Source organism: Ornithorhynchus anatinus, chromosome 7 (assembly GCF_004115215.2).
Source record: "Ornithorhynchus anatinus isolate Pmale09 chromosome 7, mOrnAna1.pri.v4, whole genome shotgun sequence".
NCBI lineage: Eukaryota > Metazoa > Chordata > Mammalia > Monotremata > Ornithorhynchidae > Ornithorhynchus > Ornithorhynchus anatinus.
The window spans coordinates 73,488,513-73,558,694 of record NC_041734.1 but is presented as its reverse complement, the minus strand read 5'-3'; the positions used below and the strand labels follow the sequence as shown (position 1 = coordinate 73,558,694).

General features: G+C 45.7%; 1 protein-coding gene across 1 annotated transcript; it reads right to left on the bottom strand.

Moving 5' to 3' along the window:
* Positions 1-38,124: 38,124 nt before the first annotated feature.
* Positions 38,125-68,886, bottom strand: NDUFS1 (NADH:ubiquinone oxidoreductase core subunit S1). The gene is made up of 19 exons (XM_029069023.1): positions 68,847-68,886; positions 63,806-63,870; positions 62,098-62,189; positions 60,989-61,096; positions 60,353-60,429; positions 59,206-59,287; positions 58,983-59,113; positions 55,377-55,562; positions 54,103-54,237; positions 53,393-53,507; positions 52,983-53,128; positions 52,604-52,732; positions 47,380-47,509; positions 45,304-45,464; positions 44,503-44,657; positions 42,888-43,063; positions 41,473-41,607; positions 41,300-41,372; positions 38,125-38,540 (listed from the first exon to the last, which is right to left on the bottom strand). The coding sequence occupies exons 2-19, from the start codon at positions 63,864-63,866 to the stop codon at positions 38,449-38,451; spliced, it is 2,184 nt and encodes a 727-aa protein (XP_028924856.1). The 5' UTR covers positions 63,867-63,870; positions 68,847-68,886; the 3' UTR covers positions 38,125-38,448.
* Between the last annotated feature and the right edge of the window lie 1,296 nt (positions 68,887-70,182).

The following is a 70,182-nucleotide window of genomic DNA, read 5'->3' as shown; positions in this document are numbered from 1 at the left end:
TGAAGAACAGTCTGGAGCGGGGAGAGACAGGAGGAAGGGACATCAGGAGAAGGTTGACACAATAATCCAGCCGGGATATTATGAGAGCTACTACCCTAACTGTCACAACCACTGCAGCTTGGAGCTGGAAGCAGTGGTCAGAGTAGGGATGGCGGCAACAGGCGAGTTGGGAGAATGTATGATAGAGAAGCAGCCTGGTGTAGTGGATAGAGCATGGGCCTGGCAGTCAGAGGGCCTGGGTTCTAAACCTGCTTCCGCCACATCTCTGCCATGTGACCTTGGACAAGTCACTCCATTTTCCTGGGCCTCAGTTACCTCATCTGTAAAATGGGGATTAAAACTGTGAGCCCCTTGTGGTACGGGGACCGTGTCCAACCCAATTGGTTTATATCTACCCCAGCGCTTAGAACAGTGCTTGGTGTATAATAAGCGCTTAATGAGGTACCATAATCATTATTATCATTATTATTTCTAGGAACTCCCAGCTCCAACACTTGTCTTTTGTTTGACCTTGGGCAAATCACTTCTCTGTGCCTCAGTTACCTTTCATTCATTCATTCATTCATTCGATCCTATTTACTGAGCGCTACTGTGTGCAGACCACTGTACTAAGTGCTTGGAAAGTACAATACAGCAATAAAGAGAGACAATTCCAGCCCACAGCGGGGTAGGAGAAAGCAGCGTGGCTTAGTGGAAAGAGCACGGGCTTGGGAGTCAGAAGTTGTGGGTTCTAATTCCGACTCTGCCACTTGTCTGTTTTGTGACCTTGAGTGAGTCACTTAACTTCTCTGGGCCGCAGTTACCTCATCTGTAAAATGGGGATTAAGACTGTGAGCCCCATTTGGGACAACCTGCTTACCTTGTATCTACCCTAGCACTCAGAACAGTGCCTGGCACTTAGTAAGCACTTAACAAATACCAACATTTTTTTCTAATAGGCATCAATATAAATAGAATTATAGATACATATATATATATATATATATATATACATAAGTGCTGTGGGGTTGGGGGAAGAGCAAAGGGAGCAAGTCATGGTGACACGGAAGGGAGGGGGAGCTGAGGAAAAGCAGGGTTTAATCTGGGAAGGCCTCTTGGAGGAGATACACCTTCAGTAGGGCTTTGAAGGGGGAAAGATTGATTGGCGGATTTGAGGAGGGAAGGCGTTCCAGGGCAGAGGTAGGATGTGGACCGGGGTCGGCAGGGGGACAGGCAAGATGGAGGCCCAGTGAGAAGGTTAGCACCAGAGGCGTGGAGTGTGTGGGCTGGAATGTAGGAGACAATGGAGGTGAAGTAGGAGGGGGCAAGGTGATGGAGAGCCAATAGCGAGGAGTGTTTGATATGGAGGTGGATAGGCAACCACTGGAGATTTTTGAGGAGGAGGGTGACATGCCTAGAGCGTTTCTGTAGAAAGATAATCCAGGCATCAGAGTGAAGGATGGACTGAAGTGGCAGGAGGTTGGGAGGTCACAAAGGAGGCTAATGCAGTAATCCAGTCAGGCTAGCATGAGTGACTGTACTAACAAGGTAGCGGTTTTTATAGAGAGGAAAGGGTGGATCTTGGCTATGTTGTGAAGATGAGACGGACAGGATTTGGTGACGGGCTGGATATGTGGATTGGTCTAGAAATCAATCAATCATATTTATTAAGTGCTTCCTGTGTGCTGACCGCTGTACTAAGCATTTGGGAGAGTACAGTGTAACAATATAACAGACACACCCCCTGTCCACAATGAACTTACAGTCTAGAGGGGGAGATGACATTAATATAAATAAATTATGGCTAGGTACATAAGTGCTGAAGGGCTGAATTGGGGGGGGGGAGGTGAATAAAGGGAGCAAATCAGGGCAATGCAGAAGGAAGTGGGAGTAAAGGCAATGAGGGCTTAGTGAGGGAAGGCCTTTTGGAGGAGATGTGTCTTCAATAAGGCTTTGAAGGTGGGGAGAGTAATTGTCTGTCAGATGTGAAGAGTGAGGGCATTCTAGGACAGAGGCAAGATATAAGCAAGAGGTCAGCGGCGAGATAGATGAGGTCGAGGGACAGTGAGTAGAAGTTGGCATTAGAGGAGCAAAGTGTGTGGACTAGGATGTAGTAGGAGAGCAGTGAAGTGAGGTAGGAAGGGGCAAGGTGATTGTGTGCTTTAAAGCTAATTGTAAGGAGTTTCTGTTTGATTCAGTAGTGGATAGGCAAACACTGGAGGTTCTTGAGGAGTGGGGAGACGGACAATGTTTTTGTAGAAAAATGATCCAGGCAGGAGAGTGAAATATGGACTGGAGTGGAGAGACACAGGAGGCAGGGAGATTGTCTTGTCATGCTATCGAGTAAGCAGCATGGCTCAGTGGAAAGAGCACGGGCTTTGGAGTCAGGGCTCATGAGTTCGAATCCCAGCTCTGCCACTTGTCGGCTGTGTGACTGTGGGCAAGTCACTTAACTTCTCTGGGCCTCAGTTCCCTCATCTGTAAAATGGGGATTAAGACTGTGAGCCCCACGTGGGACAACCTGATTCCCCTATGTCTACGCCAGCGCTTAGAACAGTGCTCGGCACATAGTAAGCGCTTAACAAATACCAACATTATTACCTATAGTGACTCCAAGGACACATCTCTCCCAGAACACCCCACCTCCATCTGCAATCGTTCCAGTAGTGTATCCATAGAGTTTTCTTGGTAAAAATACAGAAGTGATTTACCATTGCCTCCGGTCCTTGACTCTCTCCCATGCTGCTGCTGCCCAGCACCAGTGAGTTTTGACTTATAGCAGGTTCCCTTCCACTCGCTAGCCACTGCCCAAGCTAGAAGCAGAAAGGTAGGCCTCTGCTTGACTCTCCCTCCCATTGCCAAGACTGGTAGAGTACTGGAAAGTCTCCAGATAATAATAATAATAATAATGGTATTTGTTAGGCTCTTACTATGTGCCAGGCACTGTTCTAAGCGCTGCGGTGGATACCAGCAAATCAGATTGGATACAGTCCCTATACCACATGGAGCTCACAGTCTCAATCCCCATTTTACAGATGAGGTAACTGAGGCCCAGAGAAGTGAAGTGATTTGCCCAAGGTCACAAGGCAGACAAGTGGCAGGGCCGGGATTAGAACCCATGACCTGTGCAATTCTGAGAGGGGAAATAGGGAGATAATATCTGTAAAATGGGGATTAAGACTGTGAGTCCTATGTGGGTCAGGGATTGTGTCCAATACAATTCTCTTGTATCTATCCCACTGCTTAGCACAGTGACCGGCACATAGTAAGTCCTTAACAAATACTATTATAAAAAACTCCCTCCTAGAATCTTACTGGCTGCTTCTTGTGATCCTGCCTGAGGTGAGTATTCCAGGGAAGCACATGGAGAAGCAAATCAAATCTGGCAGGTAAGAAGAGACATTCCAGCACTACTTAAGAAGCAACATGGAGAGGAGGCTGTTGCAGTAATAATAATATTAATTAGGGTATTTGTTTAAGCGCTTACTATGTGCAAGGTATAGTACTAAGTGCTGCGGTGGATACCAGCAAATTGGGATAGACACAGTCCCTGTCCCACGAGGGGCTCACAGCCTCAATCCCCATTTTACAGATGAGGTAACTGAGGTCAAGTGACTTGGCCAAGGTCACAAAGCAGACAAGTGGCAGAGCCAGGATTAGAACCCCTGACCTTCTGACTCCCAGGCCTAAGCTCTATCCACTATGCCATGCTGCTTCAAGTGCCTGGATCAGCATGGTAGCAGTTGAATTGGAGGATCCTTAGATGTCGTGAAGACAGAGCTGACAGGATTTTCTGGCAGATTGAATGTGAGGGATGGGTGAGGGAAATGAGTCGAGGATAACGCCAAGTTTCCAGGCTTGTGAGGCAGGGAGAATGATGGTGCTGACTATGGCGATAGGAAAGTCAGGAAGAGAATGGACTTTGGGCAGAAGATGAGGAGTTCTCTTTGGTAAGTTTGAGATGTTGGCAGGACATCCAAGTAGAGATGTCCTGGATGCAGGAGGAAATGTGAGACTCCAGAGAAGGAGAGAGGTCAGGGCCGATAAGGTAGATTTGGGAATTATCCACAAATAGATGGCAGTTGAAGCCAGGGAAGTGAATGAGTTTAGTTCCCCAAGAGAGTAGGTGTAGATGGAGACATGTCCAAAACTGAGCTCCTTATCTTCCCTCCCAAACCCTGTCCCCTTCCTGACTTCCCTGTCACTGTGGACGGTACAACCATCCTTCCCGTCTCTCAAGCCCACATCCTTTGTGTCATCCTTGACTCAGCTCTCTCATTCACCCCACACATCCAATCCGTCACCAATGCCTGCCGGTCTCACCTTTACAATATCACCAAGATCTCCCCTTTCCTCTCCATCCAAATGGCTATCGTGCTGGTACAAGCTCCCATAATATCCCGGCTGGATTATTGTGTCAGCCTCCTCTCGGATCTCCCTTCCTCCTGTCTCTCCCCACTCCAGTCTATTCTTCATTCCGCTGCCCGGCTCATCTTCCTACAGAAACGTTCTGGGCATGTCACTCCCCTCCTTAAAAACCTCCAGTGGTTGCCTATCAAACTCCACATGAAACAAAAACTCCTCACTCTTGGCTTCAAGGCTCTCCATCCCCTTGCCCCCTCCTACCTCACCTCCCTTCTCTCTTTCTACTGCCCACCCCGCACGCTCCGCTCCTCTGCCGCTCACCTCCTCAGCGTCCCCCGTTCACGCCTATCCCACCGCCGACCTCTGGCCCACGTCCTACCGCTGTCCTGGAATGCCCTCCCTCCTCACCTCCACCAAACTACCTCTCTTCCCCTCTTCAAAGCCCTACTGAGAGGTGACCTCCTCCAAGAGGCCTTCCTAGACTTCCTTTTTCCTCTACTCCCTCTCTGCTCCCCCTCCACCCTCTGCTCCTCCCCCTTCTCCCCTTCACCTCCTCTCAGCTAAGCCCCCTTTCCCTCTGCTTCTCCCCCTTCCTCTTCCCCTCCCCTCAGCACTGTGCTCATTTGTATATATTTTTAATTACCCTATTTATTTTGTTAATGAGGTGTACATCCCCTTGATTCTATTTATCATGATTATGTTGTCTTGTTTTTGTTTCGTTCTGTTTTGCTCTGCCATCTGTTTCCCCCGATTAAACTGTGAGCCCGTCATTGAGCAGGGATTGTCTCTGTTGCCGAATTGTCCATTCCAAGTGCTTAGTACAGTGCTCTGCACATAGTAAGTGCTCAATAAATACTATTGAATGAATGAATGGAGGGGGAGACCCTGAACTGAGCCTTGAAGCACCCCCACAGTTAGTGGGGTGAGAGGTAGAGGAGGAGCCTACGAAAGAGACTGAGGACTGTGTCCAACCCGATTTGCTTGTCTCCACCCCAGTGCTTAGTACAGTGTGTGGCTTACTACGTATGGCTTAACAAATACCACAATTATTAGAAGTAGAGTATTAGTATTATTATCTTCTACCCTGGTTCTCCCACCCAGTCATTCCCTGGAAACTTTCTTCGGGCCAATCAGAACACGTGGTAGTACCTGGAGACAATTTCTACGATACAAGATTATGTGCGTGTATCCATGACTCTGTATTCATGCATGTTTGCAAAGATCAGTAAACCCAAGGTTAATTTTTCAGCAACTGAAAATAGATTATAATGGAAACTCTTTAACAATCAGGAGCCAGTGTTTAAGAAAAGTTTATGCAAATCCTTTTATCTCACTGACTTTTTTTCCAAAGGTCCCAATTTTCTAAATGTTAGGTTAAGTTTGAGGTTATGCTGCTCCCTTTTGAATTCTTTTTTAAAAGGCCAATCCCTTCGTGATTATTGCAGTTTAATTAAGAGGTGACTTTTAATTAGATTTAGGTGAGAGGAGCTCTGAGAAAATGAGCACAGACATTCTGATGAAGATTCTCCCTAAAGCAATTCAAGATGATTTGCAATAGATCTGTGAAAATGTGATTATTTTTGCGGCCAGTAAGCGTAATTCTCCCAATTAGGAGATCTGGGCACTGTGTTTAAATGTGATATGCCACACTTTTTTTCTGTACTTCTGCTGAAATTATTAAAATAAGTACATAAAAGGAAGCATTTTCATTTTTCTAACGGCAATAATGATGTTATTTTTTTAGCACCTACTATATGCCAAGCACCATACCAAGTGCTGGGGTAGATCCAAGATATTCCAGTCAGACACAGTCCCTATTCCCTCAAGGGGCTCATACTCTATGTGAGAGGGAGAACAAGGTATTTAACTCCATTTTACAGATGAGGTAATTGAGGAGCAGAGGAGCGAAGTGACTTGCCCAAGGTCATGCAGCAGACAAAGGGAGGATCCGGGAGTAGAACCCAGGGACTTGTGACCTACTGGATAGAGTGCGGACCTGGGAGTCAGAAGGACCTGGGTCCTTCTGACTCCCAGGTCCGCACTCTATCCAGTAGGTCACAAGTCCCCATCCCTCATGGGGCTCACAGTTTAAGTATTTAACCCCATTTTAGGGATGAGGAAATTGAGACTAGCCCGAGTCAAGAGACCCTGGTTCTGCCCCTCGCCTGCTGGCTCGCCTTGACTCAGCCCTCGTTGGTGGGAGGGGAAAGGGTCTATTTATTATTACATTGTCCTCACCCAAGCACTTAGTACAGTGTTCTGCACACCTTAAGCACTCAATAAATACAATTAAATGGATGGATGGATGACTGAAGTAATTTAACCTCTCTGTACCTCAGTTTCCTCAACTGTAAAATGAAAGTAAATACCACTCTTCCTCTCTTGAGCCCCTGGAGAAAAACAGCCAAGAGTGCCGGCCAGCCAGTCGGTCAGTTGTATTTACTGAGCGCTTACTGTGTGTGGAGCACTGTACTAAGCGCTTGGGAGAGTGTGATATAACAAAGCCAAGGTTCAATTAATTTCTTTATGCCTCAGATTCCTTATAATAATAGTTGTGGTATTGGTTCATTCATTCAATCATTCAATAGTATTTATTGAGCGCTTACTATGTGCAGAGCACTGTACTGAGCACTTGGAATGTACAATTCGGCAACAGATAGAGACAATCCCTGCCTGATAACGGGCTCACAGTCTGTGTCAAGCACTTGGGTACGTTCAAAGCAATCAGATCAGACACAGGCCAGGTCCCACATGAGGTTCACAGTCTAAGGGAGATGGAGGGGCATCACTATAACGATAGAGAAAAATGGTTGGGATTCTTCAAGCTGGAAAGCCCAAGTCCAAGAAGGTGCACGATTCAAGTCTATAGAAGGGTGAGGACTAAGCAGACAGCATCTACTATCTCCCAAGTCCAGCCCAGTGCAATCAATTCCAGTCGAACCAAAGAAAAGACTCTCTCGGCAGCAAGTAGTAAGCACATTAAAGTAGTGAGGCCTAGTGGAAAGATCAGAGATCCTGGGTTCTAGAGAAGCAGCATGGCTTAGTGGAAAGAGCACGGGCTTAGGAGTCAGAGGACCTGGGTTCTAATCCCGGATCTGCCACTCATCTGCTGTGTGACCTTGGGGAAGCCACCTCACTTCTACAGTTTCCTCATCTGTCAAAATGGGGGTTAAGACTGTGAGCCCCAGGTGGGACAACCTATTACCTTGTATCTATCCCAGTGCTTAGAACAGTGTTTGGCACATAGTACACATTTACCAAATACCATTATCATTATTATTATTATTCAGAACATTAGAAATCCTGGTTCTGCTGCTTTCCTGCTGTGTGGCCTTGGGCAAGTTACTTAACTTCTCTGTGCCTCAGTTCCCTCATCTGCAAAAATGGGGATTCAATACCCGTTCTTCCTCCTACTTTTTTTTTCTTTTGATTCCATCTGTTAAGCACTTATGTACTGGGCAATATTCTAAGGGTAAATACATGCTACACAGGTTGGATGCAGTCCGTGTCCCACATGGGGCTCCCAGTCTTAATCCCCATTTTACAGATGAGATCACTGAGGTACAGAGAAGTGAAGTGACTTGCCCAAGGTCACACAGCAGACAAGTGACAGAACCCAGGTCCTGCTGACTCCCAGGCCCGGGCTCTATCCATTAGGCCATGTTGCTTCTCAGACTATGAGGCCCACATGGAACTTGATTATGTTGTATCTATCCTAATGTTTAAAACAGTGCTTGGCCCACAGTAAGCACTGGACAAATACCACAATCGTAATTAAGATTCTTACTGAAATTGAGCTGAATGAAAATATCAACAGGACGAAGATAGGTGAGGACTAAGTCGTGGATGAGTAGCCCCAAGGGAGTCATTAGAGGGAAGTGTGGGCACATCTAGGGAAAAGTTAATGATTCCACATGGAGTGAAGGATGCCAAGGAGGCAAGAGAAGCAACGTGGCCTTGTGGATAAAGCACAGGCCTGGGAACAAGAGGACCTGAGTTCTAATTCTGGCCCCAACTTTTGTCCACTGTGTGTCCTTGGACAAGTCACTTCATTTCTCTGTGCCTCAGTTACCTCATCTGTAGAATGGGGAGTGAGACTGTGAGCCCCACGTGGGACAGGGACTGTGTCCAATCTGATTTGCTTGTATCCACCCCTGCTATTAGTACAGTGCCTGGCACACAGTAAGCGCCTCACAAATACCACAATAATAATAATGCACATTTATCCTTATCTTCACTAGCGGCTCCGTAGTTTATTCCTGGCAGCTGTTAATCGACAAACGCTGTTCCCAGAGCTTTGCTTACATGTTATGGAGAATAGTGGAAAACAAGAACGAAAGTACACACAACAAGCAGCTGTGATCATATTCACTCCATTCAAACCCCAGGGGGAAAGAAATCTGCCTGCCAAAAGGAAAAGGAACCAATATATATGTGGGTGGAAACACAGTTTTAATCTCTGCAGAGGATATTGCTAATCGTTGTAAAATATATAATTTATTCAAATGTTGAAAATACGTGTCTGCCTCGACCAGTTTTATAACCTCACAGAGTACTTACCTTTGAATGAAGCTCCTCTAGACTATAAGCTTGTTGTGGACAGGGAATGTGTCTGCTAACTCTGTTCATTCAGTCAGTCATATTTATTAAGCACTTACGGTGTGCAGAACACTGTACTGAGCGGTTGGGAAAGATCAATACAACAATAAGCAGTAACAATCCCTGCCCCCAGTGAGCTCACAGTCTGGGGGAGCTAAGGGGGGTTGCATTGTACTCTCCCAAGCGCTTAGTATAGTGCTCTGCACATAGTAAGCACTTAATAAATACCATTGATCGAAGGTGGACGGGCTTTTGGAATGGTGTGTTGCTTCACAACACCTAGTCAGAGGGATGGCAACTCTAACTGCAGAAGAGGTTGTTAAAATCCCACTGTTAGTCACGGAGCATCACATCAGAAGTCACCTTCTCCCTCCATGGAAAGGATGGGGACGGAAGAACCTAACGGCACCCAAAATACCATGCTGGGGAAGGAGCATGGCCTAGAGGAAGAGCCCAGGCCTAGGAGTCAGAGGACCTGGGTTCTACTCCCGGCTCCAACACTTCTCTGCTGTGTGACCTTGGCAAGTCACTTCACTTCTCCTCTGAGCCTACAGTTTCCATAACTGTAAAATGGGGATTCAGTACCTGTTCTCACTCTTATTTAGACTGTGAACCTCATGTGGGACAGGGATTGGGTCAGAACAGAGTTTTGCTTTTGTTTTTGTTTTTAAAGGGTATATAAATGGTATGGCATATTACTATATGCCAGGGACTCTACTAAGTGCTGGGATAGATTTAAGATAATCAGGGTGGTCAGAGACCCTTTCCCACATAGGCCTCACAGCCAGAATCCCCATTTCACAGGTGAGGTAACAGACACAGAGAAGCAAAGTGACTTTCCCAAGGACACAAAATTGACAAATGGCCAGAGCTGAGATTGGATCCCAGGCCCTCTGACCCCCAGCCCATATTCTTTCCAGTGGGCCACGCTGCTTCTCATCTGATAGATTATCTACCCCAGCGCCTAGAACGATGCTTGACACACATTAAGCACTTATCAAATACCATTAAAAAAGTCCTCATCCCAAATCCTTAAGTCTGATACAGCCTGGGCTTTTGTATTGGTGAGCCCAGATCAAAACAAGCTATAATTCAATACCCAGAACATGTTCTTATCCTTTCCAAAGGGTATACGAAATGTGTACCCATCTATTTTGGATTTCTCATGTAAATCCATCAAGCAATGGAATTTATTCAGCACTTGCTGTGAGTAGAGCACTGTACTAAGCGCTTGATAACATACAGTGTAACAGAGTTGGTAAATAGTTGTTTCTCATCAGCTAGGAAGATCCGGGGAACTTTCTGTTTACTTTCTGCATTTAACACAGGCGGAATGGAAACAGTTTTGAGTTTACTGTTTTTGCTGGAGGACAGGGAAATTTGAAAAAAAAAAAGTCAGTTCATTCTCCAGAGCTACAAAAAATGATTCAATGAATTTTTATTTTATTTCAAAATAAAACTGGAGTAAAAATCAAGAAATCTACTATTATATAGTTAAAAGTAAATATCGAGATATCCAAAAAATCCAAAAAAATGCAACTACTCTTACAAAACTTGGGTATTCATTCATATCACTTTTGCTTTCACCTGGCAGTCAAAATCAAGCCATATCACATTATGTTGTTATGTTATATGTCACCCAAGATTCATTCATTCATTTAATCATATTTACTGAGCACTTACCTTGTGCAGCGCACTATACTAAGTGCTTGGGAAAGTACAAAACAACAATAAAGAGTGGCATTCCCTGATCACAACGAGCTTACAGCCTAGAGGATCCTGTCCATTGAAGCCCCTGGGATCACTACACCTTCATGGAGACTTTTGGGGAAGCATTTTGAAATATTTTTAGGACTATTATCATTATTTTATTGATTTAATGCTCCCAAGAGAAAATCTCCTGGACTGAGATTACTGTCAACAGTATTCATTTTTTAAAAAAAATAGTATTTGTTAAGCGCTTACTATGTGCCAGACACTATACCAAGGAGTAGGTGAAAACTAATCAAATTATACACAGTCTATGTCCCATAGAGGGCTCAAAGTCTTAATCCCCATTTTACGATTAAGTAATTGAGGCACAAAGAAGTTCAGTGACTTGACCAAGGTGACACAGAGACAAGTGGAGGAGTCAGGATTAGAACTCAGGTCCTCTGAATCCTAGGCCCATGCTCTATCCACTAGGCCATGCTGGTGCTTATTGTGTGTAGACAACTCTACTAGGCACTTGAGGAACAAACCAATGCAAATACTACTACTAATAATAATAATAATTATTACCATGTGTCAAGCACTGTTCTAAGCACTGAGGTAGATACAATTTAATCTAGTTGGACAGAGTCTGTCCCACATGGGACTAATAGTCTAGGTAGAAGGGTGAATAGTGATTGAACTCCCATTTTTACAGCTGAGGGAATTGGGGTACAGAGAAGTTAAGTGACTTACCCAAGGTTGCACAACAAGCAAGTGGCAGAGCTGGAATTAGAACTCAGGTCCTCTGACTTGCAGGCCCATGCCCTTTCCACTGGGCCACATTGACACAGTTCTTACTTGTGAGGTGTCTACAACCTAATAGAGATATTAGTAATAATATTATTTGATAATAATGGCATTTATTAGATACTATTTGTGCTAAACACTGCAGGTAGATACAAAATAATCAAATTGGACCCAGACCCTATTCCACCTAAAGCTTAATAATAATAATAATAACAATAGTAACTGTGGGATTTACTAAGTGCTAGGGCAGAGACAAGTTAATCAGTTCAGAAGCAGTTCCCATCCCATATGGAGCTCACAGTCTAAAGGAGAGGGAAGACAGGTATTGAATCCCTGTTTTAGAAATGAGGAAATTGAGGCATGGAGAAGTTAGTGACTAGCCCGAGGTCACACAGCAAGCATGTGGCATAGCCAGGATTAGAACCCATGTCCTCTGACTCCCAGGCCTGCGTTCTTACCACTAGCCCCACAGTACTTACGTACATATCCGTGATTTATTCATTTAGTTATATTAATGTCTGTCTCCCCCTCTAGACTGTAAGCTTGTTGTGGACTGAGAATGTGTTTGCTCATTGTTATATTGTAATAATGTTGGTATTTGTTAAGCGCTTACTATGTGCCGAGCAATGTTCTAAGCGCTGGGGTACACATAGGGGAATCAGGTTGTCCCACATGGGGCTTACAGTCTTAATCCCCATTTTACAGATGAGGGAACTGAGGCACAGAGAAGTTAAGTGACTTGCCCACAGTCACACAGCCGAAAAGTGGCAGAGCTGGGATATTCTTCCAGGCGCTTAGTAGAGTGCTTTGCCCACAGTAAGCGCTCAATAAATACAATTGAATGAATGAGTGAATGAATTAGGCCAACTGTTTATAGAGTGGGAAAAAATATACCAAAAAGAATGGCGACGTCGGTGAAACTGGAAAAACCCCAGTGACCATTGCAAATCAGAAATGGTCTGATTGCATCCCAGTAGGACATAGAAAGAATTGATTGATTGATTAATCAGTATTTGTTAGTTGTTTACTATGTGCCAAGCACTGTACGAAGTGCTGGAGTAGATACAAGATAATCAGTGAAACTGGGAAAAACCCCAGTGATCATTTAAAACCAGATTGATTGCATCCCAGTAGAACACAGAATCTTCTCTGGTGTCTTGAAAATAAGCAACCTGGATCACTGGATGCTGTTGCTAAAGAATGGTCACAGCCTAGGAGGAGCCAATTGAAAAAAGTCAGGGGTCAATGCAAAAGTGCTAGTGTTTGCAGAAGAATCATGTACAGTGAGCCTTAAATTGAACTCCGTCAAGGGGAATAGGCAATGATGCTGTATTTTGAACATAAATGATCTTGTCAGTAAATAAGGTCACAGTGAAAATAATACAAGAATGAATCTAAACGATAAGGAGATGTTGAAAACGAGAGCAAGAAAGATATGCATGAAAGGCAAAAGAAAAAAATATGATAAATGTGGGATGCTTCGCAAGGGTATTTGAAAAATGATTTTGAAAGCTATAAAGAGCTCCTAAAGACGCTGAGCTCATGAAGGACAACTTGAAAAGAGTTGGGAAGGGAACGAGGCTGAAACAGAAAATCTCAATGGCTGTGAAAATCAAAAATGGAAGGAAGAACGATACACCGAATCAAGAGGGATAAATTCCTTATAAAATCTTACAATAACTTCTACTCTGTCATCATCACTTGTATTAATCAATTGATCAATCATATTTATCAGAGAAGAGATAACAGAGAAGCAGCGTGGCTCATTGGCAAGAGCCCGGGCTTGGGAATCAGAGGTCATGGGTTTGAATCTCCACTCTGCCGCTTGCCAGCTCTGTGACTTTGGGCCAGTCACTTCACTTCTCTGTGCCTCAGTTACCTCATCTGTAAAATGGGGATTAAAACTATGAGCCCCACGTGGGACAACCTGATCACCTTGTAATCAGGTTCTGTAATTTGTAATTTGTAAGCACTTAACAAATACCATCACTATTATTATTATTTATTGAGCCCTTTCTGTGTGCAGAGCAGTGTACTAAGCGCTTGGGAGTACGGTGTAATAATTCATTCAATAGTATTTATTGAGCGCATACTAGGTGCAGAGCACTGTACTAAAGCACTTGGAACGTATAATTCGGCAACAGATAGAGACAATCCCTGCCCACTAATGGGCTCACAGTCTATACGGGGGAGACAGACAGCAGAGCAAAACAGAACAAAACAAAGCAAAACAACATCATCAAGATAAATAGAATCATGAAGATATACAGCTCATTAACAAAATAAATAGGGTAATAAATAATATATACAAATATGCACAGTGCTGAGGGGAGAGGAAGGGGGAAGAGCAGAGGGCAGGGGGATGGGGAATGGGGAGGGGAGGAGGAGCAGAGGGAAGGGGGGGGCTAATAATATAACAGACACATTCCCTGCCCACAATGAGCTTTATGCTACCAAGAGTGAATTCTAATTTACACTCCCAAAGTAATTTTGGAGGAAGTTTTTTTGTTTAATGGTATTTGCTAAGTGCTTACTATGTGCCAGGCACTGTACTAAGTGCTGGGGTAGATACAAGCTAATCAGATTGGACATAGTCCATGTCCCACATGGGGCTCCCAGTCTCAATCCCCATTTTACAGAAGAGGTAACTGAGCCACTGAGAAGTGACTTGCCACTGGTCACCCAGCAGATGGGCCTGGGAGTCAGACGGTCATGGGTTCTAGTCCCAGCTCTGCCACCTGTCTGCTGTGTGACCCTGGGCAAGTCACTTCACTTCTCTGTACCTCAGTTACCTCATCTGTAAAATGGGGAGTGAGACTGTGAGCCCCACGTGGGGCAGGGACTGTGTCCAACCCGATTTGCTTGTATCCACCCAAGCGCTTAGTACAGTGCCTGGTACATAGTAAGTGGTCTACAAATAACATAATAATAAGAAAAATAATTATTATTTTTAAGAAGTTTAATAAGCAATTCAATTTGAACTGTGAAGTTCTAGATTATATAATAATGTTGGTATTTGTGAAGCGCTTACTATGTGCAGAGCACTGTTCTAAGCACTGGGGTAGACACAGGGGAATCAGGTTGTCCCACGTGGGGCTCACAGTCTTAATCCCCATTTTACAGATGAGATAACTGAGGCGCCGAGAAGTGAAGTGACTTGCCCACAGTCACACAGCTGACGAGTGGCAGAGCTGGGATTCGAACCCATGACCTCTGACTCCAAAGCCCGTGCTCTTTCCACTGAGCCACGCTGCTTCTCAGAGTTAAGCGCTTACTATGTGCAGAGCACTGTTCTAAGCGCTGGGGTAGACACAAGGGAATCAGGTTGTCCCACTTGGGGCTCACAGTCTTAATCCTCATTTTACAGATGAGGTAACTGAGGCACAGAGAAGTTAAGTGACTTGCCCAAAGTCACACAGCTGACAAATGGCAGAGCCGGGATTTGAACCCATGATCTCTGACTCCAAAGCCCGTGCTCTTTCCACTGAGCCACGCTGCTATAATAATAATAATTGTTATTATATAATAATAATGTTATATATTATAATTATTATAATATAATAATAATAATAATGTTGGTATTTGTTAAGCGCTTACTATGTGCAGAGCACTGTTCTAAGTACTGGGGTAGATACAGGGTGATCAGATTGTCCCACGTGGGACTCACAGTTTTAATCCCCATTTTACAGATGAGGGACCTGAGGCTCAGAGAAGTTAAGTGACTTGCCCACAGTCACACAGCTGACAAGTGGCGGAGTGGGATTCGAACCCCTGACCTCTGACTTCCAAGCCCGGGCTCTTTCCACTGAGCCACACTGCTATATGCTCCTTGAGGGCTGGGATCATGTCTTCTACCTTCATTGAATTCTCCCAAATGTTTTGTACGTCCTCACCTTCACTGGAAACTGGCCTTAAGGGAAGAACAAAATGCAGAGGTGAAAATTAGAAATGGCCCCTGGCCCCAAGCGGCTCACTATATAAGAATTAAGTAGAGGGCAGGAAGTGATGATTGACCCCTAAGGAAAATTGAAACAATAATATGAATAATTACAGCATTTATGAAGTACTTTCATGGAGTAAGTGCAGGTGTAAATATAAGGCTATGAGATCAGACACAGACCCTAGTTATCATGGGGCTCATGAGCTGTCATACCCATTTTACAGATGAGAAAACTACAATGACAAGGTCACAAAGTAGGCAAGTGGCAGGACTGACACCCCAACACAGTCTCCTAACTCCCTGCCCTCTGCTCTTTCCACCAGGCCATGCTAAAACACAAACGTGAAAGCCAAAGAAAATGATGAATTATAAGAGGACTAGGGCACTGTTGTTGGAACAGTGGAATTTGAGGCTCCAGGTGATTCAGAGTCTGACAGTCGCAACAGCAGCCGTGGGAACGACAGCTGACTGAAAATGCAGAAAAAGCCCAGGCCCAGAGAAGTCTGAGGCTGGAACGTAGAGCAAGAGACAGTGTTGCCCAATGGTTCGTCTTTTACACGGTAAACATACTCGGTCCAACTGAGTAGAAAAGAGTACAGACAATATTGTTATTGAAAACGGAAGACTGAGATCTTCAAAACTCTTCTCGCCATTACAGTCTTCTCCTATTCAGCCTCATGAAGAATGACTTGAAACTGCAAAGCGGCAGAGAGCGGTCTGGACTCCGCTCAAAGTTCTCAATGATTACTCACTTCCACATGGGTGGCTAGATAATAGAAAATGTCTAAGAAACAAATCCCAGCTCGCTTTGCATCCGTCAACTACTAGTAACCTTTCAACCCAGCAGACGTCAGCGTCTTCCTGAGAAATGAGAATCGGATTGACTTATCTAGAATTCCTGCAGGTGAAGGGGTGTAGTTGTACTGGAAATCAGGCTGTTCAACAGCTTATTCAGAATGAATTTCTCAAAGATCAAATGAGGAAGCAGCGTGGCCTAATGGATAGGGCACAGGCCTAGGAGTCAGTAGGACCTGGGTTCATTCAATCATCCATTCACTCAACCATATTTATTGAGCGCTTATTGTGTGCCGAGCACTGTACTAGCGCTTGGAAAGTACAATACAGAAATAGGCACAATCCCTGCCCACAGCGGGCTTACAGTCTTGGGTGGGGGGGAGGGGGGAGAGGTGACAGACATCAAAACGAGCAAACAGGCATCAGTACAAATAAGTCCCTCTGGCTTTCTCTACCTCCACCCCTTGAAAATTTGGATTAAAAAACTGGTCAAGGCTGTTTCCATTCCTCCTTGTAGAATTTGAGTTTTAAGCCAAAATCTTCTCCTGTTCTGACTGTTTGGAGTCAAGCAGACCACTGGGAAATTCCCCATCCTGTGACAGCTAGATGAGGTCAAAGTTTCTTTCACTAGTGACCTATGGAGCTCTCAATGGCTAGGACCTACTGCCCCGCTCCTCTCAGACCCTGCTCTTGCCCTTTTCCCGCTTCTGGGGTTGTCACCTGTTCCCTTCAAATTTTCTTGTCTCCAATCGGTCCATCTGTGGCATTCGTTGAACACCTGAGGACGGGGCACTGTACTCCCCACTGGGAAGACCGCATTAGGGATTAGTAGACATGATCCCCACCCTCCAGGAGCTTCCAGGCTAGCCATCCTCTTGCCCCACATCTTTTCATCCCCAAGGGTGAAGCTCCCCTCCCTCTGCCTTCACCCCACTCCACTTTGAACAAACTTATTTAGCCTGCCAAGTCCAGAGGAGAAAAGAGGAACAAAGGGCTTTGGATGCTAGTTTGGGTGTGGGAGGAGTGCACGGAGGGTCAGGGGAAAGGGAAAGGGCCGGGGAGCGGGGGACACCAGCCCAAAGGAAAAAGAAAAGTCCGCCTTCCGCCCGGCTCAGTGTCCGCCGCCACATGCCCCAGGAGCGCGTCTGGATCCTCCAGGGACTCCCCCTCACTTACGCTACACTGCAAGAGAGCCAGAAAAGCGCTCATGAGAACCAGAAAGGAAAGGTCCCGGTTGGCTCCAGGCAGCCAAGCTGGGAACATCAAAGCTCAGAGGTCTGTAATCCCGACTCCGCCTCTTGTCTGCTCTGTGATTTTGGGTAAGTCACTTCACTTCCCTGGGCCTCAGTTTCCTCATCTGTAAAATGGGGATTAAGACTGTGAACTCCATGTGGGACAGGGACTGTGCCCAACCTGATTACCTTGTATCTACCCCACTGCTTAGGACAGTGCCTGGCACGTAGTAAATTCTTAACAATTACAATAAAAAAGATTCATTCAGTAGTATTTATTGAGCGCTTACTATGTGCAGAACACTGTACTAAGCGCTTGGGATGAACAAGTCGGCAACAGATAGAGACAGTCCCTGCCGTTTGACGGGCTTACGGTCTAATCGGGGGAGATGGACAGACAAGAAGAGTGTGTAATGCAAAGTTCCTATGGATTTATTTGTGTTTATATTAATTGTGCCATTTATTAAGTGCTTATGAGGAGCCAAACACTAGGTTGGATACAAGATCAGATCAAAGTCCTTTTCTCATGTGGACTTACAACCTAAAAGTGCAATACTACCTATTGTATTGTACTTTACCAAGTGCTTACTTAGTACAGTATTTGGCTCATAGTAAGTGCTTCATAAATACCACCCATCTCTTGATTGATTGAAGAACCGGTTACTTGTCCCCCTTTTACGGAAAAGAATTAGAAATGAAAAGCGATATTGATGATGTCTTGAAAATAAACCAACCAACAGCAAGAGAAAAAACAGTGTAGATCAGTGTTGGTTAAAAAAATTACTTTACTCTTGAGCTCTGAACTGTCCATGGAATAATAATAATTACTGTGGCATTTATAAAGTCCTTAAAATGAGCCAAGCATTTAGGTGCAAGATAACTGGATTTTCTGTCACACATGGCCCTTCCGGTTTATGAGGGAGGTCGAGCAAATACCTTATCCCCATTTTACAGATGAGAAGCTGAGGCACACAGTATGCCAGAGGCGAAGGTGAGGTTAGGACTCAGATCTTGTGACTCCTAATCCCCCGCTCCTTCCACTAGCTATGCTGCCTCACAGCCTCCATTGCCTTTTCGATTCTGTGTTTGGCACATAGCTCTGGGCCAATCTATGGGGAGAGCAGTCTGAAGCCAGGCCAGATCAGCGCTATGTCATTTGCCATCCCTTCCTGAGAGGAAGGAAGAAGAGCAATAAATACAACAGACTGATTGATTGATCTATCGTACCACTCTTGAAAAAGCTTTGACAGAACTCATTTGACTATATAATGGGCCATTACTTCAAGCATTAGAGAGTATTTAAGTGGGTCACATGGCAGTTGAAGTAAATGGTTTAATAAAGTAATTGATTTATTACAACACCCCGTCCCAGAGAGAATGCAGGTCCCAGCCGGCTTCCAAAACAGATCATTGCTCTCCCCCACTTACTGAAGGCACATTTCCTCCAAGAAGCCTTCCTTGACTAAGCCCTCCTCTCCTCCTCTCCCCCTCCCTTCTGTGCCACTCATATTTGTTCCTTCATTCATCCTCCCTCCCATCCCCACAGCACATATGAATATATCTGTATATATCTGTTATTTATTTACTTATCTATTTATTAACTTACATTAATGTCTGTCTCCCCCTCTGGACTGTGAGCTCGTTGTGGGCAGGGAATGTGTCTGTTTGTTGTTTGTATTGTACTCTCCCAAGTGCCTAGTACAGTGCTTTGCACATAGTAAGCACTCAATAAACAGGACTGAATGAATGAATTATAAACAAGATGGAATGAGGCCCTGGGGGCCTTTTGGGGTCTAGTCAATGGCTTTTCCAAAATTATGGAAAAGTTCTACTCTCACTCAGAACAAGCACTTAGTACAGTGCTTGGCACATAGTAAACGCTTAACAAATGCCATAATTATTAAAACTAGCCCTCCAGCTAGGAGGCAGGTGGTGTTACTCACAACTGAACTCAATCTGGATGTCCCTGGAACATCAGCACATTCCACGCTCATCCAAAAAAAAAAACAGGCTCCACTCTCATTTCATCTGCAGAATTGGGCTATCTAGAACCATCTGCCTCAGCAGCACAAAGAAATGTGCATTCTTATTTCAGGACATAATTCAGAATATGCTCATTTCCAAGTTGGAAAATGCTCTTTCACACTGGTGAAAATTTCCTAAATCCATGCCAACTACGAGAAAAAAAAAACAAACTCAGCTGGACTTCTGCCCAAACTTGATTGACGATCTGAGATGTCGCAGGAAGGAAAATCATTCAGGGTAGTGGAATAATAGAACAACATTAATCAAAGGAAAATCTAGGTCGATTATCAGAAAAATAAGAATAGAGGCAATGCTATTACTAGGTCTATCCGGCCTTGCTTTCTGTCTATGACAGTGGCAAGATGATGCATGGAGAAATTGGGTGATGGTGGATCCGCTGTATTAAGCACTTAATACAGTGCTCTGCACACAGTCAGCGCTCAATAAATCGATTGAATGAATGATCGGGTGTGTGGCTGCACAAACTACTTAAGGCAGGTGTTAGGAGAAAGAGGGGAGGAGGAGAGGAGCCAGAAATCTCTCCTTTCTTTCCTCCCAGTCCCCACTCTTTCTGGTTCATCCTTGGGCACATAACTGTGAACTCTAGACTGTAAGCTCACTGAGGGCAGGGAATGTTTCTGTTACATTGGTACTTTGTAATAATGATGGCATTTGTTAAGCGCTATGTGCAAAGCACTGTTCTAAGCGCTGGGGAGGATACAAGGTAATCAGGTTGTCCCACGTGGGGCTCACAGTCTTTATCCCCATTTTACAGATGGGGTAACTGAGGCACAGAGAAGTTAAGTGACTTGCCCAAAGTCACACAGCTGACAAGCAGCGGAGCCGGCATTTGAACCCGTGACCTCTGACTCCTAAGTCCGGGCTCTTTCCACTGAGCCACGCTGCTCTTTCTGCTACATTTGGAATTGGGCTATATTCCTTTTGGAGGACTGGAAAGAGTCAGTGTATGCTTGTATTCTCCCAAGCGCTTAGTACAGTGCTCTGCATACAGTAAGAGCTCAATAAACGTTCATTCATTCATTCAATAGTATTTATTGAGCGCTTACTATGTGTAGAGCACTGTACTAAGCGCTTGGGATGTGCAAATCGGTAACAGATAGAGACAGTCCCTGCCCACTGACGGGCTTACAGTCTAATCGGGGAGACGGACAGACAAGAACAATGGCAATAAATAGAATCGAGGGGATGAACATCTCATTAAAACAATAGCAAATAAATAAAATCAAGGTGATGTACATCTCATTAACAAAATAAATAGGGTGATGAAGATATATGCCGTTGAGTGGATGAGTACGGTGCTGAGGGGAGGGGAAGGGAGAGGGGGAGGAGCAGAGGGAAAGGGGGGAAAAGAGGGCTTAGCTGCGGAGAGGTGAAGGGGGGTAGAGGGAGCAGAGGGAAAAGGGGAGCTCAGTGACTGAATGAACATGCTGCTATCACATGGTTTAGTTCTGCAGATTCCAGAGGTGGCATGGCCGCATTAGAAGATATGCTGTAGGCTGAGGTAGGAGGAGGAGGAGCAGCAGCAACAGGAAGAGTGGCAGACTCCCGCTGGCTCAGCACCTTTAGCACGGCCTGACAACCAGAAGGTCATGGGTTCTTATTCCGACTCTGCCCCTTATACCCGCTTTATGACCTAGAGCAAATCACCCCACTTCTCTATGCCTCAGGTTCCTCATCTGGAAAATGGGGATCCAATACCGTTCTCTCACTTAGACTGCGAGCCCCATGTGGGAAAGGGACCATGTCCTTCCTAATGATCTTCATTCATTCATTCAATGGTATTTATTGAGCGCTTACTATGTGCAGAGCACTGTACTAAGCGCTTGGAATGTACGGTTCGGCAACAGATAGAGACCATCCCTGCCCAATAACGGGATATCTAAGCCCAGCACTTAGTACAGTGCCAGGCACAGAGGAAGCACTGGACGAGTCCCATGAAAAAACGACAAAAGAAGCTGGTTTCTGGGGCCAAGGCGGAACCAAGCCCGGTTAAGGGTCGGCCCGGGACCCATTCGCCAGCACGGACCCTGACTGGCAGAGCGGATCGAGCTCAAACCCTCACTGAGCCCGGGCCGTCAGACGCCTGTCGACTGGTGGCGGGTGGCAGTCGTGCGTGACCGCGGCCCACAGAGGAGCCAGGCGGGAGGCTACACTCTCCCAGTGAACAAAACTGCCAGGAAGCCCTCAACCAGCCGCTTTGAAGCCAAATCTTCAAAACCAGATCGTGGACTGCCAGCACACATCTCCAGCTAGTTGCTCTGAAAAATAGGCTGCAAACTCTCGGAGGCGCAAGTACCCATGGGGCTTGGGGAAGTTTTTCTCCCAAGCGGAATATTTGTTTAGGCTCATGAACCCACGGTCTCGGGCCCCTCTAAATTGGGGCTGCCGTATCTGAGCTTTGAGAACACAGGGGATCACGGAGTTTGGCTTCTCATTCATTCAGTAGTATTTATTGAGCGTTTACTATTTGCAGAGCACTGTACTAAGCGCTTGGAATGTACAATTCGGCAATTCTCCCACCTTCCCCTCCAGCAACGAGGCACATCTAAGTCCCTCGGAGGTGCCTGGCTCAAGGTGTCATGCAAGAAGTGCCGGGGGTCAATAGATGATGAGATCTTACATTTCTGCTTTGTAGGGACTGAAACACAGCCCGATCAGTCCTGGAAGTTTATTAGACAGAGCGGAGTATTAGCATTGTCGCAGTAATAATAATAATATTGGTAGAAGTGGTAGTAACATCAGGGAATGTGTCTGTTGTTATATTGTACTCTCCTAAGCTCTTATTACAGTGCTGTGCACACAGTAAGAGTTCAATAAATAATAATAATCATGGTATTTGTTAAGCGCTATGTGCCAGGCACTGTTCTAAGTGCAGGGGTAGACGCAAGATAATTGGGTTGGACACGGCCTCTGTCCCATGAGGTGCTCACAGGCTTAACCTCCATTTTACAGATGAGGGAACTGAGGCATAGAGAAGTGAAGTGACTTGCCCAAGGTCAAACAGCAGACAAGCAGCGGAGCCGGGATTAGAACCCATGACCTTCTGACCCAGGCCCATGCTCTTCCCACTAGGCCATGCAGAAATGCTCTGGACATGTCACTCCCCTTCTTAAAAGCCTCCAGTGGTTGCCCATCAACCTCCGCACGAAACAAAAACTTCTCACTCTAGGCTTCGAGGCTCTCCATCCCCTTGCCCCCTCCTACGTCTCCTCTCTTCTCTCTTTCTACTGCCCACCCCGCAGGCTCCGCTCCTCTGCTGCCCACCTCCTCACCGTTCCCCATTCTTACCTATTCCGCCGTCGACCCTTGGCCCACGGCCTCCCGCGGTCCGGGAATGCCCTCCCTCCTCACCTCCCCCAAACTAATTCTCTTCCCCTCTTCAAACCCTACTGAGAGCTCACCTCCTCCAAGAGGCCTTCCCAGTCTGAGCTTCCCCTTTTCCCTCTGCTCCCTCTGCTGCCCCTCTGCCCCACCCTTCACCTCCCCTCAGCTAAGCCCCCTTTTCCCCCCCTTTCCCTCTGCTCCTCCCCCTCTCCCTTCCCCTCCCCTCATCACTGTGCTCATCTGCACATTTGTATATATTTTTATTACCCTATTCATTTTGTTAATGAGATGTACATCCCCTTGATTCTGTTTACTGCTACTGTTTTTGTCTCTGTCACCCCCGATCAGACTGTAAGCCCGTCAATGGGCAGGGATTGTCTCTATCTGTTGCCGAACTGTACATTCCAAGCACTTAGTACAGTGCTCTGCACATAGTAAGCGCTCAATAAATACTATTGCATGAATGAATGCTGCATGAAAATAATAAATCAGTAATACCATTGAATGAATGAATAGCAGTAATAATGATAGGAGACTAGACTGTAAACTCATTGTGGCCAGGGAATGTATCTGTTATAATCTCCCAAGTGCTGAGTATAGTGCTCTGCTCACAGTAAGCGCTCAATAAATATGATAGACTGACTAGTAGTGGTAATAGTATTAACAGTAATAATCGCTGTAATGTACTCTCCCAAGCACGTAGTACAGGGCTTTATACATAGTATCATAGAGCACGGGCCTGGGAGTCGGAAGGCCTTGGGTCCTAAACCCGGCTCCGCCACTTGCCTACTGTGTGACCTAGGGGCAGCCCCTTCACTTCTCTATGCCTCAGTTACCTCATCTGTAAAATGGGGATTGAGACTGCAAGCCCCACGTGGGTCAGGGACTGTGTACAACCCAATTTGCTTGTATCTATCCCAGGGCTTCATACAGTGCCTGGCACATAGTAAGTGCTTAGCAAATACAATAATAATAGAAACAAGCTCTCAGTAAATATGACTGATTAATATTAATAACAGCAGTAATAGCAGTAGTGATGGTGTGGTAGAAAAAAATTGCCATTATTGAATGTCCAGTGAGTGCAATGTACTGTACTAAATGCTTGGGAAATAGAAAACAAAGTGACAGATTCCCTCCCCACAAGGGGTTAAACTCTAAAAGCAGAAACCGACATAAAAGTGTTTACAAATAGAGTACTACAAATAAATAATGCTATGTACAACTGGATAAACATATACACAGAAAGCCCTAAGTGTACCTAAGGGGAAGAGAAAGATATCTTGATGGGTTTACAGGATTTGGGAAGCTGGGAATTCAGCAGGGAAGACTTGTTGGAAGCGGTAAAGGTTTGTGACATTTTAAGTCATTGACAGTCAAAAATGCAGATTTGATTTTACTTCTGTAACTGGAATGACAAACCAGAGTGGCCAGGACTTTGAAGAGCCAAGTCGAAGCACGCCAGGGTTATGAGCTGCCAATTTCAGAAGTGCTAATTAAACTCTGTAAACGTAGGACAATTAGGGTGTCCTTTCTGTTTGGAACTATTTGGGAAAAGGGGGAAGAGCAGTGAAATAAAAGAGAATTCCGCATCTATGGAATTTCACATTTTCTTCGTCCTACTTATACCAGGATCCCCACATGGGGCAGAGACTGTGTCTGCTCTGATTATTATCTACCCCGGTACTTAGCACATAGTACATAATCAGCACTTAAATATCATTATTATCATTATTATTATGATGATGATGATTTTTGGACTCTTGGAAATCCTGCTCAACATTACCCAGTAATTCTCTGGGAGGGAGTTAAGTGGTAGCTACTTGGAAATAAATGAAGTCATAAAGTATTCTTGAGTGACCAAAAACTATCCACAGATTAGGGACAATGAGAGAAATGTGGTCATGCCCTTATTCTGTCTTCACTTGCTAGTTGGAGTTATTGGGTGTTTATTCAGATAAGCTCAGGTCTAAGTGCCAATAACCTGTAAGACTAGAAAACAGGTCTTCAACCCTTTAGGCTATAAGCAAGTGAAAAAATGTTAATGAAAATTAAAAATCCGGGCCTAGCATGTGTCCACTTGTCTCCTTCTTTACCCTAAAGGTCCTCCAGTGCAAGGATCATGTCTTTGATTCCTATTATATGTTCTCTAGGAGCCCAGTACAGTGCTCTTCACTCTCAGTAGCTGCTCATTAAATGCTGTTGGTGAGGATACTTATGATGGTGTTATAATGCCATTCAAATGTAAGACCCTTAAGGGCAGGGTTTGTGTCTCCTAATTCTATTGTCCTCTCCCAAGGGATTAGGACACTGCTCGGCACCCATTCGGCACTCAATAAATATGAATGATTGATTTATGATGATGCTACTGCTTCAGACCACTGATGAAAGGGGCTATGAAGTGCATCTCTCTAGCCTATAAGCTCCATGTGAGCCGGGAATATAATAATAATAATAATAATGATGGTAATTTGTTAAGTGCTTACTATGTGCCAAACACTGTTCTAAGCACTGGGGTGGATACAAGGTAATTAGGTTGTCCCACATAGGGCATACAGTCTTAATCCCCATTTTACAGATGAGGGAGCTGAGGCACAGAGAAGTTAAGTGACTTGCCCAAAGTCACACAGCTGTCAAGTGGCAGAGCTGGGATTAGAACCCATGACCTCCGACTCCTAAACTCATGCTTTTTCCACTAAGCCACGCTGTCTACCATCTCTATCGTCCTGAACTCTGCCAAGCGCTCTGCAAGCGGTAACTGCTCAGTAAATACCACTGATCGATGAATTGATGGGCATCATAATTTGGAAGGTCTCTTATTGGTGGAGAAGATCTCTACGTAGATGATTCCCAAATCTACACCTCCGGCCCTGACCTCTCTCCTTCCCTGCAGTCTCGCATTTCCTCCTGCCTTCAGGACATCTCTACCTGGATGTTCTGCCGACACCTCAAGGTGAACGTGTCCCAAACCGAACTCCTTATCTTCCCACTCAAACTGTCCTCCCTCTGTCTTTCCCATCACTGTAGACAGTACCACTATCCTCCCTGTCTCATGAGCCCATAACCTCGGCGGGATCCTCAACTCATCTCTCTCATTCCACCCACATATTCAGTCCGTCACCAGATCCTGTCAGTTCTACCTTCACATTTCTAAAATCCACCCTTTATTCTCCATCCAAACTGCTACCACGCTGATCCAACCACTTCTGTTCTGCCTTGACTACTACATCTGCCTTCTTGTTGACCTCTCTGATTTTTCTCTCTCCCCACTTCCGTTCATACTCCATTCTGTCGCATGGATCCTTTTTCTACAAAAATATTCAGTCCATGTCTCTCCACTCCTCAAGAACCTCCAAATGGCTGTCCATCCACATCCACCTCAAACAAATGCCTTACGATCAACTCTTCCCCTCCTACCTCACCTCACTGATCTCCTTCTACAGACCGGCCCACACACTCCACTCATCTAAGCCCTAGCTTACTCACTGTGCCCCCATCTCATCTATCAATAATAATAATGATAATGATGGTATTTGTTAAGCTTTCAGGGCTTAGAACAGTGCTTAGCACATTGTAAGCACTTAAATACCATCGCTATTATTATTCCTTCTGCTCCTCCCCCTCTCCCGTCCCATCCCCTCAGCACTGTACTCGTCTACTCAACTGTATATATCTTCATTACCCTATTTATTTTGTTAATGAGATGTACATCACCCTGATTCTATTTATTTGTTATTGTTTTAATAAGATGTTCTTCCCCTTGATTTTATTTATTGCCACTGTTCTTGTCTGTCTGTCTCCCCCGACTAGACTGTAAGCCCGTCAAAGGGCAGGGACTGTCTCTGTTACCCATTTGTACATTCCAAGCGCTTAGTACAGTGCTCTGCACATAGTAAGCGATCAATAAATACTATTGAATGAATGAATGAATTATTATTATTACTATGTGCCAGGCACTGTTTTAAGCACTGGGGTAGATACAGACAAATCACATTGGACACAGTCCCTGCCCCACGTGGAGCTCACAGTCTCAATCCCCATTTTACAGTTGAGCCAACTGAGGCCCACAGAAAGAAAGTGGCTTGCCCCAAGTCACACAGATGGGATTAGAACCCCCTGTCCTTCTGACTCCCTGGCCCACATTCTATCCATTAGACCATGCTGCTTCTCCCCCAAGTGCTTAGTACAGTGGTCTGCACACAAGTAAGCACTCAGTAAATACTACTGAGTGACTGATTTCTGCCCTCAAGGAGTTTACAATCTATGGGAGAGTTGGAGAGTTACTGGTATGACTGATCCAAATTGGAGGGATGTTCTCCATATTGTCAGACCACATGAGCCAGGAGTTACTGGTATGACTGATCCAAATTGAAGGGATGTTCTCCATATTGTCAGACCACATGAGCCAGGTTGAGCAAAGTCCTCCCGTGAAAGGCTCTAAACTCCCCAGAGCCCTGGGCCCCCATCCCATTTAGTAAATGGATTGATTGATCAATTGATTAAATTCCTCCCCCAGGCTCCTCTTTGAGTGTGTTGGAAGAGTTCATTCCTCTCCCAGGGTGAGAAGTTCAGTCCCAACCTAATTCCGCTCGCCCCTGCTCATCATTGGCTCCTTGGCAGTAATTGGGCTCACATCAGGATATTACCATCGGAGGGCCTGTACAGTCCTGCAACAATGGTCTGGCACAATCTCAGCTCGGGTAGGAGTAGATTGTAAAGCAATTATCAGTAACAACCCAACCCACGCCTCGGTGATCTCAGCCACAACTTATCTGGTGTAAAGGTTTCTGCTCCCTTTGTAAGAGGATTTCATTTTTCTGTGCCCTGTATTCTTCTGCAGATATTCAGTTCCACCACAAGGCAAGAGGGGAGGAAGCGGCTTTAATGGAAAACTTTCTATTCCAATATCCTTATGGACCTCGAAAGACTGAAATCTGCTATCGAAGGAACCGGATGCCTGTCTCCTAGCAATTTATGTAAATGGTTTGAACAAATGAGATCAACTTTCCTTAAACCTCACTTTCCAGGAGATATTAACGCTCTCATCCAAATATGAGATTGAGAATCGCAGGTTCATGAAATTGCAATATTCTAGTAAAGTAGGAGCCCCACTACACAGTCTGCGGCTTGGTATCTCTGCTCTAGCCCCTGCCCCTTCCTCTGTCATTGTTCCTAACTATGCTCCGCCTCCAGCAGCAATCCCTACTATTTACTGACTGCTTAATGTGTACGGTGCATTCATTCATTCATTCAGTCGTATTCATTATAGCGCTTACTGTGTGCAGAGCACTGCACCAACTGCTTGGGAAAGTACAATACAATGATAAACAGTGATATTCCCTGCCCACAGTGAGCTCCCAGTCAAGAGGTGGGGAAACAGACATCAATACAGATAAATAAAATTACAAGTATATAAATAAGTGCTGTGGGGCTGGTGGGGGGCGGGGGAGAGAGCCAAAGGAGCAAGCCAGGGTGATGCAAAAGGGAGTGGGAGATGAGGAAAAGTAGGGCTTAGTCTGGGAAGGACTCTTGGAGAAGATGTGTCTTCAATAAGGCTTTGACGGGGAGGGGAGACTAATTGTCAGATTTGAGCAGGGAGAGCGTTCCAGGCCAGAGGCTGGACATGGGCCAGGGCCAGCGGCGAGACAGGGGCTCAGTGAGGTTAGTGGCACTGGAGGAGCAAAGCGTGGGGGCTGGGTTGTAGAAGGAGAGTAGCGAGGGGAGGTGGGAGGGGGCAAGGTGATGGACTGCTTTAAAGCCAATAGTGAGGAGTTTTTGTTTGATATGGAGGTGGATGGGCAACCACTGGAGATGCACACAGTAAGCGTTCAATAAGAACGATTGATTGATTGATTTCTGAGGAGTGGGGTGACAGGTTCTGAACGCTTTTGTGGAAAGATGATCCAAAAGCACTTGGGAAGTACGATACCAAAGATTTGGTAGACATGATCCCTGCCCACAAGGAGCTTAGGAACCACTGGGAAGACAGATGTTGAAATAGCAATTACTCCCTCTACAGTTGGATTTTTGTCAAGAGGAATCTCTATGGCATCAAAGGGAGGGGGAGCAGGGCTACCCCCCAGCTGTCCTTTTCTCTGTTCCTATTCCTGCTTAGACTCTTGTCTTTTCTATGGTCTATCTTTTCAAGCTAATCACCACCCTGAAGCCAGTTCTGAGTCAATCAAATGATCAGAGACAGTGGCCCAAGCAACGTTTACTTTAGGAAACAGAGAGGGAAGGGGGAAGGGAGAAGGAAAGGGGGAGAGAGCAGAGAGAGAGAGAGAAGGGGGAGAAAGGGAGAAGGAAGGAAAGAGGGAGAGAGAGGCAATGAGAATGAATATATTTGTGGGGGGAAAAGAGGGAGGGAGACCGGGACAGTGGGGTAGAGAAAAGAGAGGAAAAGAGAGAGAGGAAGAGATGCATCTCTAGCTTTAATGGGGCCATCATTCTGATTAGGAGCCCTACTACAGGCCAGAAAGACAGGGCCCTCCTATCCCTTCCAGGGGCTTCCCGATAAATAAGTCCGGGGATCCCCAGATCCAGATCCAGTCACCACCACCCTGTCTCATAAACCCAGAACCTTGGCATTATCTTCAACTGCTCAACTCTCTCATTCAACCCACATATTCAATCTGTCACTAAGTCCCTGGGATTCTACCGTCTCTACAACTGTAGGATCTGCCCTTTCCTCTCCATCCGAACGGCTACCACCCCGATCCAACCTGTAAGCTCCTCTTCTAGGCTCTGAGCTCCTTGAGGGCAGATGTCGTGTCTACCAACTCTGATGTACTGTACTCTCCCAAGCGCTTAGGACAGCTCTCTGTGCAGGGGGTAAGCACTCAACAAATACCATGAAATGATTATCCTAGGCCGCCTTGACTACTGCATCAGCTTCCTTGCTGAGCTCCCTGCCTCCTATCTCTTCCCACTGTACTTCTTACTTCAACCTGCTGCCCAGGCCATTCCCCTAAAAGAAAAGAAAAAACTAAACAACCGGCCATTCAGAATCCTCCAGTGATTGTCCATCCACCCCCACATCAAACAGAAACTCCTTTAAGGCACCCAACTCTCTCTTGGCTATTTATCCTCACTCCTCTCCCCCTCACTCTTGGCCTGTCTAATTCCAACTTACTGCCTCGACCTCATCTATCTGCCACCTATTTGCCCACATCCTCCCTCTAATGGAAAGAGCCCGGGCCTGGGAGTCAGAGGCCCCGGGTTGTCATCCTGGCTCTGCCACTTGCCTGCTGTGACCGTGGGCAAGTCACTTAACGTCTCTGCGCCTCAATTGCCTCATCTGTAAAATGGGGATTCTATACCTGTTCTCTCTCCTACTTACTCTGTGAGCCCCATGTGGGACCTGATTCTCCTATATCTATCCCAGCACTCAGTACAGTGCTTGGCATATAATAAGCATTTAACAAATACCACGATGATTATTACCTTCACTCTCCCCCTCTTCAAAGCCATCCTAAAATCACATTTCCTCCAAGAGGCCTTTCCTAATGAAGCCCTAATTTCCCCTACTCCCTCTCCCTTCTACGTCCCCTATGCACTTGGAAATTTCCCCTTTTACCACCTGATATTCGCCCCACAGAACAGAACCTTAAACCCTGACATTTCCCCTGCGTGTATTTATTTCAATGTCTGGCTCCCTGTCCAGACTGTAAGCTCCTTGTGGGCAAGGATCATGTCTACCAATTCTATTGCATTGTACTCTTCCAAGTGCTCAGCACGGTGCTCTGCACTCAGTAAGCGCTCAGTAAATACCACTGATAGATTGGTTAAATGGGGCAATCTTTACCATCATTCTTGTTGCCGTGTTGAATTTTTTCTTGGTAGAATCACCCACCTGGACAAAATGGATCTTCCACAGTCCTTCAGTTCTTCAGTCACCTCCCAGGCTCCTCGACCATTCTGCCATCCTCATCTTCCTCTGCAGAGAGAGCTTTAGCCATTATAATATCTTTTAAATATCTGAGCATGCTTTCACAACAAAGAAATTAATGTTCATAGTGTGTACTTGTTTGCTCAGTTCTTAACTGCCTATAATGATATGTTTACAGCTCGATGTCACCATCTCTAATTTTTACATAGGCGTTAATAAATGCCTCATGGTTTCTGACAAAGTGTTCACAGAAGTCAACAATGGTTAGCTTCTCTGTGCCTCAGTTACCTCCTCTGTTAAATGGGGATTAAGGCTGTGAGTCCCATGTGGGACATGGACTGTGTCCAACCTGATTATCTTCTATCTACCCTAGTACTTAGTATAGTGCCTAGCACATGAATTAATTAATGATGGTATTTGTTGAGCACTTACTCTGTGCCAGGCACTGTCTAGCTCTGGGGTAGATACAAGCTAATAGGGTTGGACACAGTCTCTGTCCCACTTAGGGCTCACAGTCTCAATCCCCATTTTACAGGTGAGGGAACTGAGGCACCGAGAATTTAAGTGACTTGCCCAAGATCACAGAGCAGACAAGTGGTGGAACCAGGATCAGAACCCATGACCTTCCGACTCCCAGGCCCGGGCTCTCTCCAATACACCATGCTGCTCCTCATCGTAAGCACTTAAATGCCGTTCAAGAAATGTTCAAGCAATCTGTCATATTTTCTAATTATTTTTACTGACCTTTCAGGGAACTCTGGATAGGCTCCCTCCTGCCTCCCTCCCACCCTCCTTCAGTCCCCCTGGAATTGGAACCGATGCATCACTCAGTGCTAATAACTTCATTATTAGATAACCTGGCTGGCTTCCTGTAGGATAATGGGGGTGAAGCTGACAGCTCAGGAGAGAGATTAATAGACAGGACAGATAGCGTCTGGCTGATAGTGCTGAATAATATTACAACAATTATTATCTTGGTATTAACCAGCTACTAGGTACTAAGGGTTGGGGCAAGTGAAAGAGAATCAACATATTATTTGGTTATAGTGAGGTGGAAAAGAGTGGAAAGAGCACAGGCCTGGGAGTCAGAGGAGCTGGGTTCTAATCCTGGCTCCGCCACACGTCTGCTGTGGGAACTTGGGTGAGTCACTTCACTTATCTTAGCATCAGTTACCTCATCTACAAAATGGGGATTCAATACCTGTACTCTCGCCTGCTTAGAGTGGGAACCTTACCTTGGACCTAATTATCTTGTATCTACCCCAGTGCCTAGTACAGTGCATGGTACATTAGTAAGCACTTAAATACAACTATCATCATTATTCATCTTCGGGTACAAATATGTATCTGTAGCACTGTCCTATGCATTTGAAGAGGACACCATTGTTGCTGAAATATCCCTAAGAGGATGAGAGTGACTGAGATGTAGACTGTAAGCTCCTTGTGGAGAGGGATCATGTCTATCGATCTATTGTACTTTCTGAAGTGTTTAGTACAGTGTCTCACACAAAGTAAAACTCACTAAATACTATTAATTGATGGCTGAGGGGGGCTGACACTCCTGAACAGATTATCCACACACAAAGACTGTCCACTGATGTGTTACCATGTTTGAAGCAGCGTCGCATAGTGGATAGAACCCGGGCCTGGGCGTCAGAAGATCATGGGTTCTAATTCCAACTCCACCACTTGTCTGCTGTGGGACTTTGGGCAAGTCACTTCACTTCTCTGGGCCTCAGTTACCTCACCTGTAAAATGGGGATTGAGACTGTGAGTCCCAGTGGGACAGGGACTGTGTCCAACTCGATTTGCTTGTATCCACCCCAGTGGTTAGTACAGTGCCTGGTACATAATAAGCCCTTAACAAATACCATCATTAATAATAACATATTAATAATAATAATAACAATGATGGTATTTGTTAAGCACTTACTATGTGCCAGGCATTGTTCTAAGCACTGGGGGAGATACAAGGTTATCAGGTTGTCTCACAGTCTTAATCCCGATTTTTACAGATGAGGTAACTGAGGCATAGAGAAATTAGGTGAGTTGCCCAAAGTCACTCAGCTGACACGTGGTGGAGCCTGGATTAGAACCCACGATCTCTGTCTCCCAAGCCCATGGTCTTTCCACTATGTCACACTGCTTCTCTATTTTTTCAAGACTTGTTTCACTCTGCAAATAAACTGGTTCCAAAGTAACCCTAATTCACAGAAAACGCTAACTTCCCTTGACTATGCCAGTTCACATAATAATGATGGTATTTGTTAAGCGCTTACTATGTGCCAAGCACTGTTCTAACCGCTGCGGGGGGATACAAGGTAATCAGGTTGTCACATGTGGGCCTCATAGTCTTCATCTCCATTTTACAGATGAGGTAGCTGAGACACAGAGAAGTTAAGCGACTTGCCCAAAGTCACAGAGCTCACAAGTGGCGGGGCCGGGATTAGATTAGAACCCATGACCTCTGACTCCCAAGGCCGTGCTCTTTCCATTAAGCCACGCTACTTCTCTATGTCAATCAACCAATTGATTTTACAAATGAGTTAAAAGTCTCAGGCAGTATGTTGGAAAAGGAGAAATCCTGTAATTTGAGGTTTTCATTGCTTGCTTAGGCATTACACATTTGTAATGGCTGTCACAAGTGAGTCCAGTCACGAGAAGCAAGTACCACTGTGAGCAGGGAACGTGTCTAACAACTCATGTTGTACTCTCCCATGGGTTTAGTATGGTGCTCTGCACACGGTAAGCGCTCAGTAAGTGCCACTCATCGACTGAAGGCACTAGGACTTGAACTGAAGATAGGAATCCAAGAGCGCTGAGGATAATCTTGGCATTAGTACACACTCACTTGTATCCACAGAGAGATCATTCTTCCATTGGTAAGGAGAGTTCTTAGGAGTCTTAAAAATTGATGTTAGAAAATGATCTCAAGGAGAATATTAATTACAAAGTTGTTTGTGTGTGAATTCAAGTATTTCCTTCTTTTCCCAAAGACCTTTACCTTACCCAAAGCATTCCACAAGATCACATTCCAACAGAATATTTCAATCACATTCATTCATTCAGTGGTATTTGTTAAACGCTTACTGTGTGCAGAGCACTGTACTAAGCGCTTGGGAAAGTACAATTCAATAGCACCTAGCATAAACATGAAACTTACAAAAAGATAGTGGGGGCAGGAGTAGCCTTTAAGATGACCCAACTGAAAATTGGACTTTATCACCTCGGAAGTGGAACGACTGACTTTGGCTACAGCCTCCTCGAAATTATTATAGCCTCATTGTTGACACTGCCAATGCCCATGACATCTCAACAAAAGGCATCAATGACAATGTTAACTTACCAAGGTACACTCATTCCTACCGCTTTGGTTGCTAAGCATTTTTTGTTTTCCTTCTCCCTGGCAGCTAGAATTGTGGGGCAGCAATTTGTTTGAATGATAATAAGGTTGACAATTTACACTAGCCCAGAATGTATGCAGGAAATCAAATGCAGCTGCCTCTATTTACACACAACAGTAGCTTCAATAATTTCATCTCCTTTAGAACCTATTTGGCAGCAACAGAGAATTAGCTTTCTCTCTCCTGACATTTCCTTCGAACTTATACTGTACTGTCAGAAGACTCCTCTTCCAGGAATACAGCAGTTCTCAGTAAAATATATTGGTCAATACCGAAGATCAGTCTATAAAAGTGAGAGTCCAAAGAGGTTGCCAACCCGGTCTTCTCAGCCAATCCACCAATTGTACTTCCCAAGCGCTTAGTGCAGTGCTCTGCACACAGTAAGCGCTCGATAAATACAATTGAATGACTTTAACATTTACCATGCAGTGAGTTGTACTAAGCGCTTGGGAGAATACGCTATAACAGAGTTGGTAGACACGTTCCCTGCCCACAACGAGCTCACAGTCTAGAGGGGGAGAAGCCGTGCTACCAAAACTGGTTTCCTCTTTGACTGGTCTTCATTTCATGGCATAGCGGATACAGTCCGGGCCCGGGAGTCAGAAAGTCATGGGTTCTAATCCCAGCTCGGACACTTGTCTGCTTTGTGACCTTGGGCAGGTCACTTCACTTCTCTGGGCCTCAGTTACTTTATCTGTAAAATGGGGATTGAGACTTTAAGCCCCACATGGGACAGGGACTGTGTGCAACATGATTTGCTTATATCCACCTCAGCGCTTAGTACAGTGCCTGACACATAATGTGTCTAACACCACAATTACTATTATTATTATTGACCTACCCTATCCGTTACAGCACGAAAGACCTTCCTTTTTCTCCGTTCTCTAATTCACATCCGTCATCGTATTCATTCTTTTAAAAGCCAACCCAGGACTTCGTCCTCCCTCTGGAGTAAAGTCATAAAGATGACTTTGAATTTCTCCATCCATTGAAAATATACCATATCGGCTCACATAACTAGCCCATTTTTTTTGCAACTCCCAACAGGGACTATTAAGGGGAATTAAGATCAGCAATAAGGGGGTCTATGAGAAAAAAAAATTGAGAGGATGAGGAAGGCAAGAGGGCACTGTCTCTATCTGTTGCCGAATTGTACATTCCAAGTGCTTAGTACAGTGCTCTGCACATAGTGTGCTCAGTAAATACTATTGAATGAATTTACTACTATTTTCTCTCTCTAGTGATGCATATATTAGACACTCAATGAGTCAGGGTAATATGTCCATCCCCACCACCCCCCGACCCCCAAAATCGCTACCACCCTCTCCCTCCCCTTCTGCCCTGCATGTTTCCAAGGGGAAACTACCACAGTGCTATTCCTCTTCCTACCCCAGAATCCACCCGCCTCCTAGTAGGATCTACAGTGTTAGCATGTCTCAATCCTCGTTGGGGACAGGGAATGTACCTGTTTACTGTTATATTGTACTCTATCAAGAGCTTATTATGGTGGTCTGCGCACAATAAGCGCTCAATAAATACCACTGACTGCCTCTTCCTCCCCCGGCATATATCACCATCACCGCTTACAAAATTAATCCTTTTATTTCCCCCTCAAAAAATGTCAGGGGAGATAGTATGGGGTGAAGGCAATTACTTGAGTAAATCCAGTAGTCTCCTTAGTGCTTTGGTAAAGCCCAAGCTACGGCTTATTGCCACCTGTAGAAGTAGTAATAATAATAATGGTGGTATTTAAGTGCTTACTATGTGCAAAGCACTGTTCTAAGCACTGAGGGGGATACAAGGTGATCAGGTTGTCCCACGTGGGGCTCAGTTTTAATCCCCATTTTACAGATGAGGTAACTGAGGCACAGAGAAGTTAAGTGACTTGCCCAAAGTCACACACCTGGCAAGCCGTGGAGCCGGGATTAGAACCCATGACCTCTGACTCCCAAGCCTGGGCTCTTTCCACTGAGCCACGCTGCTTCTCGTAGTACTCTAGCATATAGCCATGTAAGCACTTACCTGTTCATTTTTCTATTTTTTCCCCTCCCATCTGTTAATAACCTTATAGCTGCCTCTAGACCGTGAGCTCATTGTAGACAGGGATGTGCCCGTTTGTTATACTGTCCTCTCCCAAGTGCTCAGTGCAGTGCTTCGCACACAGTAGGGGCTCAATAAATACGATTGAATGAATCAATGCCTCGTCGGTTAAATGGTGTGCTCTTTGAGGGCAGAGATTATTTCACTATGCAAGGATTTAGGATAGTGATCTGCACAGTAAACACAATAAATATTCGTGATTGATTCATGAGGGCAGGAATCCCAGCATTTCTATATTCTTCCCCACTAAGTCATTACCAGAAGCCTAGCAGCATGCTGGACACTTTGGGGGCGGGGGGCAGATGGGGGAGTCCCTTAATTGTGAGCTCTTAAGTCAAAGCCCTAAGCAGTTCAGATGCTGTTCCAACTCTATTGTGCAAGATGATCACTATTACCAGAGAAAAAGAAAGGCCCAATGTACATGGGAAAGACACCTTCTACTTCTTCATTGAATCGTATTTATTGAGCGCTTCCTGTGTGCAGAGCACTGTACTAAGCACTTGGGAGAGTACACTCAACAGACACATTCCCGACCCACACGAACTTATAGTCCATTTACCTAAGAGACTATCCTAACGCTATCTGTGGATTGGGAGGGAATGCCATAGTAAGGCTTAAGGCTAAACTTGAGGTTAAGAGAATTCCCACTCCTTTTCCCAATCCATGTTCCACTCAGTAGAAAAACAAAGGTTACGTACCAGGAATTACATATGCTGCTGGCAGAATGAGTTGGATGAAGCATTTCCACACCTAGAAGTGTGTGCATTGGTGTGCGCACAGACACCACACACACACACACTCCCCCCACCGTCCCCCTGCATCATGGATCTTTCTCCGATCCATGATTCCCCTAAATTTGTGGCGGGAGGGCTGTTCTTTTTAAAATCTATAAGCAGCTTCTTCCTGGGTACCTCCTCCGGGGATTCAAGCCAGTAGAACCCCCTCTTTCTTCCACAACACAGGTCGTTAGGACATGGGAGAATCTGCAGATTTACGTTGGGCAAAATTAGGAGACAGGACAAAGAAGATATCATTTAGGAAGCCACACGGTGTACTGAAGGGGTTAAGTGATCTTCCTAAACAACTTCATATTATAACTCTGGGAAAGAAAAATCTGTGGATTCAGGTGTTGGAGAGGATTGGTTCTGCATAATGAATTTTTGCAGAAATGCCGTTGATACATTACAGGACTTAAGAGTCTAGTCTATCACATTAGGAAAAGTAACGATGTCTTCTATCACTACACGCAGGGGGAAAAAAACTGTAAACCAGCAGTCAATTTTGTGGCCAAGCACAAGGAACAAGGGGTCGGGAACTGCATTTTTTTTTCATCTGAGACAAAGATTACTCTGTAGTCCGTGTGGTCGATACACTATTTTGGTTATTTCTCCTACCAATTGAAGGCTCCGAAAATTAGTGTATTTGTCTTTCAATTCTGAAATTGTTGACTTCACACCAGAGATTTTGTGATAAAATATAATGGAGGTAGGATTGCAATTTGAATTTAAATTGTAGCTCCTTCAACCATGGAGCTCTCTTTTATGACAGGATTGTTATGACCTAAATTATCAGGGTGGTTTTCTTTTTTGGTTCAGGGGGACGGGAGGGAGAGGGGAAAGAAATCACTGGCATCAAAAAAAAATTTTCCATTATAAAGGAAGGTTTTAACTTTAAATAAATAAATGCTCTAAGTAGGTCCGGGAGGAAATTGCAGATAGCAGCAAAGCTCATTGAATACCAATTCTCAGGAGCAATGAGTTGAAGAAACTGAATAAAAATTACAATTATCCATTCAGATAGGTTATAGTTCCAATATAGTTATGAAATTGGCCATTAATTGTAACTTTATGTGAGACTTTTTGTAGCTTTAGGAGACTTGGCAGCAGGAAGAAGTAATTTCGGATCCCACCTTTTTACAAACGAAGCATGAAGATGAATCAAAATTAACACCTAACATTTCAGATTTCCTTTGTATTGGCTTTTACGAGATCATGGCTACCAAACTGTTGCTCTCCCGAAAGAAGGTCCCCATGCATCCGTAACAAGCTATTTAATTTAACGTCGTTTGTACACAACCAAACACTCCCGATGCCCATAGTTCCCATCTCTTTGAGCGCGGCGGGTAATTTCCGAACAAGCACGGCACCCAGCCTTAAATAAAAGAGCGCATCATTCAGAAGCATGGTGACCCTCTGCAGGGTCAATCACAACAGCATTTTGTCTTTGTGAGTGATCTGGAACAACGAACTGCTCCCCGGGATCAGGTCCGCTCGGGACACCTCAGCAGATGGACGGCTCTTCCACCGCCTGAGCCCCCTCCGTCACGGCTTTCACGCACTTGGCCATCGTCTGGGAGGCTCTGCTGATGGAATCTGCAAAGAGATCACGAAGAGAATTGAGTACGAGGTGAGGGTGGGCTCAAAGAGGCCAGTCCCACAGCACTTATGTGCATATCTTTAATTTATTTGTATTGCTACCTGTCTCCCACCCTCTAATAATAATAATTATGGTATTTGTTAAGTGCTTATTATGTGCCAAGCACTGTTCTAAGCACTGAGGTAGACACAAGGTATTCAGGTTGTCCCACGGGGGGCTCACAGTCTTAATCCCCATTTTACAGATGAGGTAACTGAGGAACAGAGAAGTGAACTGACTTGCCCCAAGTCACACTGTTGACAAGTGGCAGAGCCGGGATTAGAACCCACAACCTTTGACTCCCAAGCCCGGGCTCTTTCCACTAAGCCATCTCTTCTCTAGACTATAAGCTCATTGTGGGCAGGGAATGTGTCTGATTACTGCTGTATTGCATTCTCCCAAGTGCTTAGTACAGTGCTCTGCACACAGTAAGCGCTCAATAAATACTACCGACTGATTGATATTCCATCCACATCAAGATTTTTGGAATGTCAAACGATAAAAACTAGAGGGGCACTGTGCCTTGTGGAAAGAGCACGGCACTAGGAGTTAGGAGATCTGGGATCGAATCTCAGTCCTGCCCGGACTGCTGTGTGATCTCGGTTAAGGTAACTTTTCTAGATCTCGGTTTCCTCATTTGTACAACGGAGTATGCCCTAGGTAGAAGAGGGAGCTTGTCTAATCTAATTATCTTGCCCCTACCCCGGGGCATAGATAAAGTGCTTAATATACTGGAATAATTTAAAAAATAAACTGGTAGCCGGCAAAATGCAATGTCAACAGTCACCTGGACTAGTCAACTTGCGCTGAAAGGAAATGATTATTAGGGTGTCGATTAAGCGAATACTTTGTCAAGCAGGGTTCTAAGCAGTGAGGTATTTACAAGATAATCCAGTCAGTTGCTGTCCCACTTGAGGCTCCCAGTCTGCGGAGGAGGGAGACCAGGCACTGAGCCCCCAAATTATAGATGAGGAAACTGAGGCAGAGAAAAGTTAAGGGACTTGCCCAAGGTCACCCAGCAGGCAAATAGCAGAGCCAGGATTAAAACCTAGGTCCCCTGCCTCCTACGTCCTTTCTGTGAAACAGGCCACCCTGTTCTTCTACCAACTAAATCTACCTAAAATTTGCGAGCAACTTGGCCATCTTTTGTGGGCTACGGAGTAGAGAAAAGAGGGGAATATGGTATCTGCCCAAAGAGATGGCAGTTTTTGACCCGTGTGCCGCAGGACAGGAGGTGGGGCTGGGCCAAGGGATCTGACACGACCGACTCTTACGTCCAGAGCCTACGGCCTGAGATTCGGCCCGATTAATCCTGCGGACCCGGACACGCCCTGGGGGCAGGACTTGGCTCAGAACAGTTGCGTCGTGGAGGCGCAAACGGATCTGGACTTGCCCCCGGGGCCCCTGACTCTAGGTCCGAGGCCGTCCCGCCAGGCTTCCACGCTCAGGGTGTGTGGGGACACCCCCACCAGCCCCCCGGCCCCCTGCTTAAGCTGAATCTCCACCGGCACACGAAGAGGAGGCATCGCTTCTGGTTTCGGGGCAGACGGTCGCCAGTGCGTCCTGCCGAAAATGCTACGTCTGGAGCCTTCTTTACGGTACCTGTTCAGCGCTTACCAGGTGCCAGGCACTGTTCTGAGCGCTGGGAGATACAAGGAAATCAGTCTGGACTCAATTCACGTCCCACATGGGGCTCACAGTCTTCAATAATCATGGTATTTGTTAAGCGCTTATTATGTGCCAGGCACTGTACTAAGCACTGGGGTGGATACAAGCTATTCGGGTTAGCTTCAACTCCATCCAGCTCATGGTGCAGTGCCTGGCACATAGCAAGTGCTTAACAAATGCCATTATTATTATTTTACATGAGCTAACAGAGGCCCTGAAAAGTGAAGTGACTTATCCAAGGTCACAAAGCACACAAGTGGCAGAGCCAGGACTAGAACCCAGGTCCTTCTGACTCCCAGGCCGGTGCTCTATCCACTAGGCCATGCCGCTTCCAGGTAGGTGTCTGATCCTACCATCCGGTCCAGCGCCCAGGAGCTGCTGCAATCTCCCCTATCCCCACCTCATTTCTCTCTCTCACACACACACAAAAACACACACCCCCTTCCAGCCCACCGACCCCAGGTGCAGAGAAGACTGCAGCAGCTCTGACAACAGAAGGCAGGTCAGATGGCTAGTACTGCTGGTTGGACTGAAATCCTGATCCGGGGCCAGAATAAGCCAACACGGGAAGTTGGCCAATCGGTAGTGGCTGCCCTCCACAGAATACGGAGGCAGAAAATACAGTTGGAATTGCAATTACTCATACTGGATTTAAACAAAGTAAGCTATTTGCTGCTTAAGCTGGGCCTAGACCCACAAATAATCCAGATTCAGACCCTCGAAAGAAATACCTACTTGGGCATTCGGATTTCTTTCGGGATAATCGAGACTTAAGTGTATTATTCACGTGAAACTATTTAGATCATTTGGCCCTGTAGAACCACACGCAATTATCCTTCAAAACGGGCAGATAGGACTCACGCCAGCCCTTTTATATCGCAACTGACTTCCTACCCAAACAGCCACCACTGCTTGCAACAGCAATGACATGGCAAAAGGTCTTTTCATGACACTTCCGGAACATTAGTTACTAATTTATTTGTTCCCATGAATCTCGATCGACAGGAAATGGATTCCCCTCTGGTCGGCAGGGGCGGTGGGCACGTACCTGTCATGTAGAAGTCTTTGATTGTGAGCTGGGGTGGAACAAGAGGATCGGCGAGCAGCTGCTGATTCACCAACTGACCAGAGAGCGACAGAGAGAGCACACATTAGTGAATTAGGATTTCCCAATTAGGCATACGCGTCGAAGGAAGTCACATATATGGAAAGATTTTATACCTTGGACAGCTCATTGGCTTGGCGGAAATAATTGGCTCCCTCTACGTCGTCGTATCGTACCAGGTTCGGGGACACTTCTTCCAATCTATTTCTCACTTGATCCAGGGTATCATACGGGAGGGTCAGGCCAGCTATCTAGAATACATCAGGACCCAAAAGTGAAATCAACCGATCAGTCGTATTCACTGCGCAGGGCACCCTACCAATCACTTAGGAGATTACAACCAACGATATAACAGACGTATTCCCTGCCGCAATGAGCGTACAGTCTAGAGGGGGACACAGGCGTTAATATAAATAAATTAGGGATATGTATCTAAGTGCTGTGGGGCTGGGGGTGGTGAATAAAGGGGGCTAGTGAGGGTGACCCAGAAGAGAGTGGGAAGAGAAGAAAGGAGGGCGTAGTCAGGGAAGGTTTCTTGGAGGAGATGTGCTTTCGATTAGGTTTTAAAGGTGGGGCGAGGAATTGTCTGTCAGATATGAAAAGGGAGGGTGCTGCAGGCCAGAGGCAGGACGTGGGCGAGAGGTTGGCAGCGAGATAGATGAGAATGAGGAACAATAAGTAGGTTGGCATTAGAGGAGCAAAGGGTGCAGGCTGGGTCGAAATCAAAAAGTTGGATTCCCACACAATTTCTGTTGTTTTTTTCCCCATTCACATGCAACACACCAAAATCTTGGCAATTCTTTAGGAATAAACTACACCTCAGACCATTTATGAATTCATAAGGAATTAGAGATTGATGAGGCACTCCGGGCTGTAAGATCCTTGACGGCAGGGATCGGGTCTACTTGTACTCTCCCAAGTTCTCAGTAGTCTGCACATAATAAGCACTCAATAAATACCATTGCTCGATCGACTGAGGTGGCTTTGCTAATCTGGGCAAAAAGGATCTGCACCTAAACAGTATATGGACTCCTATATATAAACTGACGGTTTTATTAATTATTTCTCATTCAAAAATGATAGTCTCATATTTCTTTAGGAGAACTCCAGTGCACATTATGCAATCAATTAATCAATCAATTGTATTTACTGAGCGCTTACTATGCGCAGAGCACTCTACTAACAGCTTGGGAGAGTAGTACAACACAACAATTAGTACAACACAACAATTTATGAGACACATTCCCTGCCCCACAGTGAGCTTACAAGTCTTGCATGAGTCCTGAGCAAAGATTTGGAGCAGAAAATTTTTTTTTACGCCAGGAAGAATACTTCTTCTTCTCTTAGCAAGCTACCTAGTAATAAGTTCCCATTGACCTGCTCTGGCGGGTTGAATCTTCCTTTACATCAAAGGGGAGAGCAAGAACTAGCGATTATCACCGCCTTTTACCTCTTGTGTTCCTGAAAATATTCCCACGTTCTAAATCAACCCTCCCTCCAGAATATCAACTTGGAGATCCCTCCAATCTACCTCGGAAAGAGCGCGGATAATTTTCCAATCTTCTCTGGCCAGGCCGGGCGGGGTCACTGCGGTTTTGGTCTGCTGAGCTCTCCCCTCGGTGTTGACGTAGGTGGCGGACTTCTCCGTGTAAGCCGCCCCCGGGAGAATCACGTCAGCTATGGGTGCTCCCACATCACCATGATGTCCTGCCGGAGGAGAGGAAATGGGCGGATCAGGTTTTGCTAGGTGTCTGCTAAAAAGCTGTCCTGGACCTGGACATGCGCTGGGGTAGCTACGAGCAAATCAAATTGGATGCAGTCCCTGTCGGTTAATTAATCAAGGGTATTTATGGAGCATCTACTGTGGGCAGAGCTCTGGATTCAGGCCCAGGGAGGCAGTACCCTTAGTAGGGGCACGAGAAAAGCTACAGCTTCAGTCCAGTAAAGAGACTTTATTGATTTCTGAACTAGTTTGTGCTACCCTAGTAGAGGACCTCTATAGGAAATTCCTTGCTGCAGTGTGGAAGGGTTAAAGACCGCTCCTCCGTACGGTAGTCTTGTTTATTTCTGGTTTGCCCACACGATCACTCCCCCGATGCCCAGGATGCCTCAAAGTCCAGTTTCTCTTATGTTTCTATAGAATCACCAGGACCTCCCAGTCACTAACTCACTTCCACACGTGCCCAATCAGAGGTACACAATCACGAGAGATGGAAATGGGAGAGAAACAATCTCACTACCAAGAGACCTACTTGGGCATTTCCAGTCCATGACACCAGGCTGAAAACGTGCCCCAGACAAAAGGAAAACTCACTTTGGAAGACACAGGTGTACTAATAATAATAATAATAATGGCATTTAAGCGATTACTAAGCAGCGTGGCTCAGTGGAAAGAGCACGGGCTTTGGAGTCAGGGCTCATGAGTTCGAATCCCAGCTCTGCCACTTGTCGGCTGTGTGACTGTGGGCAAGTCACTTAACTTCTCCGTGCCTCAGTTCCCTCATCTGTAAAATGGGGATTAAGACTGTGAGCCCCACGTGGGACAACCTGATTCCCCTATGTCTACCCCAGTGCTTAGAACAGTGCTCGGCACATAGTAAGCGCTTAACAAATACCAACATTACTATGCGCCAACCACTCTTCTAAACACTGGGGTAGATACAAGATAATCAGGTCAGACAGTCCTTGTCCTACGTGGGGCTCACAATCTTGATTCCCATTTTACAGATGAGGTAACTGAGGCCCAGAGGAGTTAAGTGACTTGCCCAAAGTCACCTAGCACGTGTGGCGGAACCGGGATACGAACTCAGGGTCTGGGGGCTCCCTCCTGGGGCCAGCAGTCCCAGCAGCCCAGGATGGAACCGTTTATTAGGGGAAGGATCACACACGCTGCTCCCGGGCATGAGAAGGGGCACTCTGAGCCTGCCAGATTCCCCTTATTTATGTTCGACTTGATTATCTTGTATCTACACTAATGCTCACCACATAGTAAAACCTTAACAAATACCAGAATTATTACTTCACGGTGGCAAATAGCAACACGTGTTGAGAGGATTGGGTGATTATCGGATTTTAAAAAATAAAGTGAACACGACTGTTTCCTCTGATCCTACCCGGCTGTAACTGCAATGATCGACGCTAACTACCTTGATAGATAATGAAGCAATCTTTGGGCAAATCCTGGCGGGTAACGCAGCCTCCATCTGCTCCCAGGAGAAACAACACTTTGGGTGGGTGCTTCCGGATGGCCTCCACTCCGGGTTTATAACCGAGATCCAAAGCCGCGACCTGGCTCGCCACCCTGCAAGACAGGGGCAGGAGAATATCCGACACCTTTATCGGAGCAGAGATCCCCAAATTCACTCATTCATTCAATCGTATTTATTTATTTACTGAGTGCAGAGCACTGTACTAAGCACTTAGGAGGGTACGCTGTAACAGAGTTGGTAGACAAGTTCCCTGCCCACGATGCACAAAGTAAGCACTCGATAAATAATACCAATTGCCTGATGGACTGACTGAGCCCAATCCAATTTTCTCTGGGTGTGTGTTTTAAAACAGGAGAGGATTTTATCCTTTAGCAGGCAGATAACCCACGCCTTTGGGTCCCTCTCTCTATCCAGTTGCCCAACCAAAATATGGCCAAACAAAGCAGCAGGGCAAAAAGGCAAGTCCAAATTTCAATTCTAACTTTGCCTGTCTCAACATCAGAAGTCCTAGCTGCATCTGGAAAGTAGAGGCAAGGCTGCTCCCAAATCAAGCCATTCCTCTCCCTACACAGAGCGGTGCCTCTTTAGGCTTTCATTCAGGATCCGAAATCTCCTCTCCCACAGACTGGAAGACATCGGGGCTCCAAGGCTTTGCGCGACAGGGATTCCAGGGATAAAATGGCCGGCTTCCTACCGGAAGAATCGACGCTAGCTTCCAAGAGAAGTTGGACAACAGACCTGTGGAGGATATTCATAACCTTCCAGTCCTCGCCGACTCCGCTGCCGGCACGGACGCTCTGGGCCAGGGTGGAGACGGCGGCAAGGACGGCGGCTCCGTCGTTGCGTTGCAGGGCCGAGCTGCCTAAAACCACCATGGGTTTTTTGGCTTGCTTCAGGACCTGGGAGATAAGAAGGGACAGAAATGAGGACCCTGAAGGAGGAATGCGCCTCATTTACAAACCCTCCAGCAGGTAGTCCGCCACTCATTTCCACCAGCTGGGGTCTGGGCCAGCCCGATTCATTTCTATACAATGTTGATACAATCACCGTGATCAACCTCCTATAAGATACTTTCTTTTTTTTATGGTATTTGTTAAGCGCTTACTATGTGCCAGGCACCGTACTAAGCGCTAGGACAGAATCAAGCTATCAGGTCGGACACAGTCTTACGCACCCGTTGCACTTCCCAAGTGCTTTGTACTGAATTTTACATTCAAATTCCCTTGCCTGATAACAGATTTGGGGACAAATGGGTCAAAGGTGCCACCATGACTGTCATCTGTGGAAAACAAATTGTGCCATCCACCCTAGCCAGATACTTTACCCTTCTGTCACTCATTGCTAGCTCACCGTATTAAATACTGTACAGTTGCAGAATCGCAAATCATCATCACGTTGGTATTTGTTAAAGCGCTTACTATGTGCAGAGCACTGTTCTAAGTGCTGGGGTAGATACAGGGTCATCAGATTGTCCCACGTGAGGCTCACAGTTAATCCCCATTTTCCAGATGAGGGAACTGAGGTACAGAAGTGAAGTGACTTGCCCACAGTCACACAGCAGACAAGTGGCAGAGCGGGGATTTGAACCCATGACCTCTGACTCCCAAGCCCGGGCTCTTTCCACTGAGCCACGCTGCTTCTATGAGACAGTACAGTAGGATGAGGCCGGGCTGTGTAGTACAATCACCCCAGACGGACATCACCTACAGGCACACAACTGTTTCTTCCTACACTGAATCAGCTTGCGCCAACTTGTGGGTCCTGTTATATCAACTCAACAGTGTCATCCAGTGGACAGAGCATGGGCCTGAGAGTCAGAAGGACCTGGGTTCTAATCCCAGCGCTGCCACTTGTCAGCTGTGTGACTGTGGGCAAGTCACTTCACTTCTCTGTGCCTCAGTTCCCTCATCTGTAAAATGGGGATTAACTGTGAACCTCACGTGGGACAATCTGATGACCCTGTATCTACCCCAGTGCTTAGAACAGTGCTCTGCACATAATAAGCGCTTAACAAATACTACCATTATTATTATAACGGTACTATAATATATTATAATAATAATAATGTCAGGCCCTCTTTCTCCCCTCGTGTTATATCTAGAAAACGTACTGAAACTTGTTACAGCAGAACTGGGTGTGGGAAGCTTCAGTAACTACAGCTTCAGTAACTATGAGAAGCAGCATGGCATAGTGGAAAGATCACGGGTCTGGGAGTCAGAAGATCAGAGGTTCTAATCCCGGCTCCGCCACTTGTCTGCTGTGTGACCTTGGGCAAGTCACTTCACTTCTCTGTGCCTCAGTTACCTCATCTGCCAAACGGGGAGTCTGGGAGTCCCATGTGGGACAGGGACTGTGTCCAACCCAAGAGCCCGGGCTTGGGAGTCAGAGGCCATGGGTTCAAATCCCGGATCAGCCACTATTCAGCTGTGTGACTCTGGGCAAGTCACTTGACTTCTGTGCCCCAATGACCTCATCCGTAAAATGGGGGTGAAGACCGTGAGTCCCACGTGGAACAACCTGATGACCATGTATCTTCTCCAGCGCTTAGAACAGTGCTTTGCACATAGTAAGCGCTTAACAAATGCCTCATTATCCAGCGCTTAGAACAGTGCTTTGCACATAGTAAGCGCTTAACAAATGCCTCATTATCCAGCGCTTAGAACAGTGCTCTGCACATAGTAAGCGCTTTACAAATACCAACATTTTTTTTTCATCCCAGTGCTTAAAATAGAGCCTGGCACATAAACATAGTAAGCACACTTGTTATGCACTTAAATGCCACAATTATTATTATTAAAGGATTTCAAAGGGCACCTGGCTGAACGGATGGCTTCCGGAAGCAAGGTCCTGCAGGATCTTGGGGGAATCTCCCAGATGATCGTATCGATAAGTCAGATCTACTTGACTCCCTACAAGAGCCACTTGCAGCTCATTATGGAGCCAGCTGGAATGACAAAAAGGACAATACCCCTCTAATTATTACCGATCTTAATGAAACTAACACAATGGGCTATTTCTTTTAAACAAATTCTAAACTCGTGAATAAGATAAAGCCACATACAAATAATGAAACGCAAGATAAAGAAAATCTCGAAGGGACAAAGTAATGAAATCAAGGTAAATGGAAAAAGGACCCGCTTTACAAATGGAAGAGATCCCTCTCTCTCTAAATTCCTGCACATTTGTAAGTGTCCGTGCCCATCAGGGCCGAGGGGCTAAGAGTGTATGTAAGATCGCTGTGGGCGTGACTGTGGGCAAATCACTTAACTTCTCTGTGCCTCAGTTACCTCATCTGTAAAATGGAGATTAAGACTGTTATAGTGCACTCTCCCAAGGGCTTACTACAGTAAGCGCTCAATGTATACGCTTCGTACAGTGCTCTGTGCACAGCAGGTGCTCAATAAATACTCAGTACAGTGCTCTGCACACAGTAAGTGTGCAATAGAGAAGCAGCGTGGCTCAGTGGAAAGAGCATGGGCTTTGAAGTCAGAGGTCATGAGTTTGAATCCCAGCTCTGCCACTTATCAGCTGTGTGACTGTGGGCAAGTCACTTAACTTCTCTGTGCCTCAGTTACCAGAAGCAGCATGGCTCAGTGGAAAGAGCACGGGCTTTGGAGTCAGGGCTCATGAGTTCGAATCCCAGCTCTGCCACTTGTCGGCTGTGTGACTGTGGGCAAGTAACTTAACTTCTCCGTGCCTCAGTTCCCTCATCTGTAAAATGGGGATTAAGACTGTGAGCCCCACGTGGGACAACCTGATTCCCCTATGTCTACCCCAGCGCTTAGAACAGTGCTCGGCACATAGTAAGCGCTTAACAAATACCAACATTATTATAAAATGGGGATTAAGACTGTGAGCCCCACGTGGGACATCCTGATTCCCCTGTGTCTACCCCAGCGCTTAGAACAGTGCTCGGCACATAGTAAGCGCTTAACAAATACCAACATTATTATTATTATTAATAAATATGACTGAATGAAATACAGCTGAATGAATGAATGAGTGGGAACTTTTAATAATGCTGGTATTTGTTAAGCACTTACTATGTGCAAAGCACTGCTCTAAGCGCTGGGGGGATACAAGGTGATCAAGTTGTCCCATGTGGGGCTCACAGTCTTCAACCCCATTTTACAGGTGAGGTAACGGAGGCCCAGAGAAGTGAAGTGACTTGCCCAAAGTCACACAGCATGACAAGCTCCGGAGCCGGGATTAGAGCCCATGCGGCTTAGTGGAAAGAGCCCGGGCTTGGGAGTCAGAGGTCATGGGTTCGATTCCCGGCTCTGCCACTTGTCAGCTGTGTGACTGTGGGCAAGTCACTTCACTTCTCTGGGCCTCAGTTCCCTCATCTGTAAAATGGGGATTAACTGTGAGCTTCACGTGGGACGACCAGATGACCCTGTATCTACCCCAGCGCTTAGAACAGTGCTCTGCACATAGTAAGCGCTTAACAAATACCAACACTATTGTAATTATTATGACCCCACGGGAAGTTCCCAGGGGTTGCAGTGTTGGCTTTACGGGAGCGACTTCCCGCCAGTAGGTGGCGCTCTCCCCCCGCGTTTGCCCAAGGCTGGGCTGCCTTGCTCAACCAGTTCTCCCTCTCCCTCGTCTGCTGCCTCAGTTTCCCCAAGTCATGAACTTGGGGTAAGAAGAATATAATTGACTCTTGGAGGAAATCGATCAATCGAATTTATTGACCGCTCCCTATCTGCACAGCACTGTACTAAAGCGCTCAAAAGAGTACCACTGGTGAATTTTGCTCTTTTTCTTTCGGATTTGGCTGAGGAGGTCGGTAGAGTGACTTTTGGGGACTGGCTCTGTGTCATCGGGTTCAACGATTCCCCCGCTCTGGATTCTGCTGCCGTGGCTCACGGAGAATCACTCAATGTTTCTGGGCCCGGGGGCTATTCCTCACCCCCAGTGATCCGGTCATCCACTTCATCAAGAAAATGAACACCAATCAGGTCTGAGCTCCCCAAAACTCCCCCTCCTCCGCTTCCATCCCCCCTCCTCAACTTTCCCATCCTTCCCAGCAGTATCTCCAGTGGAGCTCTCCTGACTCCTCTCTAATGCCACCCTCCACCTGCGCATCAGACCTCATTCCTTCGCACCTTATAAAAACTCTCACCCCTTCCCTCCTTAACTACCATCTTCAACCATTCACTGCCCACTGGCTTCTTCCCCACATCCTTCCAACATGCACAAGTCTCCCCCATCCTAAAAAACCCCTCCCTTGACCCCCCCAGCCCCCTCTGGTTATTACCCCATCTCCCTCCTACCCTTCCTCTCCAAACTCCTTGAGTCATCTACATGTGTCCAATTTCTCTCCTCCAACTCTCTCCTGGACCCCTTCCATTCTGACTTCCGCCCCCTTCACTCCACTGAAACCGCCCTCTCAAAGGTCACCAATGACCTTCTTATTGCCAAATCCAACAGATCCTACTCCATCCTAATCCTCCTCGACCTCTCAGCTGCCTCTGATAGTGTGGAACATCCCCTCCTCCTCAATACGTTATCCAACCTTGGCTTCACTGACTCTGTCCTCTCCTGGTTCTCCTCTTCCCTCTCTGGCCATTCATTCTCAGTCTCCTTCGCGGGCTCCTCCTCCCCCTCCGGTCCCCTAACTGTAGGGGGTCGCTCAAGGGTCAGTTCTGGGTCTCCTATTCTCCAACTACACTCATTCCCTTGGAGAACCCATTCGCTCCCATGGCTTCAACTATCATCTCTATGACGATGACACACAAATCTACATCTCCTCCCTAGTTGCCTCTTCCTCCCTCCAGGCTCGCGTCTCCTCCTGCCCTCAGGACATCTCTACTAGGATGCCCTCCCGTCTTCCCTCCCAAATGCTGTCCTCTCCCGAACTTTGCCGTCACAGTGGACGGCACAGCCACCCTTCCCGTCTCACAAGTCCGCAACCTTGGTGTCATCTTTGACTCCACTCTCTCCTTCACCCCATACATCCAATCTGTCACCAAATCCTGCCGGTCTCACCTTCACATCACCACCAAGATCCGTCCTTTCTTCTCCATCCAGACCGCTACCACATTAATACAATCACTCATCCTATCCTAACTGGATTAACTGCAACAGCCTCCTTTCTGATCTCCCAACCTCCTGTTTCTCCCGACTTCAGTCCCTACTTCACTGCTGCCCAGATTACCTTTCTACAGAAACGTTCAGGGCATGTCATCCCCCCCGCCTTCAAAGATATCCAGTGGTTGCCTATCAAACTCCGAATCAAACAAAAACTCCTCACTATTGGCTTCAGAGCTCTCCATGCCCTTGCCGCTTCTTACCTCACCTCCCTTCTCTCCTTCTAACATCCCAGCCCGCACACTCCACTCCTCTGGTGCTAACCTTCTCACTGTACCTCCATCTCACCTGTCCCACCATCGATGCCTGACCCTCGTCCCACCTCTTCCCTGCAATGCCCTCCCTCCTCAAATCCACCAAACAACCTCTCTTCCCCCCTTCAAAGCCCTACTGAAGGCTCGCTTCCTCCAAGAAGATTGCCCAGACGAAGTCTCCCTTTTCCTCAACTTCCCCTCCCTTCTGCATCACCTAGACTCGCTCCCTTTGCTCTCCCCCCATTTTCCTGCCCCATAACACATTGCACTTATGTATATATCTATTATTCTATTTATTTATATTGATGCCTGTTTACCTGTTTTGATGTTTGCCTCCCCCTCGCAAACTGTAAATCCGGTGTGGGCAGGGATTGTCCCTCTTCATTGCTGAACTGTACTTTCCAAGTGCTTAGTACAGTGCTCTGCACAGAGTAAGCTCTCAATAAATACAATTAAATAAATAAATACAGGACCTACAAAGGGGTTAAGGAAGGCCTGCACAAAGGAAGGGTAAAGTCTGCAAAGAAGCAAATCAATATGAAAGAAAAGAAATCCACCTGAGACAAGTCTTTGGCCTGGCGAGAATTAGCATTCAGGAATCTGGAAAAACTGTCTTCTCAGAGTTTTGGTCACTCTACTTCAGGGTCAGGAATTGTGCCTAATTTTTAACTCAGTATTCTTTCCTTGCATATGACACAGTGCATGCTTAATAAACACCATTACTATTACATTTCTCTCTTCATTTCTTCGAAGATGGAATCCTGCTCTTTTGGCAGATTCCAAAACGTGCACAAAAAAGTCACCAGTGATGTGACTGAAAGGATGAAGCAGAGAACCATTTTTCAAAAACCACAGAGACTTCCAAGAAAAACCTTTCATTCATTCATTCAATAGTATTTATTGAGCGCTTACTATGTGCAGAGCACTGTACTAAGTGCTTGGGATGAACAAGTCGGCAACAGATAGAGACAGTCCCTGCCGTTTGACGGGCTTACGGTCTAATCGGGGGAGACGGACAGACGAGAACAATGGCAATAAATAGAGTCAAGGGGAAGAACGTCTCGTAAAAACAATGGCGACTAAATAGAATCAAGGCGATGTACAATTCATTAACAAAATAAATAGGGTAACGAAAATATATACAGTTGAGTGGACGAGTACAGTGCTGTGGGGATGGGAAGGGAGAGGTGGAGGAGCAGAGGGAAAAGGGGAAAAAGAGGGTTAAGCTGCGGAGAGGTAAAGGGGGGATGGCAGAGGGAGTAGAGGGAGAAGAGGAGCTCAGTCTGGGAACGCCTCTTGGAGGAGGTGAGTTTTAAGTAGGGTTTTGAAGAGGGAAAGGGAATCAGTTTGGCGGAGGTGAGGAGGGAGGGCGTTCCGGGACCGCGGGAGGACGCGGCCCGGGGGTCGACGACGGGATAGGCGATACCGAGGGATGGTGAGGAGGTGGGCGGCAGAGGAGCGGAGCGTGCGGGGTGGGCGGTAGAAAGAGAGAAGGGAGGAGAGGTAGGAAGGAACCTGATCAAGTAGGCACCTTAATTTCTAGAGCTTTCTGTTCTCTTCCAAGTTATCTGCTCTAATCACCCCAGGAACGTTTAACCGTTTAGTAGTTGGCTAATGATTGTTTTATAAATTTATCACAGCAGAGGACGTCGTCATTAAGAAGCTTGTTTTCATCACGGATCACTAACCTCTTTCGAATTCTTGCGTTAAACAGCGGTGCCTCAAAGCGTGGATTTGTGCCTATGAGAAGCAACACATCTGCTTCCTCCACACCAGCAATTGTTGTATTAAGGAGGTAGTTGGAGCGCAGGTCTGTGCTAGAGACACAAAAGACACGGGACAAATTATAGTACCAGAGGAGATGAAGTGGGAGAAATTAGAAGAGAAGGTCTCTGCAGTGAAACACCTGAGTTTTCCCGGATTTTCCCCAGGAAAGTAATAACCCTGGCTGATTAGACCTTTACGAGGTGATAGCTGACCAAGTACTGTTATGTCCTAGGCATAATCCACTCCCATCTGAAAGGGAACAGAGCAACTTTATCAATATCTTGGCTTTGGAGGACTCACCCAGCTCCTGCAGAAGGGAAGACCTCCTCGGTGCACAGCGCGTCAGAGTCTAGTCTATTAAGTAAGTCTTTGAGGGAGACCAGGGCTTCAGCATCCACCAAACCACCAACTATTGCTGCTACATCACTGCCTTGAACGTTCTGCAACTAGAAAGGGAGAATACTATTAGTCTGGGGCGGGGGGGAGGCCATTTATGGGCTGCCAACAGCTTACGCTCGTCCCTTGGGCCTTGAGCTCACTATGGACAAAGAACATGCTCGCCGATCCTGTTGTGCTGCACTCTTCCAAGTGCTCAGTACAGTGCTCTGTGCATAGTAAGCGCTCAATAAATAGGACTGATTCATTGGTGCCTCATCTGCCATGGCCCAGCTCTGAGACTCCGGTCCTTCAATACCAATAAATAATCTTACCATTCCAGCAACCCTGGAGAGGGCGTCTTCCCACGAGGTATGCGTCAAAAGCCCCTTTTCGTTTCTGACCATTGGCTGGGTAAGTCGCTGACGCTTTAATCCGTCGTATGAAAATCTGGACCACAGAAAAATTAATACATATAGCAGAGCTTTCCCAAGTGATAACAATGACTATCAAGCTTTATTTACCCTCTCAGACAAACAGAAATGTGATGAAAAGGAGAGCTCTGCTCTGAGGGCCACAAGTGGTTCTGAATGATGCTTATTCATAACATTAATTGTAGGAAATATCAGACAGAAATAGATCTTGTCCCAAATTACCCTAAATTTAAAATTAAACGTCTTTTAATGGGTCTGAATAGCCTGCTAAAAATACGTAAGTAGTTATGAGAAATCCATTAAGTTGTCAAGAATAAACATGTTTGTTAATATCGTCAATTATCATATTTATTTGAGAGTTCCTTTACGTACCCTGAATGACATTAACATTAGCTGTCGGATACAATTATCCTCATTTTTCCAAATGTAGAAATTGATGTAAATTAAGTCACTTTCCAAAGGTCACTTGCGGAATCAAAGGGAAAGCTAGAATTACAATCTAGATCCCAGCCTATTCTTTACAGTAGACAATCCACCCTACTACTGTTTCTCCGTTTAATTATAAAATTTCCCTTTCAAATAGGTGCAAAAAAATCAGGGACACTACATACCTAGTTTTATCAGAAATCCATTCTTCATTTATGTCTTCATGCATCTTTGGCAAAATCCTCATCACTTCTCCAGTCCTTGTGCTTACCACGATATTACTGCCAACCGCATCCATCACATCAATGGATTCTGTCTTTCTGTGAAGAGCAACCGCAAATTTAATTTTATAAATTACTTTTATATTAAATCGGCTTCACAGATTGTCTTTGAGTCACAATAAAAATATTGAAATGGAAGATTACCTATTCGAAACTCTGAGCCCAGAACAGCTGTAGAACTCAACAGGAAATGCCACAAGTGGGTTATACCAACAAACCACTCAGGTCTCAAGGAACGTGAGGGAGATTATAGGATAGACGCATGTTGCCGGAAGAAGCCCCTCGAATTCCCTAACACTGCTCTAAATAAAATGCCAAGTAAAATTCCCTCAGTTCTTTGTTTCTGATGATGCCAAGAGGGAATGGGGGAAACCATGCGAGGGCTATTCTCAACATCCACATTTATGCTTGGGAATGAGCCATCTAATATTCTTAACTTTTTCCCCCTACCTATAATTTTTCCTCTAGTAACCTTCTAGTTTATAACAGTCTTCAAGAGGGAAAACCTAACTGACAAAGCTAGAGAGGCAGAGTGGCCTTATGGATAGATTACGGGCCTGGGAATCAGAAGGACCTGGGTTCTAATCCTGACTCTGCCGCTTGTCTGCCATGTGACCTTGAGTAAGTCACTTCACTTCCCTATGCCACAGTTACCTCATCTATAAAATGAGCTTTAAGACTGTGAGCCCTGTGTGGGACAGGAACCGTGTCCAACCTGATTATCTTGGATCTGCTCCAGAGTTTAGAAAGATGCCTGGCCCATAGTAAGCGCTTAACAAACACCACAATTATTATTAAAGCTGGAGGCCAGATCATAAAATTTCTAAAGCCGGCCTTGCCCCAGGGAATTACCAATATAGGCTAGGAGAACAGAAAAGGATGCTAATTTCAATACTTATGTAACTTTTAAGTGACCAGCAGGAGATTAAGATTTGAACTGATTTGGAAGTCGCTATTTTACAGGTCTGTTCAACCTAATTATTCATGGAACAGAATTGGTTTGGTTTTTTTTTTTAAAAAAATCTCTTCTTTACTTAAGAGTTCGAAACAAGAAATATTATAGACCACAGAGAGATAAAGCGAAGGCTAAAATAACACTGAGAAATTTCAAACTTTTACAACATGTGAAGTGGAAAGGAGGAATACCCAAGGCAGTCCAAAGTCATTAGGATACCTACCTGGTCTCCCAAGGACGAGCAGTAAAAGCGTAGGGCTTAGAGGTAAGGGCCCCCACAGGACAGATGTCGATCACATTCCCCGACAGCTCAGACATGAACATCTTCTCGATGTACGTGCCAACTTGCATCTCATTTCCTCTGCCTGTTGTTCCTAAATCATCTACTCCTGCAATCTCGCTGGCAAACCTAGTGGATGAAAAGAACTCTGTCATAACTAGGAGTGACAGGTCTCTCTAATTCTAAAAAACTGTTAAAAAGAATTATGTCAGAGCAGAAATAATTAGATTTCATTTTTCAGAGGTGGGGGAAAGAGATGTCAATGTAAATATGGGTATGGGGTAATGGATCAATTTATTGAGCCCTTCCTGTGTATAAAGCACTGTACTGAGCGTTTGGGAGTGTATAATGCAACACAGTCGGTAGAGTTGTTCCTTGCCCACAAGGAGCTGGCAGACAAGAAGGGAGGAGAGACATGAATATAAGTAAATAATAATTATTGAGGGTAATTAAAAAATAGGCCATCCTTCAAAAAGCACCTTTACAGCAGTGTGGCCTAGCGGATAGAGCACGGACCCGGGAGCCAGAAGGACCTAGATTTTGATCCCAGCTCCACCACTAGCTTGCTGCGTGACCTTGGGCAAGTCGCTTCGCTTGCCTGTGCCTCAGTTGCCTCATCTGTAAAATGGGAATTAAGACTAGGAACCCCATGTGGGACATGGACTGTGTGCAACCTGATTAGCTTGTATATCTCAGTGCTTAATAATAATAACAATAATGTTGGTATTTGTTAAGCGCTTACTATGTGCCGAGCACTGTTCTAAACGCTGGGGTTGACATAGGGGAATCAGGTTGTCCCATGTGGGGCTCACAGTCTTAATCCCCATTTTACAGATGAGGGAACTGAGGCCCAGAGAAGTTAAGTGACTTGCCCACAGACACACAGCCGACAAGTGGCAGAGCTGGGATTCGAACTCATGAGCCCTGACTCCAAAGCCCGTGCTCTTTCCACTGAGCCACGCTGCTTCTCCAATAATAATAATAATGTTGGTATTTGTTAAGTGCTTACTATGTGCACAGCACTGTTCTAAGCACTGGGGTAGATACAGGGTGATCAGGTTGTCCCACGTGGGGTTCACAGTTTTAATCCCCATTTTACAGATGAGGAAACTGAGGCCCAGAGAAGTGAAGTGACTTGCCCACAGTCACACAGCTGACAAGTGGCAGATCCGGGATTCGAACCCAAGACCTCTGACTCCCCAGCCCGGGCTCTTTCCACTGAGCCAAGCTGTACAGTGTCTGGAACATAGTAAGTGCTTAAATAGTAAGTGCAAAAAATTGCAACGGTTAGAATTTCTTGATTACCAAAACAACGTATTAGAAATGCCCCTGCCCATTTTCAGCGAGGGTAATTTATAGAACTTCAGACCCAACCTGCCCTAAGAGAACAATGGCCTCGGGGGATGTGGTTGCTTCCCTCCAGTTTGCCGCCCCCACCCCAAAGGAGAGAAGACAAACAGAGAATCCTCTCTACCTGCCGCTCCCATCAATCCTTCAATCGGGAGCACTGGAAGCTCCTCGGGGGCAGGGATTATGCCTCCTGTTAATTACTGTTCTCTCCCAAGTGCTCAGTACAGTGCTCTACAGCCAGGAGGTGCTCAAATACTCTTGACTGGTTACTGTGAGCAGAGCACCGTAAGTGCTTCAGAGAGTACAAGAGGTTGGTAGGCACGGTCGCTGCCTTCAGGAGTCTATCCTCTAGCAGAGAAGTACAAACTTAAATAAAATTACAAATCTAAGGGAAATTGGGCAGTTAGGGTCTTACACCCCACCCCATTTTCCATTCAACATCAACAAGAGAAGCGGCAAGGTCTAGAGGAAAGAACGCAGGTCTGGGAGGCTGAGGACCTGGGATCTAATCCCATATCCACCAGTGGGCTGACATGTGCTCTGGGGCAAGTCACCTAACTGCTCTGTGCTTCCATTTTCTCAACTGTAGAACAGAGCTCAAACCCGTGTTTTTTCTGCCTCCAACTGATTTTGTCACAACTTATCTGTGTCTCAGCTCAGTTATTCAATACCCGTTTTCCCCCGTACTTAATAATAATAAGGATGGTATTTGTTACGCAATGTGCCAGGCACTATACTAAGCGCTGGGATGGACAGAAGCAAATCGGGTTGGACGCACTCACTGTCCCACGTGAGGCTCACTGTCTCAATCCCCATTTTCCAGATGAGGTAACTGAAGCCCAGAGAAGTGAAGTGACTTGCCCAAGGTCACATAGCAGACAAGTGGCAGAGCCAGAATTAGAACCCACGACCTTCCGACTCCCACGCGCTTGCTCTATCCACTATGCCATGCTGCTTCTCTACTTGGACTGTAGGCTCCATGTGGTAACTGGTTATCTTGTATGTCCCCCAGCACTTCATACCATGCTTGACACATCGTGAGCACTTAAATACCACAATTATTATTATTAATAACATTCAGGCTCTCACAGTTCAGTTTTACTCATCACTGTAGCCACTTAGTTGAGTTCTGTGCTGGCTGATACTGTCCCGTTAGAAACAACCACACCTGGAGAACAAGTCCTCCAACTCCTAGCTCTTCTCCTCTGGGGCTTTTTCTGTCTTCTAATGATTTGGTTCCAGTAAATGTTGCTGCAGAGAGCCAATGGGGTCAAACATACAGGCTGGGAGAGGGAATTATTATTTAAGCAGAAGAGCAAGTGGCTTATTCATTCATTCAATAGTATTTACTGAGCGCTTACTATGTGTACTAAGCGCTTGGAATGAACAAGTCGGCAACAGATAGAGACGGTCCCTGCCGTATGACGGGCTTACAGGCTTAGTGGAGAGAGCACAGGCTTGGGAGTCAAAGGACGGGGTTCTAATTCCGGCTCTGCCACTTGTCTGATGTGTATCCTTGGGCAAGACACTTAACGTCTCTGTGACGCAGTTACCTCATCTGTAAAATGGGGATTAAGACTGTGAGCCCCAAGTGGGACCACCTGATTACTTCTATCTACCCCAGGGCTTAGATCAGTGCTTGGCACACAGTAAGCACTTAACAAATACCATAATAATTATCATTATTCTTTACTGAGTGCTTACTATTTGCAGAACACGCTCCTAACCGCTCGGGAGAGGACAATACAACAGAATTAGCAGACATGGTCCCTGCCCATAGCAAGAAGCAATGTGGTCTAGTGGATAGAACATGGGCCTGGGAGTCAAAAGGACCTGGGTTCTAATCCCAGAGCTGCCACTTGGCTGCTGTGACTTGGGCAAGTAACCTAACTTCTCATATACCTCACCTGCAAAATGGGGATTAAGACTGTGAGTCCCATGTGGGATATGGACTGTATCCAACGTGGTTAGCCTGCATCTATCCCAGCACTCAGGACAGTGCCTGGCACACAGTAAATCCTTAACAAATATCATTAAACTATATAAAAAAAGAGATTAAAGAATTTATATTCTAGAGAGGAAACCCTTGGGGCTTAGGCTTTGGGTTTACAGAATGATATTTCTCAGGGCGATCATGGTTTGTGAACATTAAATGAGGCAGGAAACGGGTACCCAAGGAGAGAAAAACAAAGACTTTACCTGATGCATCGGGTACACTGGATACATCTAGTCATGATGGTCTTCACCAGAGGCCCAATGTTCTTATCTTCCACAGCCCGTTTTCCTTCTAAAAATCTGCTTCTATCGCTGCCGAACATCATTGACTGGTCCTAAATTAGATCCAAGGGAAAGCTGAATTGAATTGCGGTAGCTAACGAGGAAACCCTAAGAAAACACGCAGATGGGCATTTATAGACTTTACCTGCAGATCGCATTCACCTCCCTGGTCACAGATGGGGCAGTCCAGTGGGTGATTTGCTAGTAAGAATTCCATCACACCCTCCCTGTTAGGGCATAATAAACCAGAACATTAAATAAAAGAATACTACTTCTACCAACTTCAATTTTACAGAGTCATTCTCCTGAGGAATTCTACACCCTTCACGTTAATCCTTCCAGTATGGAAGTTTTGAACGTGTGGCCACTGTTTAATATACTTCTTGAGACATTCAGGAACAATCTATTAAAAAAAAACACAAATCTACATTCCTGTCTGATTTTCAACTGGCACCTGTGTTTTAGAAATAGGATGGGAAATGTTTCTAATGCAATGTAAGCCGGAAGTCATGGTGTTAAAACTTCAGTGCAAGATGGAACAGTTCTTCCTCCAACTTAGACTATAAGCCTCATGAGGGACAGGGACTGTGCCCAATCTAATTAACCTGTATCTCCCCCAGTGCTTAAAACAGTGTTTGACACAAGGAACAGTTCTTCCTCCAACTTAGACTATAAGCCCCATGAGGGGCAGGGACTTGTCCAATCTAATTAACCTGTATCTCTATCTCCCCCAGTGCTTAAAACAGTGTTTGACACATAGTAAGTGCTTAACAAATACCATTAAAAAAACAAAAACCCAAACTATTTCCACCTGATAATCTATGGACAATGAATTATGAAAAAGTGGCCTGCTAAAATACAAAAAGCCTTGGGTTTGTTTTTTTTTAAACCAAACATGTCAGGTTTCCCGTAGGAAGTGACCAAACTGTAAACTTCTTGTGCGTGGGGATCACATCTACCAATTCTACTGCACTCTCGCAAGTGCTTGGGGCAGCACTCTGCACACAGTAAGTGCTTGATGAATATCACAGATTGATGGGTGGGTGGAAGAGACAGTGGAGCTTTCTTTCAAAATTATCCCTAGGTCTTTAAAGCAGATCTTGGGCAAAAGATAACAATTAATGCTATTCATTAAGTGCTTACTGCATGCAGATCATTCTAGTAAGCGCTTGGGAAAATACAACAGATTTGGTCGACGTGGGCACTGCCCATAAGGAGCTGACAGTCCAGGGGGAGACAGACATTTAAGTAGGTTAGGTGAAAGGCGAGTGCATGTAGGGAGAGCAAAATACCTTGCTTTCCTGGACTTCTCAGAGTTTGTCAGTATGTTCCAGCCCTTCATTACTGGCATGGCACAGGCAGCTACAGGCTGTAATATTAAACAAAAACCCCCATCAGGACTTGCACACCCCCTTTACCTAATCCAAGTTATATTATGCTTTCATGTAACAAATGAAACTTTATAACCGGATTAAAAAATGTCACGATTTCACTTTTTTTTCATATTTGTATGGAGGTCTTATTTGGGTGGTTTATATTTCCCCCATTTCCTTTTTCAAATTCCCTTGAGGGTAGAAATGGCAATAAAATATATTCTGCTTAATTAAAAAAAGAAAACAATGCAAACCTTTGTAAGAACATCTAAAGCAATATTTCCGCTAATTGAGCCTCTGACTGCTTGAGCTAACCTTATGGGCTTGTTTAATTAAAGCTCTACAAGAGAATCCACCACTGAACAAGGATGACCTTAAAATAGAGAACGAGCACCCATTACTTTGAATACCTCTGGAGAGGTACTGCTAATCCTCTCCCTTCAACTCTGTATTTCACAGGCACCACCTCTCTCCACCCCTGCAAATCGACCCGATCCGCAAGCTCCGGCCTGGCTCCTAGCCAGGGCTCCCCATGGGGCATCCGCAATAACGTACCTTAGGGGCTTTCTCGATCTCCACAAGGCACATCCTGCAGTTTCCAGCAACAGACAGCCTTTCATGATAACAGAAGCGGGGGATTTGCATGCCAACTTTTTCACATGCCTAGAAAACAAAGGAAACCTATCCTTAATTTTTTTATATTAATGTCTGTCTCCCCCTCTATCAAATTGCCTTAGTGCTTACTGTGTGCAGACAGAACTGCACTAAGCACTTGGGAGAAGACAGTATAACCGTATAACAGAGTTAGTAGACACGTTCCCTGAGCACAAACAAGTTTACGGTCTAGATGGGGAGACAGACACTAATATAAATACATTACAAACATGTACAAAAGTGCTGTGGGGCTCTTGGGGAAAACAGGAACTGAATGTAAAAATGATGTGGGCAGCAGAGTGAAGTATGGACTGGAGTGGGAAAAGATGGGAGACAGGGAGGTTAGGAAGGAGGCTGATAAAGTAGCCAAGGTGGGACAGGGTAAGTGCTTGAAATAACATGGTAGCAGTTTGGACGGAGAGGAAAGGTACAGATTTTAGCAATGTTGTAAAGGCCAAACTGACAGTATTTATTGGCAGATCCAATAGGTGCGTTAAATGAGAGAGATGAGTCGAAGATAACGCCAAGGATTACGGGCTTGTGAAACACGTAAGATGGTGGTGCTGTCTACAGTGATAAATTAGGGGGGAGGACTGGGTTTGAGTAGAAGATAAGGAGTTCTGTTTTTGAGAGGTCAAACTTAAGGTGCCTGTGAGACATCCTAGTAGAGATGTTTTGAAGGCAAGAGAAGTGAGACCACAGAGAGGGAAAGAGATCAGGGCTGGAGATGGAGATTCGGGAATCACAGCCACAGAGGTGGAGGCTGAAGAGACCCTAAGTTTGTTGTGGCAGGGGAACGTGTCTGCCAACGCTGCTATGTTATACTCTCCCAAGTGTTCAGTTCAGTGCTCTGCACAAAGTGCTCACTAAAAACCATGGACCGATCCATTTATACTTTACCCTTCTACAGCAGCGTTGGGAAGCATATCAAAGGAGCTTGCAAATTATTTAGAAGAATAAGGCAATGTAACTAAATCAGAGGCAAAATCCTAGAAGAAATCCAGGCTGACCTGGAGCACCGTGGTCCCAGGTTCCACCATGACAGGTTGTCCATCAACAAACACTTCAATCAAGTTGCTGGCCGCAGTTGCCGTCGTGCGCACTGACAACAGAAAATGGTAAATGGGCAATTTAAACGAACCAGTGTGGAATCACTTCCAGCAGACCAATGCCTGCTGTATGCACTATCTCCTGTGGTGCCAAAGCTAAATTTGGACATATTAAGAAATTACTTCTCTTCACCTGAGTTACAGCATAAAACTATACCCTTGCCTTCATTCTTCCTCCCACACAATTTTTCACCTCCTGTTCCTCCCTTCGCTATCTTTCCATTTCTGTTCATGCTGCTCCTTTTGTCCCTTCTTTCTCCCTTTCACTGGGCCTAGACCTCTTTCCCCAAGTCACGAGCCTTTTTTCTCCTTTTCCTAAAATCTTTCCCCCTGGGTCCCTTTCCAAGCCTCTCCTCTTGCCCTCTGAATGGCTCATTCCTTTCTCAACTTCTGTTCCATCTTCCTATAACTCTCTACTTCTCTGTTCTCTCTCTGGCTTTCCATTTTCCGTCTTTTACTCCTCCTACCTCCCCTCTTTCTTTGGGCATCTATTAATACATTCTTGTCCTTTTACCCCCTCACACCCTTCTGACCCACTTTACCCTCTCTTTGGGAACTTTCCCCTTTCTCTTGGTCACGCCACATCATTTCTTTCTACTTCTCAAATCTTCGATCAGTCCCCTCGTCTGTCCTAGACTCCGTATCCGTGCAGGCAGCAAGACGTAGCTTGAGATGTTACCGTATAATACATTTGAGATCAATTAGAAAGCTATGTTCACTCAGTAGCTGCCTACATAAAATTGTCCAAAAAACCACCCAGGAGAGTGGTTCAAGCTTTTGACTATTTAGTTCTGTTTCAGCATCCAAGGTACTGGAGAGTTTTTAAAGAAAAACAAAAAAACAGAACGGCAGTTAAATGTTCTTGTAGCTGGCACACTCTGCCCTTCCCTAGGGATAAGGCTGAGGAGAGGAGATGCATGGAAAGAGCATAAGAGACTCCTCTTCCTCCTGCCCTTGAAGAACAAGGGTTTCTTGGAGAAGGAAGTCCAAAATACTTTGTAAATCACTTTTTAATCTGCATTCTTCTTTCAGACACCCATAAATATTTACTGCTTGCTTACTCTGAAAAATCCACCTATTTTATGTTTGCCATTTGCATATTTCTATTTTAGAAATCCATTATTTTTCCAAAAAGTATTTGTCCTCGGAATGCATGCCAGTGATTTCAAATGCAAGTTGAGCAAGCTGTGCTCCCAAGCTATGTCTTGCTGCTTCCACGGCTATGGACTCTAGAACAGATGAGGGCACTGACTGAAAATTTAAGAAGTAGAAAGAAATGAAGTGCCCTGACCAAGAAAAAGGGGAAAGTTCCCAAAGAGAGGGTAAAGTGGGTGAGAAGGGTGTGGGGGGGTAAAAGGACAAGAATGCAGGAATAAATGCACAAAGAGAGGAGGTGGGGGAAGTAAAAGACAGAAAATGGAAAGCCAAAGAGAGAACAGAGTAGAAGGTCATGGGAAGATGGAAGAGAAGTTGAGAAAGGAATGAGCCATTCAAAGGGCAAAATGAGCCATTCAAAACGAGGATTTGGCCCCAATTCTGCACTGATGTTCTGCAAAATTGATGTATAAACATAAGTTTATGAAATTATGGAGGCAAGAAGGAGACTTACCACATCCTTTGGTGGACTGAGCCACGCCAGTTAAGGCCCTGCGAAGCGGAAGTCGTAACATGTTGCTGAAAATAAACCAGAAAGAGTAATGTTTCTTTGTAGAAAATATAACCCGGGCAAAAGATACACTTTCAGGAGGTGAACCTTAAAACAAGAGAAAACATCAATAGACTCAAAAGGGTAAGAAGTCTGATTCAGCGTTAAGAGGAAATCAAGATAAAGCTATGAGAAAAGTTGGGATGTTAGAAGGTTCATCTCTAACTACGGTAATAATAATATTTGTTACATGCTTACTGTGCACCAAGGACCGGGGTCAGTACAAGATAACCGGGTCTGACAGGGTCCCTGTCCTTCATCGGGCTCACAGTCTTAAGTAGGAGGGAGAACAGGAACTGATTTGCCATCTTATAGATGAGGAAACAGATTCAGAGAAGTCTGGTGGTTTACCCAAGGTCAAGCGGGAGGCAATGGGCAGAGGCGGAATTGGATCCCAGGTCTGCGTTCTTTCCACGAGGTCACGTTGCAGATGGATGTCAAGGACAACCATCACACACTGTTCCTCCAAACATCCTTCGGTGCCACTGATGGCAACATCGGACTTGACTAGACTGTAACTTCACTGTGGGCAGGGAATGTGTGCTCTGTATTGGATTCTTCCAAGCCCTTGGTACAGTGCTCTGCACACAGTATGCGCTCAAAAAATATGACCGGCTGACTGACCCATGGCACGAACTGGTGTGGCAGTCATTACGTTTTACTTTCATCCAATGAATAGTACCAAGGTGAAAAATAATAGTTATTGAGCATTGTTATGTTTTACATTCTCAGAAACACATTCATTGGATAGTACCAAGGTGAAAAATCATACTTTACGTATTGAACACCCTTTCTACCAAAACTCAAGGTATTTAGAGCTCACAAACTAGAAATGGATCATTTCAACATACAAGACACACACACATCTAAAATTGGTGAAAAACGGAAGATTCCAGCTGTACAGCAACGCTGTAATACTCTAGTTGGATATTGAGAAAGGAGATGTTTAGTGTGGGTGGATAACAATTTTGCTCTAAGCTTAAAGGGCATGGCCTGGTTTCTGCATAGGATGCTAGGCAATTTCCCCTTACTGAAACTTCACATGCAATTAAACTGTTTCTAATCCAAAAATTTTAAGACGTTGTTTCTTACTACTGTTAACCCATTGTCAGAGTTGAAGCTATTCAAATTAATCTTACTGCTGAGGTCAATAAACATAATGGTGGCCTAGTGGAAAGAGCCTGGGCCTGGGCGTCAGGAGACCTGGGTCCTGATCCTCGCTCTGCTACGTGCCTGCTGGGTAACCTTGGGCAAGTGGCTTCACTTCTCTGGGTTTCAGTTTCCACTGCCAATTCTATGGTATTTCCAGTAAGAAAGTATGGACCCAAAAGCGGGACGGCTAAAAAACAGGATAGAAACAACATCGATTCTTTTGAAATGTGCTGTTGGAGAAGGCTTTTGCAAATACCACGGACTGCCCAAAAGACAAACAAATGGATTCTGGAGCAAATTAAACCAGTGGTCTTTGGAAGGTCAAATGACTCGACTCGAACTAGCATATTTTGGACATACAATCAGGAGGACTAATTGTCTAGAGAAGACGCTAATGCTAGGAAAAGTCCAGGGAAAACGTGGAAGGGGCAGACCAGCAGCTAGATGGATAGAGACCTATAATAATGATAACGGAAGAACCATTTGAAAGGTTGTGATTTATGGCAGAGGATGGGACGTTCTGGAGAAAGTATATCCACGGAGTCGCTATGAATCGGAAATGACTCGATGGCACTTAATAGTAATAAAATGGGGATTCAGTACCTGTTCTCCCTCCCGCTTAGACGGTGTGCCCCGTGTGGGATACGGACTGTGTGTGATCTGATCATCTTGTATCTATCCCCCTGCTTGGAGCACAGTAAATGCTTAACAGATACCCCAATCGTTCCTATCCCGATATTCCCCCTGCCTTTTGAAACAGCAGGACGGCTGGTTGCCCAACGATGCCTGGGTGGATCCCTCTCTGAGAATCTGCTTGGGATGACTACAGGCCCAAAGTGGCTCTGTAGACCTTGTAGCCACCCCCACAGACTCGATCCGGGTTGGCTCGATAACTGCTCGAGGTCTAAAGCAGTCCCAGTGGCCCCCGCCCCAAATACACACACAAATCTAACCCCCAAAGAGGTCAGGGGGCTCGTAGGCTCTAGATGCAACCTCTAGACTGTGAGTTCACTGTGGGCAGGGAATGTGTCTGTTGTTATACCGTATTCCTCCAAGCACTTAATATAGTATTTTGCACACAGGGAGCACTTAAATACAAATGTATGAACCTGGTGCTCCCTAAGCTCATTAGCAGTACAAGGTAAGGGAGGTGGGGAGATCATTCCCCCACACCTCCAGTCTCTAAAGAGCCCCCCGACCCCCCCCCCATCCGAAGCTACACGAGGCCGGGTCTTTCTGGGATAGCTGCAAATCCTCTGGAACTAGCAGGGCCCAAAGTAGTCACCGAACCTGGGCTTTGTTCATCCTCTCGTTACCCCTCGTCAGTCAATCATATTTATTGATCGCTTTCTGTGCAGAGCGCTGTACTAAGTGCTTGAGAGAGTACAATACAACAATAAACAGACCCATTCCCTGCCCATAACGAGGGGAAGTCTATGATGCAGTTAGGCATGATGGTAAACTGCGGATTTAAGCACATTCTATCTTCCTGCAACAAGAAATGAAGTGTTGGAAGAAAAAACTGGTTAGATTACAAGCCACCAGAGAAAAAAGGGGAAAGTGGGAAGAGAAGAAGGGGATGAGGAGGAGCTATTACTAGAATGTCAAGCCCCATAAAAACCTTGCCCCCAAACCCCAAATGAAAAGTGGGTGCCCCTGTTCCCAGCCAGCAGGTTTCTGGAAATCTGCCCTGGGGCTTGGGAGCGGGAAGAGGGTGGGAGTGAGAGAGACCCCCAATGCTAGCCCACTGGGCAGGGCCTGGATGCGAGTGGGCGGATGAGAGGGCGACCGATGTAGGGGGGAATGGTGGGAAAGACAAAGGGGGAGGAGGTGAGAGCCGTTGTCAAGGAGATGAAAAGTTTTCGGGGATGTGAGGGAGATCTGCCCCCTTCCAGAGGTCATACAGCAGACAAGGTCACACAGCAGACAAGTGGTGGAGCTGGCATTAGAACCCATGTCCTTCTGACTCCTCGCCCTACGGATGAGGAAACTGAGGCACAGAGAAGGTAAGTGACTTGCTCAAGGTCACACATCAGGCCAGTGACAGAGCTGCGATGAGCTGGAGAAGCAGCACGGTGTAGCGGACAGAGCACAGGCCTGGGAGTCAGAAGACTATAGGTTCTAATTTCGGCTCTGCCACTTGTCTGCTGTGTGACCTTAAGCAAGTCACTTCACTGTTCTGTGACTCAGTTTCCTCATCTATAAAAATGGGGAATAATACTGTGAGCCCCATGTGGGGCAAGGACTGTGTCCAATCTGATTCGCTTGTACCCACCCCAGTGCTTAGTACAGTGCTTGGCACACAGTAAGCACTTAAATACTAGACTTACTAATTATTATTATCAATAATAATAACGAATACCACAGAAAGATTGATGCCACAGAACTTTGGAAAAATGAAAGTAATCTACAAATAGAAGTGTAGAGACTTCTTCAGAGAAGCAGCGTGGTGCAGCGGAAAGAGCACGGGCTTTGGAGTCAGGGCTCATGAGATCGAATCCCAGCTCTGCCACTTGTCAGCTGTGTGACTGTGGGCGAGTCACTTAACTTCTCTGTGCCTCAGTTCCCTCATCTGTAAAATGGGGATTAAGACTGTGAGCCCCACGTGGGACAACCTGATTCCCCTGTGTCTCCCCCAGCGCTTAGAACAGTGCTCTGCACATAGTAAGCGCTTAACAAATACCACCATTATTAAGTGTCACTACTATCATTCTGTCCAGATTCTCACTTTTGCTTGGCTGCACGGGCAGGGGAGGAAGAAGGGGAAGCCTGGAGGTGGTAGGAGCTCTTCTTCACCGCCACTTGGCCCCCTCCTCACTCGTGAACGGTAAAGCACCTCCATTCCCGATATTCTGCCCACGGTCCCATTCCTGGGAAGGATGGACTTCGGCAGCCCCGAGTCTTTCAGCCGGATGCGTCGGCCCCAGAGATAAAGAGCACTCACCGGAAACCACAGAGCAAAACTGAGAGGTCTGCCTTCGCCTAACCCCAATCAATCACTGGTATTTATTGAGCGCTTACTGTGTTCCTATTAAGTGCTTAGGAGAGTACAATAGAACCAGTAGCCCCGATCCTTGCCTCTGAGTAGCTCACAGCCTAGCACGTTAGATTCCAGGGCTGACCCGGTAGCTGCAAGGCACGGTTTCTTGCCGGTTGCATTTTGGGACCAGCCGCATGGATTGGCCCAGAAAGCTACACCAGTCACACCAAAAGGCTGCCTCACAATTTAGATATATTTCGTATGAAATGTCAATTTCGATTTTAAAAGTCTGCTGTTTTCTTTTAGAGCAGCAGCTGGCCTGGTGGAAGGAGCACAGGCCTATGAATCTCAAGTCCTGGATCCTAATCCCGACTCCGACAAGAATTCCCTGCTGTGTGACCTTGGGCAAGTCCCATAATAATAAAATGAACAGTAATAGTAAGAGTAATATTTGTGAAGTGCTTACTGTAGTCCAAACGCTGACCGAAGCGCAGGGGGCAGATACAACATAAGTAGGTTGGACACGGTCTCTGCGCTTCTTGAGGTTCACAGTCTGATTCGGGGGGAGAGGAGGCATTCCCTCATTGCTCTTCTCTCTCTCCTGGAACTCTCTCCGGCTCTTCATCTGGCAGACCACCGCTCTCCCATCTTCAAAACCCTACTTAAATACTATCTCCTCTAGAAAGCCCTGAATAACCTCACATCCTCCTGTTATATTTCCCTCCCTATTGCTTATCCTCTAAGTGTTTAGGCAGTTACTCAACTCCCTCTCCCAGGAGCACTTACAGAATGTTAAAATTTTCTGTTCCCTACCTGAAATTTATTTCGGCGTCCGACTTCTCCTCTGGACTGTAAGCTCCTTCAGGATCGGATCTAAGAGAAGCAGCGCGACCTAGTGAAAAGTACACAGGCAATCAGGGTTCTGATCCGGGCTCTGGCACCTGTCTGATGTGTGACCACGGGTAAAAAGACTGTCTCTTCTACAGCGCTCAGCACATTGCCTGTCACAAAGTAAGCACTTAACAAATGCCATAAAAAAGTCACTTAGTTTCTCTGTGTCTCAGTTTCCTCGTTTGTAAGATGGAAGGTTAAATATCAGTTTTCCTTGGCTCTTAAACTGTGAGCCTCAACTAGCATTAGCTCTTCGGTCTCCCAAGCTCTGCACACAGTAAATGCTCAAAAAGTACTACTGATGTGGAGGAGGGAGCTGTGTCCAAGCTGATTATCTTATATATACCAAAGCACTTAGTACAATGCTTGGCACAGTAACGTATTAACAAATAGCACAATTATTATTACTAGCTCTATTGTACTCTCCCAGGTGCTGAGAATAATGCTCTGCACACAGAAGGGGTTCACTAAATACTTTTCATTGATCGAGGGCGGAGTACTCATTCATTCAATCAAATGTATTGAGCACTTACTGTGTGCACAACACTGTACTAAGAGCTTAGAAAGTACAATTCGGGCAACAAATAGAGACAATCCCTACCCAACAACGGAATCACAGTCTAGAAGGGGGGAGACAGAAAACAAAAACAAGTAGACAGGCATCAATAGTATCAATATAAATAGAACTATAGATATATACACATCATTAATAAAACAAATAGAATAATAAATATGTATATACATATATACACACAAGTGCTGTGGGGCGAGGGAGATAGAGCAGAGGGATGGAGTCAGGGCGATGGAGAGGGGAGGAGGAGCAGAGGAAAAGGGGGGCTCAGTCTGGGATGCCACTAGCACAATAATCAATTCCCCCATGGGGTCTGAGGCTCATCCATTACACCCTGAGGACTGTAAGCTCCTTGTGGGCAGGGATCCTACCTACCAACTCTGTTGTAGAAAACTCCCCCAGGCGCTTTATACAGAGCTCTGCACGCCATTACCATTCAATAAATACAATAGATTGAGATTCCAAAACTATCAATGTGAATTGATCACCTGTGGGTAGAGCACTGTACTAGAGACAGGGTTCCTGCCCTCTACCTTACAATCTATTGGGAGAAAAAAATCCATTGTGCAAAACAAAAAGTGATATTCCTGACTCCCGATGACCACAAGTCCACTAAAAAAAAATATAAAGACCTCAAGGACCATATATTTTCTTTCTTGTATTTCTAATAACATCTTGGATTAAGGA

What these genes read in the sequence shown, in the direction of transcription:
- NDUFS1 (XM_029069023.1), bottom strand. Translation starts at nt 63,866, where the DNA reads ATGTTACGACTTCCGCTTCGCAGGGCCTTAACTGGCGTGGCTCAGTCC. An exon ending in AGATCGAGAAAGCCCCTAAG is followed by an intron (nt 60,430 to 60,988) that starts GTACGTTATTGC and finishes TTAATATTACAG; the next exon opens with CCTGTAGCTGCCTGTGCCAT. An exon ending in TTATCCGCGCTCTTTCCGAG is followed by an intron (nt 41,608 to 42,887) that starts GTAGATTGGAGG and finishes GATGTATTCTAG; the next exon opens with ATAGCTGGCCTGACCCTCCC.